Here is a 72,089-nt window from a genome sequence, read left to right on the forward strand (position 1 = left end):
TGATGGCATCATTATCATTGTTGCGGCTAGAGCCCTCTTCCACTCAAAGCGTCCAAGGGCGTTCAACGGGCCTCTGCAGCTAGGATCCTCAGCCTGTTATCATCTTGCGGTAATATTAATCGTACATGGCCTGCCTTGTCCATAGGTTGCAATGTTTTCGCATGGGGTTTCTGCTAGATAGTCCTTCATGGTCTTGAAGAACACCTTCCAGGTTACGATCATATTTTCTAGATAGCTCATCATCAACAAGCACCCGTGGTACATTGATACCAAAGGTAGCCTGTAGACAAACGCAGCAAATGAATATCAAAATAGCCTGGTCATTGTACCGTTGTAGCATCACATCCGACCTGTGCACTTGTTCCTACAGTTATTGCAGGTCACCATATGCTCCGATCGGACAACGATACAACGTTAGGTCTGTTACTGAGTATAGAACGTGAGGTACGTGGCCCAGGCTGTTTCTCTACATCGCCGACAATACTAATTTTCTTCCAGCCAGCTCTGGTGGTCGCTTATTGACTCTCACCTTATCTTTCGTCTACCCCTCCGTCTGTCAGAACCGCATTTAGGGAACTAGGCAGCTCTTCGCTGCCACTGTTTTATAATGGAACACATTGATTCACACGTTTCGAAAGAATCTACGGGTTCGGTGACTCTCAGCAGGCCACGGGTATTAACTACTATCTGCTCCCAAATGTACCTCCAAGGTCTAGACAAAGAGGAGTTGGGAACATAATGGCGAGCAAGGTTTAACAGTGTAGGGGAGCAAGCAACCGGACAATTACGCTGGTGTCGATAGGGATGCCAACGGTGAACGCTGGTTCAAGCTTTGGATAAGGGCACCGCCTGCTAACCTGGACATGTCTTTTGAAAGGTTTCTGCTCATGTCATCACGGGAAACTAATGCCTTTTGGTGTTTGGGTTCGCAACAACGCACAACGAAATGATCAAGAGGGATTCTCATTAGCTATGCTGGCTCTGTCGTATCATAAATGCCTTGTCTGGAGTCAGAAACACTAGACAACCAATCAAACTCGGGTAACGGCAGTCGGGGACACTAGACTCCACAGTCCACTCATACCACGACCGATACAACGGCGACGTGGATCGACACGGTGGCCTCTGGTTATTACTATGATGACGAGGATAGATTGGTACGCGGAGGAAGTTTGACGTGGACGATGATCCTCGCAGACACATCATGAGATGAGGCTTCAAGAGGGGTTGAAACGAGGCCCTGCTATCAAGCGAACACATCAGTGAGCTTAGCTTCTAGTAGTGGCGACCTTGGTGCTGGGGGTTCAACAGGTACAGTGAATGTGCAAGGTTACGCTACCCGCTTTTTTTCTATTATTACTACAAGCAAACCGATAAGGACAAGTACAACTCTCTGTTATAGATCAGCCAGGGAAAGACTCGATATGGAAAAGATTGACCCGTATAAAAGCGTACCTCCTAATAGGTACGGTCATACGAAATGACAGTTCCAGTTCCTGTGGATTAAGTTTCTAGTTTTTACAGCTTTGCCGGTGAACGCTCTACGTGCCATGGGTTTCACTGAGAGGTTCATATGTGACTCATACACAACTTGTACAAAATTCTCACCCAGAGTGGCTGGGGCCACATTTTCGGATGCTGAAGAGAGCAGGTAGAGCAAGTACAGCAGCAACAACAATGAGAGAGGAAAAATAGACCATGGACGCCACGGAGCCCATCGTGTCACCGCACGCTCCACAAGCCCTGATTTGCTTATCGCACTCCAGCTGTGCCAGCTGATACGGTATATGCCACTTATCAGCAAAAGCCCGGGGACAATTGGCCTGCGGACACTCTGTGAGAGCTACATGTTCGAGATCATGCCCCGAGCAAGGTGCGCTGAAACCATCTCAAGCAAACAGCAGCTGACTCAGAATCTAGATTGGATATGCGGGTCTGATGTCAAAGGGCATGAACAGCACCCAGGTCTATGTCAAAAGGACATGGGCCAGAGATGAAGTCCACTGTGGAACTTTGGGGTTAGAGTGACACTAGGTCGCATATTAAACCAACATAAATCGGAATCATCCATGTGACAAGGACAAACAGAGTGCTCATTCCTCCAACCATGGGTAGGATTTGAGAAAAGGATGATTCTCACCAAAAAGTTTTAGATAAAGGCAGTTGGGTCAGGGAAAGCAGACCTGTCCTGAACAGTTTCCTTTGGGTTCTATATCATATTTTAAAGCAGCTAGCTCATAACACACTAGATCCTAATCATTTGGTTAAGGCTCACCCTTCTGTTAAAGCGTTTATCTGATCTGAGTGAAAGCCACTCGAGAGGTGCTGCCCTGCGTCTTTTTTCTCACCCAGCCGTGCCTGATACAGGACTCCGCTACCCGCAGCTGTAATGAACTATACCACAGCCCCATTCTCACTCTAACCCACACCCCGACCAGCGGCTCCACAAACCGGGAACCACTACTACCCTTACCCTCCTCACGAACTGAAAAGAGTCTAACCCTCTCACTATACAAGTCACAGCACGCTCACTTACCAACCACCACCCTTTGCTTTTTGTGAAGGAACCCCGGGCCATTGCAACCCTGTCCTAAAGGATTATCCTTTGACATGGATTATGCGGATGAACAGCTTCGAATCTACCACAAGGTGACCGGGATACTGACACAAGGATGACACTTAGTTACGATTAGAGTCGTACGAGGACGACACTGACGCACGGGGATGAGGGTCGCACCTGCCTCCAACCCCTCCTTCGTGGAAGAAGATGAAGATTGTTTTATTGGTCGACCCAGCCAGCCATTGATCCCGCTCTCAGATACTACCTCGAGGATGAGGCGTGCATACCGACGTGGTAATGGCCTAGGACCTTCTACGACGTAGGTGACGGTGTTGTTTTGGTATAACCCTGTTGGATGCTCAAGTATAGAACGGAAGATCCACAGAGTTGTTTTTGAAGAAGAATAACCCATTGTTTGCAAACCCTTGTGCTTATACATTATAACCTCGATAGCTAATAATAAAAGACACTCTTCCATATCATTTTAACACATTGGGAATTGTTTATTGAAGCACTGCAACGCTCCGATTGCTTACTAATAAGACACTCTCCATATCATTTTTAACACATTGAATTGTTTATTGAACACTGTAACCTCCGATTGCTACTAATAAGACACTCTCCATATCATTTGTACAACGTGTGCATTGGTTGTGTTATTGAATCACTTTGCATGTTGATTGTTATAGATACTTGCTACTTGTAATAAACCCTCACCACCTAGGCGTGATAGACTTTCACCGCTGTATATCTAGTCTCTGGTGTGGGCACAGAAGTAAGAAGCTGGAAAGCATATCGTCTCTGGTGTAACTCTCCCTGTACAGACTTCTTGCCACCGGTTGTCACGATGCTACATTTCTCTGCTCTGCCGTGGTTACCATTGCCATTTTCTTTCTCCGTTCAATTTCCCCATAGCATTTTCCCCTGCTCGCGTGGCGCCTTGTCAGTGAGCCTATCCCCAGGTAAGGGCTTGATTGTTCGCGTGTCTCCAACACACCGCCATTATATCTGTGGCGACATTTAACTCCTTTCGCGAGCGCCTATACATGAACCACGTCCATGTTGGAGCCCATCTTGTTGCTGCAGCCAGCACCCTTCGAGTTCCCATGGTCCGACTCGATATCCTGTGTTTTTTAGTGGCGCCTCGGATAACACTGCCCATTCCCAGGGACATTACCGGTGCCAGTAATACAGTGTTTCCTCTATTGAATCGCAAACACCGTACTGAGAACCATGGCGATTTGTTCCCTTGGCACCAACATCTTCCCTAGCATGTACTTGTTGTTGATATGTGACCACTTGCTGTAGAACGGACCTGGAACCCCGATCTACTAGGGGTGTTCTCGAGTAGATGTTTGACATCGACCAGTTGCGTTGACGTGGTGGTTTTTTGTTCAAAACCACGATAAACAGGTACTTCCTCCACATTACTCTGGGCATCACCCACTTTCAGGAGTCTGATCGTGAGCACTTAGAGAGCGGCGTACACAACGAGTAACCTTGATCCAAATCGCGTATCTCAATTCCTCCAGGGCCATAACCTGGAGAAAAGGATAGAGGATAGTACATTAGAGATATCAGTTATAAACCATTGTTATTGATAGAGCTATTGCGGAAGAGAAAGCACAAGAAAGACTACTAGCCACTATGTTTGTGTTCCAGCTTTCACAGCGTCTCGTGAGGCCGTGGCAGCCGTTGAATGACGGCTCCATGGGAGTACCGTCCTTTGCTCATAACGGTTCATGAAGTATTTCACCTCCTTCCAGCGCAACATATCTCTACTCCCCCCCCTAAGCATGGATCACGGCCAGCTCAAAAACCTATACAGTCAGATGTAATCGTTCTCACCTGCTAGGAGACTCATGATCGACACCTTAATTCTCATTGGACAACCAAAGGCGATCGGTAAACACGCTACAATGTGCTTCCTTCGTGTGCCCTGCGAGTGTGGTCGAGGGACGTATAACACTTGCCATAGGCAACCAGTGTCCCGAGCAGTTGCATACACGAGTGGCATCTCGAGCTGTCCACTGGAAGGGGTACGGCGATATGGCGCTCTGCTGCGTTCGCTTCAGCCAAAAAAAAAAAAAATCAATTCGCAGCGGACCCCTTTTAGTACTATTGGCCCGTTACAAGAGAGCCTAAGGGAAAGGAGGATCTCTTCACACCATCATATCTCTAGTCGGTTCCGGTGGGATGTTGAAACTCTCAGACTCCGCTGCACATGCGGCACCTGGGGTTCAGGCCGTGGGAACTGATCTCGTGCTTCGTACAAGACAACCGAGACAACGTTTGACGATCCAGGACGAGGCTCGTATAAGATCTTACATTTGACCCTGTTTTAGACCTGAGTCCGCCTCCAAACACAATCGTTTCGCGGCGGGGACACAAGAACTTAGATTGACGGAATACATTTTAGAGGACCTTCTGGTATCGTCTTTGACTCGGCTTTGACGACGTGACCAACTCACCACATACTTTCCGCTTGTCAACTCCACGAGCACAGCACAACACACTTCCGCACAGGAGTTAGAGCCTCCTCCAATGTTGGGTCGAGACAGTTACAGTAAGCTCTGACCACAGACTCACGACTCATATATTCCCGGGTGACACTGGTTTATTCGACAGGAACTTGTTTATGACCGGGGCTCGAAGGTGAGTGTGTTGTCCCGTCTTGGTATCCGTGGAGAAGTGGCTGCTGCTAACCGTGACTTCGCTCTCGAATTCCTTTCGGCGTGACCATGTTTCATCAGCTCCTTCAATGGTTGTCTACGGATATATGTTGTGGACAGTACCTCCCGAGGCAGCAGCGGTCGGTCCCGGTTCCCTTTCGTGATACCTACACTTGAGCTCTGGCGACACAACGTTGTAACGCGGGCTCCCCGTCCATCCCCGCGGATACTCTGCCACTTTGTTCAGCCACGGAGTGTTTGTTGACATGACTTTTGTGATGTGGCCCTTGCTTTCGCCCTCTGAAATGCAATGTTTCGGCAGCACAGCCAGTAGCAACCCTTAGAATTGACAAAGCCCACTTCGTCCACCAGAATGGAATCGCGCTCTGTCCTACTGTGGCCTGGGAAAAGCAACATATGGGAAGAGATGGGAGTGGGTACGCTACACTGTTGTCATTCAAGATAATAACGACCGTGATTGGTACGGTTCATATTTCTCAAGAAATAGAGCGGAGAGGAAGTGAGGAAGTAGAGGAATGTGGACGACAGAAGACAAGACAAGACGATAAGGAAAGCAGCGGAGAGAAGTGGACAGATAGAAGAACAAAAAGCAAACAGCAAGACGAATAAGGAAAGCGCGGAGCCCGATAGTCCAGCGACCCGGGATGAACCACTCACACATAGAGTTAATGAGGATCCCCAATGGGTGTCCTACTTGTGTTGGAACGATGCGCTTTCAGAGACCACATTCAGGGGTACGTGTGGCAGAACACACTGCAGCAGACACTGTGCTCAGGTTCCAGTTGCTCCTTGATACAAACCATGGTAACTCGAACCCCGGTAATCAGACTGGGTCCTTGGAGCTTCCCGTGTCCCGTTGCGGCTCTGCTTCGTGTTTCACAAACCTGAGTTGGAGTTCAGAAGGTCCCGTACTCATACCCGATAAAGGGGAATCCTGTCGAAATTGGTTATGGTGCGAAAGATACCAACCGGCTAAGGGGCGTTATGCTGCTCGAGGGGACGGTTAACCATATATGTGAAAGCCAGCCTGTCCTGTCGTGGTCGCGTTTGTTTCTTCACGGCGTTGTCCGAAGATTCCGTATCAATATGATATCATCGACAAGAGTTCAGGGCGTGAACACGTTCGGCAGGTACGCCCCCGTCCTGCCATTGATTCCAAAAGATATTCTAGCTGGCTGAGGTGATAGAGCTGAGAAACCAAGCCCGAGCTGCCTTGCTCGCTAGAGATGTCTTCGGTTGTAAAGAGGCCGTGTTGAAGACGGCAGTGTCCATTATCTAACCCTGTTCAACTCGCGCGAGACATGTCAAGCGTTTCATGAAGAGAGTAACCGTGCAGGTACAACGACAAACACGCAAAGAGAGCTTGCCTTTATATCCATGGTGGTAATGTTGGCGCTATGGTTTTTTTTCCCATATTTAAAGCATCGTTTACTGTGTGGACGCTATTTTAACAACAGACGTTTGGTGATTTCTGTGCTTGTGACAAACTCTTACCACACAACCGTGTCTACACTCTCGACTCATATCCATCTGCACTCAACCAGCCCGAGTTTGTAAACAGGGTGCTGTCCAACAGCCATCTCGACAGGGCTGCCGATTGTGGTCACTGTAATACCTTGGAGCAAGTACATTGGCGGAGCAGCTACTCTGACAGAGACCTGCTATGTCGCAACATCCAGACTCCCCGGAGAACGCGGGATCGACTCGAACAAAGGTGAGGTTACAAATGAGCCTGAGACGGAAAGGTATCCTCGCTACACGAAATCATCCTAAGCTACTCATGGGGAAAAGGAGGATACCTTGCTCGCTGGATATTACGAAACACACGAGGACAGAGTGGATGGGGAAGGTGATGCGTTTAAAAGCGGCAATAGCAATGGGCAATCCAGGGCCACCTTTGCTCTGTGTATCGGTTGTCAATGCTGTGGTGTTCACAAGGCAATGTGTTACTTCTATGTCCACTGTACAATAAAAGTGTTTTCACACGCCTTATCACTATGTCTACTTGGTTGTTTAATTCCTATGAGGGAATTAGTAAAGGGAAAATGAATGGAAGCCATTTGATTACATGTCATCATGTACTTTATTCAGATATTGCTTGGACTAAAGTTGGTCATGATGTTTCTCTAAAACACAGAACACTAAAGTTGGTCATAAGCAGAGGTCTAGCAGAGCCAACGTGCAGTTGTATATTTCAACAAGCTGTTCCTGTGTCACATACCGAATAGCCGATACCATGAATGTCCTTTACAAGAAAAGACTCAGCTACATAGATGCTGCCAAGATGAAGATGTTGGACCATATTGCAGATGTTCTCTTTGCACAAAGGATGCTAAACAATGGAGAGTTGGACAGTATCCAGTCTATAGGAGGTACTCATGACAAGGCCCGGGCCCTGATTGACACTGCCAGAAGTAAGGGAGGTATTACTAGTAATAGCTTGATGGCAACATGGGAAAATTACCCTGGATCATCCTCAGTAGGTAATGGTAATGTTATGTCACCTAAGGAAATAGTCTCAATTTTTTGGGACAATATAACCCGTGATGATATTGAGAAGATGAAGTTTGTTATGAGCGAGATAGAGATCACGCATCGACACCGCATCAGTGCTCTGGACCTGCAATATGTGACAGATAGAACCGGGTTAGCAGATGTTATGGCATTGCATTACGGAGCTGCAGCACGGGCAGGGTTGAACACCCTGCTCAAGAAAATCGGTCGCAATGACCTGGTGAAGCGAGTCAAAGACAGTGACTGTACTCACACCTCAAGTCAGCTCCAACCTGTGGCCTTCGCTACACGCGGCAAGGTTATCAATAAACATCAAGGTGCTGGGACAGAGAAGGTGTTGAATATACTTTGCGACCTTGACAGAGGACAGTTGAAAAGATTCATATGGACATTGAAACTACCAAGCAGCACGGCTGAGCTTATCAGAAACACCAACTGACCTGCAAAAAGTGCTGAAGGAACATGTTCAACATGACCGGTTACCTGGATACCATTTACAAAACACTGAGGGAAATGAACCAAAACAGCCTGGCAGACCAGTTGAAAACGTACATAGCCAGCCTCAGTCCCTAGGATATGTAGTCAATGATAAACTGTGTTTACTACACTGAACAGTATCAGGTCTATAAATGTCCCTAGGATATGTAGTCAATGATAAACTGTTTTTACTACACTGAACAGTATCAGGTCTATAAATGTCCCTAGGATATGTAGTCAATGATAAACTGTTTTTACTACACTGAACAGTGTTAGGTCTATAAATGTCCCTAGGATATGTAGTCAATGATAAACTGTTTTTACTACACTGAACAGTATCAGGTCTATAAATGTCCCTAGGATATGTAGTCAATGATAAACTGTGTTTACTACACTGAACAGTATTAGGTCTATAAATGTCCCTAGGATATGTAGTCAATGATAAACTGTTTTTACTACACTGAACAGTATTAGGTCTATAAATGTGCAACATGTCTCTATAGTTGATATGTACCACTGCTTTGTTTTGTGATAAACTGGTCAATAAACCCGAGTGACAACAATGTATACTGTGCATGTCTCTACACACACACACACACACACACACAAACGGGCTAAGTAGAGTACAACTTTCATTATAGTGAAGTACAGCCTTTTGTAATTACACTTTGTACCAGTAACAACATCCAAATCTTTTACCTGCCAACAAATAAATTATGTTATTCCTGGTTGTTTCAGTTACTCAGTGGCAGTAGTAGGATGATGGTGTTATTCCTGGATGTTTCAGTTCCTCAGTGGCAGTAGTAGGATTATGGTGTTATTCCTGGTTGTTTCAGTTACTCAGTGGCAGTAGTAGGATTATGGTGTTATTCCTGGATGTTTCAGTTACTCAGTGGCAGTAGTAGGATTATGGTGTTATTCCTGGTTGTTTCAGTTACTCAGTGGCAGTAGTAGGATTATGATGTTATTCCTGGATGTTTCAGTTACTCAGTGGCAGTAGTAGGATTATGGTGTTATTCCTGGATGTTTCAGTTCCTCAGTGGCAGTAGTAGGATTATGGTGTTATTCCTGGTTGTTTCAGTTACTCAGTGGCAGTAGTAGGATTATGGTGTTATTCCTGGATGTTTCAGTTACTCAGTGGCAGTAGTAGGATTATGGTGTTATTCCTGGTTGTTTCAGTTACTCAGTGGCAGTAGTAGGATTATGGTGTTATTCCTGGATGTTTCAGTTACTCAGTGGCAGTAGTAGGATTATGGTGTTATTCCTGGTTGTTTCAGTTACTCAGTGGCAGTAGTAGGATTATGGTGTTATTCCTGGATGTTTCAGTTACTCAGTGGCAGTAGTAGGATTATGGTGTTATTCCTGGTTGTTTCAGTTACTCAGTGGCAGTAGTAGGATTATGGTGTTATTCCTGGATGTTTCAGTTACTCAGTGGCAGTAGTAGGATTATGGTGTTATTCCTGGTTGTTTCAGTTACTCAGTGGCAGTAGTAGGATTATGGTGTTATTCCTGGATGTTTCAGTTACTCAGTGGCAGTAGTAGGATTATGGTGTTATTCCTGGTTGTTTCAGTTACTCAGTGGCAGTAGTAGGATTATGGTGTTATTCCTGGATGTTCCAGTTACTCAGTGGCAGTAGTAGGATTATGGTGTTATTCCTGGATGTTCCAGTTACTCAGTGACAGTAGTAGGATTATGGTGTTATTCCTGGTTGTTTCAGTTACTCAGTGGCAGTAGTAGGATTATGGTGTTATTCCTGGATGTTCCAGTTACTCAGTGGCAGTAGTAGGATTATGGTGTTATTCCTGGATGTTTCAGTGACTCAGTGGCAGTAGTAGGATTATGGTGTTATTCCTGGATGTTCCAGTTACTCAGTGGCAGTAGTAGGATTATGGTGTTATTCCTGGTTGTTTCAGTTACTCAGTGGCAGTAGTAGGATTATGGTGTTATTCCTGGATGTTCCAGTTACTCAGTGGCAGTAGCAGGATTATGGTGTTATTCCTGGTTGTTTCAGTTACTCAGTGGCAGTAGTAGGATTATGGTGTTATTCCTGGTTGTTTCAGTTCCTCAGTGGCAGTAGTAGGATTATGGCGTAATTGCTGCACTTACCTGATATCTTGATACTGTTTTAATAGACCTGTGACCATTTATTTGTAGAGTCATCATTATCACTTACCATCATTTAAATGTGTAACCGGTAGACACTTTCTAATGTTCCCATGCAGGTCGCCTTTATTGTGTCTGTTCACACCGAAAATGTGCTGGATGAACAAACATGCCTTATAGATAAGGTTACCTTGTTTACACCAGATCGTGTTTGGGTGGCACGGCAACAGGTCCAAAGTCAATCAGCTACTAACAGCGCCCACCTTAGACTCCCAAACAGAAAGCTGTTATTCGGTAGTTGACATAGCTAATAGAATGACCTATCTGGTGTGGATGTTTGCTCACCATGGAGATAGCAGTAGTTGGGTGAATAATTCACACTTGCTCACCATGGAGATAGCAGTAGCTGGGTGAATCATTCACACTTGGACAGTCTGAGCTTCATTGACATAACAGCTGAAACCCCCCCCGGCGTTGGATGTTCCGAGCCCCTTATACATAACAGTGGTTGGACGATCTACCTGGGTGTTGGAGCCCCATATACATAACAGTGGTTGGACAATCTACCTTGGTGTTGGAGCCCCATATACATAACAGTGGTTGGACGATCTACCTTGTGTTGGAGCCCCAGATTACATAACAGTGGTTGGGACGATCTACCTGGTGTTGGAGCCCCATATACATAACAGTGGTTGGACGATCTACCTGGGTGTTGGAGCCCCATATACATAACAGTGGTTGGACGATCTACCTTGGTGTTGGAGCCCCATATACATAACAGTGGTTGGACGATTCTACCTTGCTCTGGGTGTTGGAGCCCCATGGAGATAACATTAGTTGGGTGAGTCATCTGTACTTGGAAAGTGTGAGTTTCATCTGCATAACAGCGGTTGGAAGACCCAGCTGCGGCCGGAGGTGTCAGCTCTGACTGGATTGTATGAGGCAATGTTAGATGAACAGCGGGTGGAAGACCCAGGAGTTATTGGGCGATTCGAGGTTATGTGCATAACATCGGAATGGGACAATTCAGCAGTGGTTGGACGTATCGGAAGCCCGTAGAAACAGCAGTGGTTGGATACACAACCCACAGTGAGACATTGAAACTAGGTCACCTCAGGTTGACACCTAAGCAGTGAAACAGGAAAGATACATATAGTCTACCTGATGACACCTTTGTGGTGATTATTTCAAACGGCCTTGAAGCTTTTAGGAGGAGCCTCAGCTACCTATATAAGATTAGTTACACAGACAGTAGACAATTCAGTGTATATTTGCAGCTGAACCATGGACATGGTCCAGTGCTAGTGTGAAGTACTTTACAAAACAACAAGAATTAGAAAGAAAAGATAGAATGTCACATGACGTTTATTCAACATACAATAACAGAGGCGAATGGTACTACCAGCATCCCAATATGGGCCTAAGAGTTGAGGAATATACACAGTGAGGGAATCTACACCCTCTCCCTTGTGCAACATACAGCAGAGAAGGTGGCATGAAAGAGCCTCTAATGACAGGCTGTATGACACAGAGGACCACAACACATATCAACACGACCTTCTGGTTCCACACAATGTACCTGTGTACCCTAGACACCCCCAACCCTTTGACTTAAGACGTAGGTCTGACAAAAACAGGTTACAACAAGGTAGTCATGACATAGGACTGTCACCGAAGACCAAGGGTTACGATGGACCGCCAACTCGGTACAACAAACGGCCACAAAACGTTGTCATGTCCTACTACAGCAAAGGTGAAATGCCGTATACCTCTGGAATGGATCCCTGTGAAGGACAACCTGCCAAAACAAAACGCAAGACTGGTGAGAGACACGGACATCATGACAATGTCAGCAGCCGGCCCCAGCCCACCAGGGGCAGCCGTCGGTCCCACCCCCCAAGGGACAGCGTCGGGGCCCAGTCTCCCAGGGACCACAGCCGAGCTCACACCACCAGCGGCAGCAGAGACATGACCCATAGTTCTGTCAACCGTAGGCGAAGCAAAGAACCCAATACAGGCCTTAATGCTCAAAGGTTGTGTCCCGAAGTCTCCTGTAGCAGCGGCCGCAATGGTGGTCTTGGTAGCAGCGTCACATCAGCAAAGATTGGCAGATATGAAAACAGGTTTGCTTCACAAAGCCACAGCATGCCTAGATCACATAGACCGTCCACTGGCCCACATCAGAAACCTGTGACTGTGGACAATATTAAGAAGAGATCGGTCGACATGTCCTACAATCAGCCTGGTTCTCAGTCGAGCGTTAAAAGTGGTTGCAGAAAGAGGGCCTGGATGTTCAACAGGAGACCAAACAACAGTGAAGAAGTAGACAATAGCACATCAGCGGTTCTACACCATGTCACAGATTACCAATGAGGAGGCTAACCTACCTAGAGAACCCGGTGCAGATGATAGCGGAGATGAAAGCAACACAAGTTCCTCCAGTGACTCTGTTCACACTAGCGATGATGACAAGGAGGACTGTCACAATTCTGTACCCAAACATGTCGCGGAAAGGGTATCCTCTCCAGTCAAACATAGTGTACCTATCAAACAAAAAAGTACCAGAGTGGCTGGAGTCCAACAAGACCCTGATACTGAACCATGTGTATCTTCTGAGCCAGAGTATCAGTATACAGAGGATGCTGCCTGTTCTGGGACGGTATGCACTGTGCCTAATTCCCCCACCACAGATGACACAGAGCCTGTGTCGGCCCCAGCCGGGGCTACCTCTGCTGAGACGCAGACCCAGGAGCCAGACTCTGATGAGACTCAGTGCCAATGATGTAGTGTCTGCTGAGACTGTGTCTGCAGAGACTCAGACCCAGAATCTGCTGAGACACAGACCGAGGAGCCAGACTCTGATGAGACTCAGACCAAGGAGCCAGACTGATGAGACTCAGACCAAGGAGCCAGACTCTGATGAGACTCAGACCAAGGAGCCAGACTCTGATGAGACTCAGACCAAGGAGCCAGACTGATGAGACTCAGACCAAGGAGCCAGACTCTGATGAGACTCAGACCAAGGAGCCAGACTGATGAGACTCAGACCAAGGAGCCAGACTCTGATGAGACTCAGACCAAGGAGCCAGACTCTGATGAGACTCAGACCAAGGAGCCAGACTGATGAGACAGACCAAGGAGCCAGACTCTGATAAGACTCAGACCAAGGAGCCAGACTCTGATGAGACTCAGACCAAGGAGTCAGACTGATGAGACTCAGACCAAAGAGCCAGACTCTGATGAGACACAGACCGAGGAGCCAGACTCTGATGAGACTCAGACCAAGGAGACAGACTGATGAGACTCAGACCATGGAGCCAGACTCTGATGAGACTCAGACCAAGGAGCCAGGACTCTGATGAGACTCAAACCAAGGAGCCAGACTCTGATGAGACTCAGACCAAGGAGCCAGACTGATGAGACTCAGACCAAGGAGCCAGACTCTGATGAGACTCAGACCAAGGAGCCAGACTCTGATGAGACTCAGACCAAGGAGCCAGACTGATGAGACTCAGACCAAGGAGCCAGACTCTGATGAGACTCAGACCAAGGAGCCAGACTCTGATGAGACTCAGACCAAGGAGCCAGACTCTGATGAGACTCAGACCAAGGAGCCAGACTCTGATGAGACCTCAGACCAAGGAGCCAGACTCTGATGAGACTCAGACCAAGGAGCCAGACTCTGATGAGACTCAGACCAAGGAGCCAGACTCTGATGAGACTCAGACCAAGGAGCCAGACTCTGATGAGACTCAGACCAAGGAGCCAGACTCTGATGAGACTCAGACCAAGGAGCCAGACTGATGAGACTCAGACCAAGGAGCCAGACTCTGATGAGACTCAGACCAAGGAGCCAGACTCTGATGAGACTCAGACCAAGGGGCCAGACTGATGAGACTCAGACCAAGGAGCCAGACTCTGATGAGACTCAGACCAAGGAGCCAGACTCTGATGAGACTCAGACTAAGGAGCCAGACTCTGATGAGACTCAGACCAAGGAGGTAGTGTCTGCTGTACCCAAGCCCCAGTCTACAACTGAACCATTGTTCCAACAACCTATTGGTGAAACATGTGAAATGTCTCACAATGTGCCTGAATGTAGAGTTGACCATGCAATTGTATTAGATGCGCCTGGGTATCAAGATAGGGCTGATGAAGTTGTCTCTGCGACAGAGCACGTAAACAGGGCCGGATGTGCTACCTCAAAGGAGCTTCAGACTGCCTTGGATAGCATCACAGCCATGTCTGGGTGTGATACATCAGAGGAGGTTACTGCTGCCCTGGATAGCATCACAGCCATGTCTGGGTGTGATACATCAGAGGAGGTTGCTGCTGCCCTGGATAGCATGACATGTGTCACGTAAGTGTAACTATCACACACATTGTGTTATTACTGAATAGTAATCTATTGCCTTTGGGTAGAGGGGGTGACTTGTTTCCGCCTTGTGTTACAGGGGTACCGAGAGAGTTCCGGATGATATGCTAACCGATGTGGAATATGCAAATGCCTTTCAAGAGAGTGAAGTGTCCCAAGCATCCGAGCCACATTTCAGTAGGCCACAGTGGAACGTTGACTCTTGTCCAGGTTCAATATTTTCTGCTACAACCGATCCCCTTCCCACTATGAAACCACCTTCAAGCGCCATCTGTAATGAGGTAACCCAGCTTACAGATGTGTAACTCAGCACCTTCAACGCCTGTATTGGTGACATGGCCCCTCTCGGGTACCCAGAGAACTCCATGGCTGCTCTTGAGAGGGTCTGTGGTGAATATGTCTTTCAACAACAACAGTCGGCACAGCCTCTAGAGCCCCAGCAGGTTGAGGTGCATCTGGAAACGTTTCATCAAGTGCCGCAGCAGGAGGCCCGGGTCCTACATCCCCAACAACCAGCATCTCAAGTGCCTGAAACTCCACAGCAGACCGTTGATATACAAGGGTTCAACGTGTGCAAACCCAAGCCAGTGACATCTTTACAGTCGCAAAGGACATTGTTCCCCACACCACCACAATCCGAAGCAGCTGTCACCTATGAAGAATCCGTGCCTGGTCCCAGCCGATATAACCTGTACAGCGACGGGGCTACCGTGTCGTCCATTGCGATGATAATTCCCTGTGATGAAACAGTTGATTATATGCGCCACGTGTAAAAAGAAGTTCAACAGAGCGTTCATCTGTAACAACTACTTGATTCAGCTGAACAGGCCCGTGCAATGTGCTTGGGGCTGTGTATTGTGCAGACTGTTACAGTGAACAAAGTGGTTGTCGCCTACACAATATATCGTCCACAAGGAGAGAGAGAGAGACAGAGAGAGAGAGAGAGAGAGAGAGAGAGGGGGGAGAGATAGAGGAGAGAGAGAGAGAGACAGAGAGAGAGAGAGAGGACAGAGAGAGAGAGAGAGAGAGAGAGAGAGGGAGAGATAGAGGAGAGAGAGAGAGAGACAGAGAGAGAGAGAGAGAGAGAGAGACAGAGAGAGAGAGAGAGAGAGAGGGGGGGAGATAGAGGAGAGAGAGAGAGAGAGGAGAGAGAGAGAGAGAGAGAGAGAGAGAGAGAGAGAGAGAGAGAGAGAGAGAGAGAGAGAGAGAGAGAGAGGGGGGGGAGATAGAGGAGAGAGAGAGAGATAAATAGAGAGAGAGATACCACTCTAAGCACCACACCCTTGCCAATTTTCCCTGCTCTGGAGAATGTAGGAGACTGGGATCTGGAACTCAACATAGATGATAAGTTCAAGACTGACAAGGAGGTCAACGTCCATGTGCAGCTGATTATGAATGAGGAGCAATCCTCTGGAGTTGACACCCTGCCAAGAGGTATGTATATTACCATGTGCAGCTGATTATGAATGAGGACCAATCCTCTGGAGTTGACACCTGCCAAGAGGTATGTATATTACATGTGCAGCTGATTATGACTGAGGAGCAATCCTCTGGGAGTTGACATCCTGCCAAGAGGTATGTATATTACCATGTGCAGCTGATTATGAATGAGGAGCAATCCTCTGGAGTGACACCCTGTGAAGAGGTATGTATATTACCATGTGCAGCTGATTATGAATGAGGACCAATCCTCTGGAGTTGACACCCTGCCAAGAGGTATGTATATTACCATGTGCAGCTGATTATGAATGAGGAGCAATCCTCTGGAGTTGACACCCTGTGAAGAGGTATGTATATTACCAATGTGCAGCTGATTATGAATGAGGAGCAATCCTCTGGAGTTGACACCCTGTGAAGAGGTATGTATATTACCATGTATAGATATATCTGTCTATGTCTATGTTATACTACAATGACGAGCCCTGATCATGTAGCTGGACTGACAGTGTTCTCTTCCCACGCAGCGTTCAACCATCTCAATCACAGTGAATGACACCATGTCCTTCAGGTACTGGGTAAGCAAAGCAATGCCAGAAGAGGTGGCCTACAGATATGTCTGTATCCCTCATGTACCTGGGTTCTGGATCACGTTGTGGTGGAACCCGTCCCCTTCCCAGAACGGAGAAGCTGATCGGACCTGATGACTCCTTACCGAGATTGTTCAATGTGTCACTTGGGTCCTACAGGTTTCATTGGTGCTGTTTTGTCTTGAAGAAACAGATCATTTTGACTATGTGGTGCACTTCGTTGCCCAGGAGAGGACAGTCTAAGGTAGTCACAGTTGTTGACAACACACTGAGAAACCTCACCTCGAGCATAGAGTTTAGAAGAATGGTATTCTATCTTTGTAGGTGGTTTACAGCTCAGTATGTGTCACCACAAGACAGGCGGCTTAACCTTGTGTTAGATTGTAAACCCAGTGAAGGTGATACTTTGGTCCATGTCATAGCTTTGTTGGCTTCCAGGATTGGGATGGAACAGTAACACCTCACCTGGCCCAGCAACGGACCAAAGATGATAGTAATTACTGTTTCAATGGCAGGAATGCCAACAGCATGTTCACATGCCCCTCAGATGGTAATTCAGGAGGTAATTACATCGATATTGTTGAGGAGTTTAGCTCCTACCACAACAGTGGCGATGATGTTATTGGTCTCACTCACATGTCCACAACCACAGAGTGTTACAGCTTCCTTTAAAGTAGAGAAATGATGTTTGTATATTGTTACCTCAGCCTACAAGAGTCTACATGTGGGACCATGTGGTGACATGATGCCTAAAGGTTATTTTAGGTCTTGTTTGACAATGGGCCCTGACTGATAAAAATTAATATGGTGATGTTCTCAATGTCACATGTTTACGATTTTATACCTTACTTTAATTGACCATATTACACCTGGGTAATGTGTATACCCTTTTGTATCAGCCAACCTTATATATCTATTGCCTTGAAATAAAATATGTCTTGCATATACATATATCTTGGTTGTGTTTATTTGAAAGATGACAGCGACACCACATTTTGAAAGACAATTGATGTGACAGTAATTGAGAATGAACTGCCTATGATCGGGTGCACATCTATGTGGATTACTCAGTAGACACTGGTTCTGTGTTGCATTCCCTGCCTTAGTTCTACGCGGCCAGGGTCCGTTATCACCACCAGAGGAATCAGAAGCTATTTCATTCAGCACAGGGATCTATCTGTGTACTGTCTATTTAGAACTTACAAAGGAAGGTGCTACTCGCCTCCCTATGTCAGTGAATCTGCTGGTCTTTCCATGTGATAGGGTAGTGGGGTATATGGTATCACTGTCCTCATCGTCGCTGTCGTCCTGTTAGTAGTGGTAATAACCCCCACCTCGGTTTAGGTTGCTCAGGGTCTGCCTGTTGCTACACAGACAACATAAGGCTCTGAACAGCATCCAGACCATGCTGGAGGCTCGGCTCATAAGCTGCGCACTTTGTAAGTATACGGGAAAGCACGTTGGTATCGTGAACCAGACATCAAACGCTTGATAGTACTGTAACGACCCTGGGTAGTGTAACGACCCTGGGTTTATAAGCGCGGAAATCGACTCTGCCGCTGGAGCATGCTTTTGCGGCACAGTCGATAGCGCGCCGGACCTCGGGCTAGGAGGTCGAGGGTTCGAGACCTGCTCCCTGCCTGTTTCATTACATTGGTGTCGGAAGTGATCGGACCTCGCATCCACGACAGTGCGTGTGCTTGGCCGGTGAGCGCGTTCCTGTAAGACGTAAAGTCGCAAGCTAGCGCGAGGACGCGCTCTTTGAAAGGAGGGAGTAGTGTAACGGAGCATGCTTTTGCGGCACAGTCGATAGCGCGCCGGACCTCGGGCTAGGAGGTCGAGGGTTCGAGACCCGCTCCCTGCTGTTTCATTACAGTACAGACACATTGGGCTATCCGATAGGACCGTGCAGGGAGATGACGAGAGCTACTACGAGCGGGTCCAGAGAGCATCTTTTCCGTTGCGAGAAGGAGCTTGCCGAAGCCGCTCTGGAAGACAGAGGGAGCTCCTACGTATTAGACATCTTCAGAAAACGTGAGTCATCGTGAAAGGGTTCAGTGTGACAATGTCGACTACGAGCGTTACGGGTTGATCCCTATCCATCGGGACGTCAACTCCTAGGCTTACGTAAGTAAGGGTTTGTAAGTAAGCATTTCAAGGTAATGCCTACACCTGTTGTGTTTGATGCAGTTGACAAATACAATTTGATTTCATTTCATTTTAACTATGCGTTTAATACACTTTATGTTGGTGTTTCTTTTATTTTGGCAGATACAGTACATGTACTGTATGTCTTTTTGATAGTTATTTTTGTAGAAACTATTGATCCTCTTTGGCTAAATTATGCTCTGTTGTATTTTAAACATTGAGAGCGGGCTCCTGTGGTTGGATTAAAAAAAACAAAAAAATGTAAAAAGTATTAATTTTGTATTTATTTTGCCCCTTGGGCCCCCTACGGGCTTGGTCCCAGCTCCTGAATCACACATTTTACCAGTCACATTTATTTATTATGCAGTTTATATATTTTTATTAATCAATTAATTAAACAAGTGGCCCCCCTACCTCCTCTCCTCCCCATCTGACAAATAACAAAGTGTCCGCAGCAGCAGGCCTCTACACTCATTGAGAGTGGGCTCCTGAATCCCCCTGTGGTTGGCGGTTGCAGTAAAACATAAATATATACTACATACTGTATATTGTTTTATTTCTCCGGGGCCCAGGGGCAATAGCCCAGGTAAGCCAGCCCTTCCTATGTCAGAAAATAGCCAAGGCCTATTGACCTTATTCCTATGTGTTTTGGATCAATCAATACAATTTCTGAATCCTTAAAATGTACATTTTGGTGTCTTGAAGTTTCCTATGACCTATAGGCCGAGGGAAATGCATTCATTTTGCAATGTATTAGCCTATTTCTTAGGTCTATAGAATATTTAGTACACAACTGAAATATCAACATCAGTCATGTCGATTGTATAGGATTCCAGCGCCTTGACAGATGCACACACACCACTGTGGTGACACGTCCCCTATATGACTATCTCTGTCCCAACGTTGTAATTGCCCCTCCCCCACTCCACTTTACCGCGCAGAGCCAGAGAGGGAAAGTCACTTTCATCTGGAGAAGCTCATCCGTTAACACGGGGCGGCCCATCTGCAGGTCCCCGCTCTTCCTAAAAGAAAGGTGAGCAATATCAATTTTCAAGAATTGAAATGATATGGAAAGTTATTTTCATGCTGTAGTACAATTCCACCACCATAAATCGTTGTATTGGTTTATGAACTATGTTAGCCTAGTTAGCTTGTTTGTTGCTAGTGCTAATGTTCGCTCACTATCTAGCTAATGCACTAGTGAGACAATTTTGTTGACATTTGGGCGGGTAGCTTGATTAGTTAACTGTTTAGGCCAGGGGTGCCGCTAGCGGCACTCCTCCCACATTCCATTGAAAAGGCAGAGCGGCAAATTCAAAAAAAAAAAATTGAAATATTTAACTTTCACACATTAACAAGTCCAATACAGCATTTGAAAGATAAACATCTTGTCAATCCATCCAACATGTCCGATTTTTTAAATGTTTTACAGAGAAAACACCACATATATTTATGTTAGGTCACCACCAAATAAAAAAAGACAGACAGACATTTTTCACAGCAAAGGTGTTTCTTTTCGATTTCCACTGGAAAGGAAGAACATGGTGGTAAGTAGGATTGATGAGAACAAAATAAACATATTAATGCCTTTTGAGATCTAAAAAAAGCAACAGCATTAAAACATTAAAATGGAGACAGACATTTAAATGGTTGGTGGCACAATATGCACTGTAGGCCTATCTCAGGCCCAGTAACTATAAGTCAACTCTTCGCCAGCTGCAATATCTCGAGTCGCGAAGAGGCACAAGTGTGGCTCATCGTTTGCTTGTATGGCCTTCATTTTGAGATTGAGTCTTTAGTGATCATCATTAACGAGTCTCCCAAGGGAGGAGTCTTCTTCAGATGCATCAATGCTGCATAGAAACATAACATGTCACAGTTTAATGAAGATATTGCAGCACAGGGTTTCTATTCAGAAAAGGGGCAGAAAAGTCCCTAACGCGTTGTTTAAAAAGGAGTGCAGATGCTCTGATAGCGAACCAGTTGGTTTGAAGACTAATATTGTTCCTTACTGTTTAGGTCAGGGACAAGGTCAAATTAGTATCTGGGCCTGAGATAGGCCTACAGTGCATATTGTGCCACCAACCATTTAAATGTCTGTCTCCATTTGAATGTTGTTGCTTTTTTTAGATCTCAAAAGGCATTAATATGTTTATTTTGTTCTCATCAATCCTACTTACCACCATGTTCTTCCTTTCCATTGGAAATCGAAAAGAAACACCTTTGCAGAATCATTGTACTGATCAGCTCGGACCTCGCCCTCCTGTTGTGTAAGCAGTTCACCTCGGTACTCCACAACAAAGTCTCCTTTGGATATGAATTCAGTGGCAAAAACTCCCCGTCCTTAGCAGACACAAAATACAAACATTAGGAGATATTGCATTGTGCTAGTTAATTATTACAGAGAATAATCACTGTCTGGAGGTCCACTCCGGTCACATGATCACCCCATTCAACTTGCCAAGCTTCTCCAAAAACAACTGTTCTCATAAAATGACCTCACACTGTCTAAAAGTGATCTCACACATATCACTGCCAATCAAAATGAGGTTCAGGTGTGCAGCAGGGGGTTTAGGGAGGGGATGCGCTGCTCTGTCTTTCAAGAGGCTAGATTCAGTTGTCACTCTTACTTTGTCTTCTAAACCAATGATTCGTTTTCAAGGTGGGCCTTTTCAGGTGGAAGGAGATTTCAGATGGAGCATCGTGTGACTGTAGTGGACCTTTAAGAATCCTATGACCATAATACAAAGACATGGCAAGCTATTCCTTTAAACCTTTGTTCCTGGGTGACTGTGCCCATATATCCCAATTCACTGTTTCCCACTAACCTCTAAAATGTACATCTGATTCATCTAATTCATAGCTGTCATATTTAGGGACTGTCAGAAATATATTCAATCTCACCTTACCTTTAAAGATATTTGATAAAACGCTGGTAAAGTACTGGTTTATCAATGTTTGATCTGATGTGATGCTCTGCATCCTCCATGGGCCGTAGTCCGCCTGGAAGATCTCTCACGTCAGGCCAACTCAAATCCTTAATCTGTGGAATAAAGCAGACATTATAAACTGGGTAGTTTGGGTCCTGGATGTTGATTGGCTGAAACTGTGGTATATTTAAGAAATAAGGGCACTCAGGGGGTTTGTGGTATATGGCAAATATACCAAGGTTAAGGGCTGTAACCAGGCAGGCACTCCTGCGTTGCCTCTTACGTAAGAACAGTCCTCAACCTTTCCTTGTGCTTTACTGCTTAACTATACCAAGGCTGTCAGACAATCAACATTCATGGCTTAACCTACAATTTATAAGAGACATAATGTATGTTTGTTAGATGACTACAAAACAAGCACGTTAGAAGCAGTAAAAAATTCCATCTGTGACTTTCCCTCTTCCACTCTGCTATGAGATGCAAGGTGGGGTGCACAACCCCTGGTTTCCAGCCAGCCAACTTTAGCTCGCTAAACTAACACCATCTAATGTTATCAAACTGCTACCGTCTCAAGTTCATCTATGGGGAGCACGTGTCCCATTTAGCTGTCTATGCATGTTACTTATAACCACACTGATAGAATTGACTGAAATAGCCATAAAATATCAGTCTCTTTATCAACAGTTATGTTAACTAATCAAGCTACCCGCCCAATGTCAACAACATTGGCTCACTAGTGCATTAGCTAGATAGTGAGGCGAATATTAGCACTAGCAACAAACAAGCTAACTAGGCTAACATAGTTCATAAACCATACAACGATTTATGGTGGTGGAATTGTACTACAGCATGAAAATAACTTTCCATATCATTTCAATTGTTGAAAATATGATATTGCTCACCTTTCTTTTAGGAACAGCGGGGACCTGCAGATGGGCCGCCCGGTGTTAACGGACGAGCTTCTCCAGATGAAAGTGATTTTCCCTCTCTGGCTCTGCGCGGTAAAGTGGAGTGGGGGAGGGGAATCACAACGTGGGGACAGAGATAGTCATATAGGGGACGTGTCACCACAGTGGTGTGTGTGCATCTGTCAAGGCGCTGGAATCCTATACAATCGACATGACTGATGTTGATATTTCAGTTGTGTAGTAAATATTCTATAGACCTAAGAAATAGGCTAATACATTGCAAAATGAATGCATTTCCCTCGGCCTATAGGTCATAGGAAACTTCAAGACACCAAAATGTACATTTTAAGGATTCAGAAATTGTATTGATTGATCCAGAAACAAATAGGAATAAGGTCAAAGGCCTTGGCTATTTTCTGACATAGGAAGGGCTGGCTTACCTGGGCTATTGGGCCTGGGCCCCGGAGAAATACAACAATATACAGTATGTAGTATATATTTATTTTTTACTGCAACCGCCAACCACAGGGGGATTCAGGAGCCCACTCTCAATGAGTGTAGAGGCCTGCTGCTGTGGACACTTTGTTATTTGTCAGATGGGGAGGAGAGGAGGTAGGGGGGGACACTTGTTTAATTAATTGATTAATAAAAATATATAAACTGCATAATAAATAAATGTGACTAGTAAAATGTGTGATTCAGGAGCTGGGACCAAGCCCGTAGGGGGCCCAAGGGGCAAAACAATACAAAATAAATACTTTTTACAATTATATATTTTTTTTAATCCAACCACAGGAGCCCGCTCTCAATGTTTAAAATACAACAGAGCATAATTTAGCCAAAGAGGATCAATAGTTTCTACAAAAAATAACTATCAAAAAGGACATACAGTACATGTACTGTATCTGCCAAAAATAAAAGAAACACCAACATAAAGTGTATTAAACGCATAGTTAAAATGAAATTAAATCAAATTGTATTTGTCAACTGCATCAAACACACAGGTGTAGGCATTACCTTGAAATGCTTACTTCCAAACCCTTACTTACGTAGGCCCAGGAGTCCACGTCCCGATGGATAGGGATCAACCCGTAACGCTCGTAGTCCACGTTGTCAGACTGACCCCTTTCACGACGACTAAGCTCACGTGTTCTAAACATATCTAATCCGTAGGAGCTCCCTCTGTCTTTCAAAGCAGCTTCCGCAAGCTCCTTCTCGCAACGGAACATACGTTCCCTGGACACGCTCGCGGTGGCTCTCGTCATCTCCCTTCTCGGTCCTATCAGGCAGGGAGGGCATAGGTTCTGTACTGTCAAGCGTTTGATGTCTGGTTAACGATACCAACGTGCTTTCTCGTATACTTACAAAGTCCGTAGCTTATGAACCGAGCCTCCAGCATGTTCTGGATGCTGTTTAGAGCCTTATGTTGTCTGTGTAGCAACAGGCAGAACCTGCTGGGTAACCTAAACCGAAGTGAGGGTTATTACCACTACTACCGGGACGATGACAGCGAAGACAGTGACGATGTCGACAGTGACGAGGACAGTGATACCAAGGTCCAGGCACGTGTGGTTAAGCTCTCCAATCTGAAACGCAAAGCCATCGACGTCACCACAGACGTGATTGTTGCTGAAAACCTTCTGAGACGACACGGTAACGATTCGAGTTTACTAATGTACCACGACAAGTGCACCGAAGAGATGTATAGAGCTCTCGGTAAGCTCCCAGGCACGTCACACGGAGCTCAGGTTAAGAGGCCTTATAAGTCGCAGCGCAAAGGTGCGCGTTACACTCGAGACGTTGTCTAACCACCACAAAAAACACCTTAACAATTGACTCTGTCTGTCTCAGAGGATGGTATTGAGATCAACTCTACTATAGCGCAGACAGATCGGCTGTTAGTCAATCGACTAGAACCCCAAGAGGTTGCCTGCATCATGAGTGTGGTAACCATGGACCCGAGCAGCTATACGCTGAAACCACTGGCGACCGTTGTGCGTTTGGTGAAAGCACCAACCTTCCTGGTCTCGCCAAACAACACATTCGCTGAGTACATGGTGGATAACATAATCAGAGCCTCGGCCACCAACAGTTCCATCTCTGCTGATGCCACCGTTGTGATATCTCAGGCTCACATGGGAGTTACCCTGTTCAGACAACAGAGAGAAACGAGTCGCCTACTCGCTGGCTTTGTATACAAGATGCTGGTACCGGACGAAGTAGTTCCCACAGGTACGAGGTTCTGCAGGCGCTACAGGATCACGGACCAACGCGAGGCTCAGCAGGGCACCTACGACACAATTAGCAACGGAGTGCAGACTAGAGAGTACAGCCAAGTGTTCCAACATCGGTCCAAGGTGGTCACGATGCAGTTCGGAAGCCTCCTGAGCGTTACAGTGCCGTCGATGGCAATGGATCTGATCAGAAGAGAGTTAGACAGGGTCAGCACCTCCTGGGAGCTAACTAGAACCATTGAGGTGCTCAGATATTGCTCTGCTCAACCAACCTTGACAGACAGAATCGCGCAAAGGACAAAGACCTCCGGTCGTGCTGAGAAATTGGACTCTATCTTGGTGATGGCGGAGCTCATGTGCGGCATGGTCAACATACAGCCCGACTCTTTCGTTTGCGCCCTGGAAAACGCTCGGAGGATACTGGGGAGTGATAAGGCCGAAGTCATGATCATGGGCGACACGCTGTTCCGCGTCATCTCCCAGAGAAGCTCCAACGGCATAATACGGTCTCAGATCGTCAGCGAGGACACCAAGATCACCCCCGAGTTCTCTGTGTACACCATGGCCAATGAGACCGGTAGAGCAGGGGTAGGCTACGAGTTCACCATGAAACAGGTCACCCAGCACGACATTGGTGACAAGGACCTACCCTTCACCAACGAATCGTGTTTCCAGGACAGCTCAATCGACATGAAGGTAAACTACATTAGAGTCGGAGGAGGACCCACTGATAAGATACCCATCGTGCAGGTGGACGGAGTACAGATGGAACACGGTGCCAACAGAGACACGTCCACCGAACACAAGGCCTTCTGTAACTCAGAAGGTTTCAAATGGGAGTACTTCACGGTCGGATGCATGGCGCCAGCTCTGAATCAGATCAACCCGTCACATGTGCTCTCTACTACAGAATCGGACGACGTCAACTACAAGCAGCTTGCTCAGCGATCACCCTGCGCCTCATACCTCCACCAGTATGACGGAGCGGTGGCCTGTGTCACTCTCCGTAGCCTACACCCCGTGGGTAACCCGAAAGAGCTGTTCAGTGAAGCTCGTCGTATCAGACTGCAAACCGATGTCAACTCTTTGATGAGAGCCGATCCCAACTCCATTTCTGTAGAAAACCTGGCCAGCCTCGGGCACAGTAGAGACTGGTACAGTAAGATAGGAAACCCTGCGTCCATACTTGAGTTCGACACACGCAACATGGTGGTACCTCGCCCATCTGACAATTGTGACAGGAACAGACAAGTCGTGCCAGAGCGCTGGGTTGTTAGGCCTCGGGTGGCTCTGTTCAACTCTTCGCCGATGAACAGCATCGAGGACGAAATTGCTCAGATCGGCAGCGAGTTGCTCACTCACTTCGGAGATACAGAGCACGCCAAACATGTGCGAGATAACTTGTTATTCCTTGAACGGGCGCTCCATTACGGACAGGGTTTAGCGTCAATGATTCAGTTGAGAATGAATATCCTGGCTAAGGGAGCCGTTACCCATTTCCAAACTGCAGACTGGACCAAGGGAAGACTTTTCTGGTCTTGGTTAACCGACCCGATCTGCGCAGTTTACATACGGCAGGTCCTCGCTGGAAAGGAGACAGATTTGACCATTACACCCGAGGAACGTACCGTATTGTTACAAATTGAGGGATTGATCAACAGCCTAATCTCACTGTTTAAGGGCATAGTTGGGAGCAGGCGCAACTCTGTGATAGCCTCCATGCCTGTGTTCTTCACTGTAACTGGCAACACGGAATATGGCTACCCAACTACCTTCACCTTGGATGATGTGGACTATTGTAATCTCATGTACTGGATCATCCTCCCAGTCCTAGGTGCTAGAGTGTACCACCACGGGTCTAGTGACAACGGTGTTGACACTGTCCTCAACGCTATCCTGTACAGAGAGCACGACCTCAATCTAACCAACGAGCTGAATCTGTCAAACGAGAGAGCTCTCACGGTGATACGTTTGAATGGACAGTGCGCTTTCTCCAAGGTAGCACTACAGGAGGGCTGGTGTGATGTCAGTGAACAGTTTGAGCCTACCGCATTGACACACAAGTGGTGTACCGATGCCGGATTTAGCGATACGTCCCTGGTCACGTACATGTGGGCCATCAGACTGCAAAAGCTTGCGGGTATTAGCAACATCCTAGCCAAGGTGTTGATGGGGATGCACTACAGCACCTTGTTGACTCACAATGTCATAGTGGATCACTACGACACCAAGTACTACTCGGGCATGTCCTACCTACTGTTCAGGGGTGTTCGTTTCACGGGATGTGGTGTCTCCCTCATGCAACAGAAGTCCGCTCTATACACACTGGGCACGGAGATTGTCTGCAAACCCACGTCTCACAATACGCACCAGGTGCACACCGTCAACCAATACTGCGAGTCTGTCGTTATACCAGAGACCCTAGACTCTCCCGGGGTGTACATCCCCAACTTGTACATGAAGGACGTACGAGGAGGAGACGTGCACATAAACACGGGCGGTCCCTTCGACATGGTGGTCGCCGATGCATTCAACGGCTTTTGCCCAGAGTCAGACTGCTCGAGTGGCTACCGCAGACCTTACATTTTCACCACGGGCCGATCGGAAAGACTCAACGGCTCCGTTACTAGGGACGCTATGATGCGAGCACAAGCGTACACTTGTATGCCAACTCTACTCCAGCCTTTCAGTTCAGCTCTCAGGGTTAGAAAGAAGCACGCCGGCAGACACCGCAACCAAGAGGAGAGTAATCATAAGCTATTCTGCAACACACTTCACATGGTGGAGTTTGAGAAGGGTGTACTGGATCCCATAGGGGATCCCTTCAAGGATACCGTGGAGAGAGTGAACGGAGATAAGCGTACCACAGACATAATGCAGCCAATGCTCGGGGTGGCCTTCTGCGGTACTTACAGTATAGGGCTGACATCTGACAAGAAGCTCATGTGCGCCGGTGATGTGAACCGGGAAACACTGGTTGATAGGCTAGCTCCTAGAATTAGCGGAACGGGTATATTTGCCTGCAACCCCATGCCGACCACCCTCTCTCTTAATCAACCCCATATTTAACAGGATATTCGAGAGCACCCGGTACTCTCGACACCTCCAGTGTTGACCGGACCCTGGCAGTACCATGGGAAATGGTTACCAGTAATAAACGTAGCCTACCCATTACAGCCACGGTCCGTTGTGACAAGGATGCGCAGTAGCGGTCTTTCACGCAACATAGCCCGGGGAGTGTGCGCATTGGCCGATTTCGTACTGTCATGCGGAGTAAATTTCTTCACCTCTCTGTACATGGACCCCATGGAACAAGAGAATAAGCTAACCCTGATTAGGAAGAAAGAAGAGGCCGCTGTTGACAGATCAATAAACACTGTTTCGAGGTCCATAGCAAGCTTAGATGTCAACATAGCCCTGCTCAAAGAATCTATGACTTCAGCGATAGGGGAACAGAAGGAGTACAACAAGTTCAAGAAAGAACTGATTTCCACGCAGATGGAGAGGGCAGACCTCCGTTATCTACTAGGAGCGCTCCGGGGAAGACTGGATGTACGGAGGTTAATTGGTGCAGTAAAGACTCTCTCTGACAATGTGGGACTGCAACTGAACGCCTCGGCCTACATCAACAGGCAGGTGTTAACCCTGGCTGTTCAAAGGGATCTGGACGATATGAGAGAACCAGTCACTAGAGTGAGCGTTCAGGACGCATACCGCGAATACAGTAGAACAAAAGACATAACAGCAGGAGATGTAGTATAAGCACATGTTGTGACATTGTGACAGTTAAGAAACAGTTCCCTGTGCTGCCATGTTCAGTATACTTTGGATGTTTTGTACATAACCTGTTAGATATATTAATGCCATTAAACGAACAAACATATCTGCCTATAGTACAATGTCTCTGGTCTACATGGATATATCCAAGTGAGTCATCTCTCGTGTATACACAACCAACACATTTGTATGTACAAACATATTTTATTTCAAGTGAATAGACATATTTTATTTCAAGTGAATAGACATATTTAATTTCAAGTGAATAGACATATTTCATTTCAAGTGAATAGATATATACAGGTCAGTGGTAAAAAGAATATACAGGTCAGTGGTAAAAAGAATATACAGGTCAGTGGTAAAAAGAATATACAGGTCAGTGGTAAAAAAAAATAGGTCCTCTATATATCACGAAATCTAGGAACCACACCAGATGTCATTTCATGAGTCAAGGGACCCTTGTCAACCAACACATAAAAGGTCATGTTTCACCACATGGCCACACATTTAGACTGCTTTAACAAAATGTAATATACCCACATATACAAAAAACCATTGCTGTACTTTAAAAGATACTGTACCTCGGTGGTGGTACACACGCGAGTGAGACCAATGTCATTACAACCGCTGTTGTGGTAGGAGCTAAACTCCTCAACGATATCTATATAAGTACCTCCGGAATTACCATCCATCTGAGGGGCATGTGATATGCAATATACCACATGTAGAAACAGCATTGCTGTACTTTAAAGGAAACTGTAAACCTCTGTGGTGGTACACACGCGAGTGAGACCAATGTCATTACAACCGCTGTTGTGGTAGGCGCTAAACTCCTCAACGATACCATTCATATCTTAATTTACCTTCGGAAGTACCATCTGAGGGGCACGTGAACATGGTATTGGCATGCTTGACTTTGAAACTGTAATTTCGATCATCTTTGGCCCTATCTTTGGCCCTATGCTGGGAGAACTGAGGTGTTACCTTTTCCATCCCTAGGCGTGAAGCCAGGAAAGCTATGACATGGACCAAAGTAGGACCTTCACTAGGTTTACAATCTAACACCATGTTAAGCTGCCTGTCTGGTGGGGACCCGTACTGAGCTGTAAACCACCTACACAGATAGAATACCATTCGTCTAAACTCTATGCTTGAGGTATGGTTCTTCAGTGTGCTGTCAACCAGTGTGAATACCTTAGGCTGCCCTCTGCTGGGCATTGAAGTGCACCACATAGTTAAAATAATCTGTTTCTTCAGAACAAAACAGCACCAATGAAACTTGTAGGACCCTAGTGACACATTGAACAATCTTGGCAAGGAGTCATCGGGCCCGATCATGTTCGCCGTTTTGGGAAGGGTCCGGGTTCCCACCACGACGTGATCCCAGAAACCAGGTATATGAGGGATGCAGACATATCTGCAGGCCACCTCTTCTGGCATTGCTTCGTTTACCCAGTACTTGAAGGACATGGTGTCCTTCTCTGTGACGAGATGGTTGAACACTGTGTGGAAAGACAACACTGTCAGTTCAGCTACATTACAGGGCTAGTCATAGTAGTAGTAGTAGTATAAAAAGTTGACATAGAGAGATCTAGAAATAGTAATATACCTACCGGGTCTCAGGGTGTCCATGTCAGGGGATTGCTCCTTATTCATTAACAGCTGCACATGGACATTGACTTCATTGTCAGTTTTGAACATATCACCTATGTTGAGTTCCAGATCCCAGGCCCCTAAATGCTCCAGAGCAGGGCAATTGGCAAGGGTGCTGGCTGTGGTGCTTACAGGGGCCCTTGTGGATGACATATTGTGTAGGCTACAACCACGTTGTTGACTGTAACACAGTGTGCATAATACACAGCCACAAGCACATTGTATGGGCCTGTTCAGCTGAATCAAGTAGGTGTTACATATGACCGCTCGGTTGAAGGTGGTTGTACATGCGGAGCATATAATCAACTTTTGCATCAAAGGGGATATCATCGCAATTGACAACACTGGATCTCCATCGCTGTCAAGGTGCTGTAGACTGGGATCAGGCGCTAGTTCTTCATAGGTGCCAGCTGCTTCAGATTGTGGTGGTGTGGGGAATAATGACCTTTGCGACTGTAAAGCTGTTACTGGCTTGAGCTTGTACACATTGAACCCATGTATATCAACAGTCGGCTGTGGAGTGTAAGGTACTTGAGATATTGGTTGTTCGGGATCTAGGACCACGGCATCCTCCTGCTGTGGTGTAGACACTTGAGGATCGGGGTCCTGATGTACCTCAACCAGATGGGGATCCAGCTGCAGTGCCGATTGTTGTTGAAATATATAATCACTACATGCCCTCTCAAGATCAAACATGGAGTTGTCTGGGTACCCTGTGGAGGGCATGTCACCAATGCAGTCATCATTGAGTGAGACATCTTTAGGTTGGGTTACCACATTACAAATGGCGCTTGATGAGAGTGGTATAATAGAGGGACTGGGGTCAGTTGTAGCAGAAAATATTAAACCGGGACAAGGGTCAACGTTCCACTGTGGCCTACTGAAATGTGGCTCAGAATCATAGAAGTGAGAAATGTCACACTCTGAAAAGGCGTTTACATATTCCACATCGGTCAGCATATCATCCGGAGCTCTCTCATTCTCGGTAGCCCTGTAAACAGAAGAAAGAAAGGCATAAGACATAAGACACATCTCTACCCAAAGGCAATACATTACATTTCCACAATAACACAATGTGTGTGTGTGATTCCAGGTACACATACGTACGTGACACATGTGATGATATCCAGGGCAGCATCAACCTCATCATCCGATCTATCACACCTATATCCCTTTGCAATGTTATCCAGGGCAGATTCGGTCCCCTTTGAGTTAGCACACCCGGACCTGGTTAGGTCCTCTGTGGCAGAGACCGCATCTTCAGCCCTATCTTGATACCCAGGCGCAGCTAATAGAATTCCATTGTCAACTCTACATTCAGGCACATTGCAAGACATTTCACATGGTTCACCCAAACATTGGGACCCTGGCTCAGCTGTAGACTGAGGGTTAGGTATAGTGTAGGCTGTCTCCCGTGTCTGAATTTCAGCAGCAGACTCTGTCTCCAGTGTCTGAATTTCAGCAGCTGACTCTGTCTCCTGTGTCTGAATCTCAGCAACGGTGTCTGTCTCCGGTGTCTGAATCTCAGCAACGGTGTCTGGCTCCGGTGTCTGAATTTCAGCAGCAGACTCTGTCTCCTGTGTCTGAATCTCAGCAACGGTGTCTTGTATTTCAGCAACGGTGTCTGTCTCCGGTGTTTGAATCTCAGCAACGGTGTCTGGCTCCGGTGTCTGAGTCTTACCAGTGTCTGTCTCTGGTGTCTGAATCTCAGCAGCAGTGTCTGGTTGCTTGGGTTGGGTCTCAGCAGCAGAGTCTGGTTGCTTGGGCTGGTTCTCAGCAGAGGTAGCCTCGGATGGGGCCGACTCAGGCTCTGTGTCATCTGTTTTGGGGGGATTAGATAGAGTGTATACAGCCCCAGAACACACATCATCCTCTGTATACTGATGCTCTGGGTCATTATATACATACGGGTCTGAAACAGGGTCCCGTTTGAGTCCAGACACTTTGGTACGTTTTAGTTTGATAGGTACACTATGTTTAATTCGAGAGGATACCTTTTGTATGACATGTTTGGTTGCAGAACTGTGACAGTCATCCTTGTCATCATTGTGCTTGTGAATTGAGACGCTGGAGGAACTTGAGCTGCTGGAGCTCCTGGAGCTACTTGAGCTGCTGCTGGAGCTCCTGGAGCTCCTGGAGCTGCTGCTGGAGCTCCTGGAGGTGCTGGAGCTGTCATCGCCGCTATCATCTGCAACTGTTTCTGTTGTTACTTTAGCCCTAGATCCACTGCCACAGTGGTCACTTTCAGCATCGCTGTCATCTACAGTGGGTTCTATAGGTACGTCAGCCTCCTCATTGGTATCCGTGACATGGTTTTGAACCTCAGATGTGATATTGTCTACATTGTCACTGTTGTGCTGTCTCTTGCTGAACATCCAGGTCCTCTTTCTGTAACTCCCCTTAAGGCTGGACTGAGAACCAGGTTGATTGTAGGACATGTCGACCGCTCTATTCTTAATATTGTCCAGATCCCCACGTTTTTGATGTGGGCCAGTGGGCGATCTATGCGATCTAGGCATGCTGTTGCGTTGTGAAGCACTCCCCTTGTCATATCTACCAATCCTTGCTAGTGTGACATTGCTACAGGAGACCTCGGGACACACCTTTTGAGCTTTAAACGACTTTATTGGGTTCTTTGCTTCGCCTACTGTTGACAGAATTATCGTTCATGTCTCTGCCGTCCCTGGGAGGTTTGGACCGGCTGCCGTCCCTGGGAGGGTTGGACCGGCTGCGGTCCCTGGGAGGGTTGGACCGGCTGCCGTCCCTGGGAGGTTTGGACCGGCTGCGGTCCCTGGGAGAGTTGGACCGGCTGCCGTCCCTGGGAGGGTTGGACTGGCTGTTGTCATTGTCATGACGTCCGTGTATCTTACCAGTCTTGCGTTGTTGTTTGTCGACAGGGTCTTGAGTTGTTTGTTGACAGAGAGTCCGTTACAGGGTTGCACTATCCAGTCCGGAGGTATATGACGTTTCCCCTTTGCTGGAGTAGGAGCAGGAGCGTGACAAAGGGATTGTGGCTGTCTGTTGTACTGTTTTGGAGGTCTATTGTAAACATTGGTCTTCCGTGACAGTCCTATGTCATGACTAACTTGTTGTAACCTCTGTTTGTCAGGCCTACATCTTACGTGAAAGGGTTGGGGGTGTCTAGGATAAACAGGTACATTGTGTGGAACCAAACGGTCTCTTTGGTATGTGTTGCGGTCCTCTGTATTACAAAGTCTGTCCTTAGCGGCTCTTTCGTACCATCTTCTCTGTTGCATGTTGCGCAAGGGAGAGGGTGTTGATTCTCTTATTTCTGTATATTCTTCAACTCCTAGGCCCATATTGTGTTGCTGGTAATACCATTCACCTCTGTTATTGTATGTTGAATAAAGGTCATGTGACATTGTAACTTGTCTATTGTTTGTAATTGTTATTGTTTTGTAAAGTACTTCACACTAGCACTGGACCATGTTCATGGTTCAGCTGCAAATATACACTGAATTTTACACTGTCTGTGTAACTAATCTTATATATGTAGCTGAGGCTCCTCCTAAAAGCTGCAAGGCCGTTTGAAGTAATCACCACAATGTGTCATCAGGTAGACTATATGTATCTTTCCTGTTCACTGCTTAGGTGTCAACCTGAGGTGGACCTAGTTTCAATGTCTCACTGTGGGTTGTGTATCCAACCACTGCTGTTTCTACGGGCTTCCGATACGTCCAACCACTGCTGTTTCTACGGGCTTCCGATACGTCCAACCACCGCTGTTTCTACGGGCTTCCGATACGTCCAACCACTGCTGTTTCTACGGGCTTCCGATACGTCCAACCAGCTGAATTGTCCATTCCGATGTTATGCACATAACCTCTGAATCGTCCAATAACTCCTGAGTCTTCCCAACCGCTGTTTCATCTAACATTGCTCATACAATCCAATCAGAGCTGACACCTCCGGCCGCAGCTGGGTCTTCCAACCGCTGTTATGCAGATGAAACTCACACTTTCCAAGTACAGATGACTCACCCAACTAATGTTATCTCCATGGGGCTCCAACACCAAGGTAGATCGTCCAACCACTGTTATGTATAATGGGGCTCGGAACATCCAACGCCGGGGGGGTTTTCAGCTGTTATGTCAATGAAGCTCAGACTGTCTGTGAATGATTCACCCAGCTACTGCTATCTCCATGGTGAGCAAACATCCACACCAGATAGGTCATTCTATTAGCTATGTCAACTACAGAAGTACAAGCTTTTCTGTTTGGGAGTCTAAGGTGGGAGCTGTTAGTAACTGATTGACTTTGGACCTGTTGCCGTGCCAACCAAACACGATCTGGTGTAAACAGGTAACCTTATCTATAAGGCATGTTTGTTCATCCAGCTCATTTTCGGTGTGAACAGATACAATAAAGGTGACCTGCATGGGAACATTAGAAAGTGTCTACCGGTTAGACATTTAAAATGATGCTGAGTGATAATGATGACTCTACAAATAAATGGTCACAGTCTATTAAAACAGTATCAAGATATCAGGTAAGTGCAGTAATTACGCCATAATCCATGCCACTGAGTAACTGAAACAACTAGGAATAACACCATAATCCTACTACTGCCACTGAGTAACTGAAACAACCAGGAATAACACCATAATCCTACTACTGCCACTGAGTAACTGAAACAACCAGGAATAACACCATAATCCTACTACTGCCACTGAGTAACTGAAACAACCAGGAATAACAGGTAAAAGATTTGGATGTTGTTACTGGTACAAAGTGTAATTACAAAAAGGCTGTACTTCACTATAATGAAAGTTGTACTCTACTTAGCCCGTTTGTGTGTGTGTTTGTGTGTGTGTGTGTGTGTGTGTGTGTGTGTGTGTGTGTGTGTGTGTGTGCCCAGTGGTGTGTGTGTGTGTGTGTGTGTGTGTGTGTGTGTGTGTGTGTGTGTGTGTGTGTGTGTGTAGAGACATGCACAGTATACATTGTTGTCACTCGGGTTTATTGACCAGTTTAATCACAAAACAAAGCAGTGGTACATATCACCAAGCTATAGCTCAATAGAGACATTTTGCAATGGCACATTTATAGAACTAACACTGTTCAGTGTAGTAAAAACAGTTTATCATTGACTACATATCCTAGGGACTGAGGCCGGCTATGTACGTTTTCAACTGGTCTGCCAGGCTGTTTTGGTTCATTTCCCTCAGTGTTTTGTAAATGGTATCCAGGTAACCGGTCATGTTGAACATGTTCCTTCAGCACTTTTTGCAGGTCAGTTGGTGTTTCTGATAAGCTCCGCCGTGCTGCTTGGTAGTTTCAATGTCCATATGAATCTTTTCAACTGTCCTCTGTCAAGGTCGCAAAGTATATTCAACACCTTCTCTGTCACAGCACCTTGATGTTTATTGATAACCTTGTCGCGTGTAGCGAAGGCCACAGGTTGTAGCTGACTTGAGGTGTGAGTACAGTCACTGTCTTTGACTCGCTTCACCAGGTCATTGCGACCGATTTTCTTGAGCAGGGTGTTCAACCCTGCCCGTGCTGCAGCTCCGTAATGCAATGCCATAACATCTGCTAACCCGGTTCTATCTGTCACATATTGCAGGTCCAGAGCACTGATGCGGTGTCGATGCGTGATCTCTATCTCGCTCATAACAAACTTCATCTTCTCAATATCATCACGGGTTATATTGTCCCAAAAAATTGAGACTATTTCCTTAGGTGACATAACATTACCATTAACTACTGAGTATGATCCAGGGTAATTTTCCCATGTTGCCATCAAGCTATTACTAGTAATACCTCCCTTACTTCTGGCAGTGTCAATCAGGGCCCGGGCCCTTGTCATGAGTACCTCCTATAGACTGGATACTTTCCAACTCTCCACTGTTTAGCATCCTTTCTGCAAAGAGAACATCTGCAATATGGTCCAACATCTTCATCTTGGCAGCATCTATGTAGCTGAGTCTTTTTTTGTAAAGGACATTCATGGTATCGGCTATTCGGTATGTGACACAGGAACAGCTTGTTGAAATATACACACTGCACGTTGGCTCTGCTAGGACCTCTGCTTATGACCAACTTTAGTGTTCTGTGTTTTAGAGAAACATCATGACCAACTTTAGTGTTCTGTGTTTTAGAGAAACATCATGACCAACTTTAGTCTTTACTGTTTTAGAGAAACATCATGACCAACTTTAGTGTTCTGTGTTTTAGAGAAACATCATGACCAACTTTAGTGTTCTGTGTTTTAGAGAAACATCATGACCAACTTTAGTCTTTACTGTTTTAGAGAAACATCATGACCAACTTTAGTGTTCTGTGTTTTAGAGAAACATCATGACCAACTTTAGTCTTTTCTGTTTTAGAGAAACATCATGACCAACTTTAGTGTTCTGTGTTTTAGAGAAACATCACGACCAACTTTAGTGTTCTGTGTTTCAGAGAAACATCATGACCAACTTTAGTGTTCTGTGTTTCAGAGAAACATCATGACCAACTTTAGTGTTCTGTGTTTCAGAGAAACATCATGACCAACTTTAGTGTTCTGTGTTTCAGAGAAACATCATGACCAACTTTAGTGTTCTGTGTTTCAGAGAAACATCATGACCAACTTTAGTCTTTACTGTTTTAGAGAAACATCATGATCAACTTTAGTCTTTACTGTTTTAGAGAAACATCATGACCAACTTTAGTCTTTACTGTTTCAGAGAAAACATCATGACCAACTTTAGTGTTTACTGTTTTTAGAGAAACATCATGACCAACTTTAGTCTTTACTGTTTTAGAGAAACATCATGACCAACTTTAGTCTTACTGTTTTAGAGAAACATCATGACCAACTTTAGTGTTTACTGTTTTAGAGAAACATCATGACCAACTTTAGTCTTTACTGTTTCAGAGAAACATCATGACCAACTTTAGTGTTCTGTGTTTCAGAGAAACATCATGACCAACTTTAGTGTTCTGTGTTTTAGAGAAACATCATGACCAACTTTAGTGTTCTGTGTTTTAGAGAAACATCATGACAACTTTAGTGTTCTGTGTTTCAGAGAAACATCACGACCAACTTTAGTGTTCTGTGTTTTAGAGAAACATCATGACCAACTTTAGTCTTTACTGTTTTAGAGAAACATCATGACCAACTTTAGTGTTCTGTGTTTTAGAGAAACATCATGACCAACTTTAGTGTTCTGTGTTTCAGAGAAACATCATGACCAACTTTAGTCTTCTGTGTTTTAGAGAAACATCATGACCAACTTTAGTGTTCCGGGTTTCAGAGAAACATCATGACCAACTTTAGTGTTCTGTGTTTCAGAGAAACATCATGACCAACTTTAGTGTTCTGTGTTTCAGAGAAACATCATGACCAACTTAGTGTTCTGTGTTTCAGAGAAACATCATGACCAACTTTAGTCTTTACTGTTTTAGAGAAACATCATGACCAACTTTAGTCTTTACTGTTTTAGAGAAACATCATGACCAACTTTAGTGTTCTGTGTTTTAGAGAAACATCATGACCAACTTTAGTTTTTACTGTTTTAGAGAAACATCATGACCAACTTTAGTGTTCTGTGTTTCAGAGAAACATCATGACCAACTTTAGTTTTTACTGTTTTAGAGAAACATCATGACCAACTTTAGTCTTTACTGTTTCAGAGAAACATCATGACCAACTTTAGTGTTCTGTGTTTTAGAGAAACATCATGACCAACTTTAGTGTTCTGTGTTTTAGAGAAACATCATGACCAACTTTAGTGTTCTGCATTACAACACTATGTTACTATAGTGACCCTGCATCACAACACTATGTTGCTATAGTGACCCTGCATTACAACACTCTGTTGCTATAGTGACCCTGCATCACAACACTCTGTTGTACAATTTGTTTAATTCAATTCCACATATTTAATTTTTTTGTATTTCATTTCATATTTGTTTCATGTTTCAACCAGTCGCAGGTTAACGTCAACCTGACAGAGGAAACGTAACATCAATAACCAAACTGTTTTCACAATTAACATGCTTTTCTTGTTTCAACTATGTTTTATTATGAAAAGTACAATATATCCTTGTATACTTGTACAACTATGGAGCGTATGTCCATATATAATTATACAATTTGTTATTCAACATAAAAGACAACAAATGATCACATTGGTATTTTAACAGTGTTATTGTCACAATTATAGGAAGACACGCATGTGTGTGTGTCCCGTGTGTCCACTGTGTGTGTGTGTGTGTGTGTGTGTGTGTGTGTGTCCAGTGTGTGTGTGTCCAGTGTGAGTGTGTGTGTGTGTGTGTCCAGTGTGTGTGTGTGTGTCCAGTGTGAGTGTGTGTCCAGTGTGTGTGTGTGTGTGTCCTGTGTGAGTGTGTGTGTGTGTTTCCAGTGTGTGTGTGTGTGTCCAGTGTGTGTGTGTGTCCAGTGTGTGTGTGTGTGTTTCCGGTGTGTGTGTGTGTGTGTGTCCAGTGTGTGTGTGTGTGTGTGTGTGTCCAGTGTGAGTGTGTGTGTGTGTTTCCAGTGTGTGTGTGTGTCCAGTGTGTGTGTGTGTCCAGTGTGTGTGTGTGTGTGTCCAGTGTGTGTGTGTGTGTGTGTGTGTTTCCAGTGTGTGTGTGTGTGTCCAGTGTGTGTGTGTGTGTGTGTCCAGTGTGTGTGTGTGTCCAGTGTGTGTGTGTGTTTCCAGTGTGTGTGTCTGTCCAGTGTGAGTGTGTGTGTGTGTGTCATGTGTGAGTGTGTCCAGTGTGTGTGTATCTGTCCAGTGTGTGTGTGTGTGTGTATGTGTCCAGTGTGTGTGTGTGTGTCCAGTGTGAGTGTGTGTGTCCAGTATGAGTGTGTGTGTGTCTGTCCAGTGTGTGTGTATCTGTCCAGTGTCCAGTGTGAGTGTGTGTGTGTGTCCAGTGTGTGTGAGTGTGTGTCCAGTGTGTGTGTGTGTGTGTGTGTGTCCAGTGTGTGTGTATCTGTCCAGTGTGTGTGTGTGTGTGTGTGTGTGTGTGTGTGTGTGTGTGTGTGTGTGTGTGTGTGTGTGTGTGTGTGTGTGTGTATCTGTCCAGTGTGTGTGTGTGTGTGTGTGTGTGTGTGTGTGTGTGTGTGTGTGTGTGTATCTGTCCTGTGTGTGTGTGTGTGTGTGTGTGTGTGTGTGTGTGTGTGTGTGTGTGTGTGTGTGTGTGTGTGTGTGTGTCCAGTGTGAGTGTGTGTGTGTGTCCAGTGTGAGTGTGTGTGTGTGTGTGTGTGTGTGTCCAGTGTGTGTGTATCTGTCCAGTGTGTGTGTGTGTGTCCAGTATGAGTGTGTGTGTGTCCAGTGTGTGTGTGTGTGTGTGTGTCCAGTCTGTGTCTGTGTGTGTGTGTCCAGTCTGTGTCTGTGTGTGTGTCCAGTGTGAGTGTGTGTGTCCAGTGTGTTTGTTTGTGTGTGTGTGTCCAGTTTGTGTGTGTGTGTGTGTGTGTCCAGTGTGTGTGTATCTGTCCAGTGTGTGTCCAGTGTGAGTGTGTGTGTTTGTCCAGTGTGAGTGTGTGTGTGTCCAGTGTGTGTGTGTGTGTGTGTGTCCAGTGTGTCTGTGTGTGTGTGTCCAGGATGTCTGTGTGTGTGTCCAGTGAGTGTGTGTGTGTCCAGTGTGAGTGTGTGTGTGTCCAGTGTGTGTCCAGTGTGAGTGTTTGTGTCCAGTGTGTCTGTGTGTGTGTCCAGTGTGTCTGTGTGTGTGTCCAGTGTGTGTGTGTGTGTCCAGTGTGTGTGTGTGTGTCCAGTGTGTGTGTGTGTGTGTCCAGTGTGTGTGTGTATGTGTCCAGTGTGTGTGTGTGTGTGTGTGTCCTGTGTGTGTGTCCAGTGTGTGTGTGTGTGTGTGTCCAGTGTGTGTGTATCTGTCCAGTGTGTGTGTGTGTGTGTGTGTGTGTGTCCAGTGTGTCTGTGTGTGTGTCCAGTGTGAGTGTGTGTGTGTGTGTGTGTGTCCAGTGTGTGTGTGTGTGTGTCCAGTGTGTGTGTATCTGTCCAGTGTGTGTCCAGTGTGAGTGTGTGTGTTTGTCCAGTGTGAGTGTGTGTGTTTCCAGTGTGTCTGTGTGTGTGTCCAGTGAGTGTGTGTTTCCAGTGTGTGTGTCCAGTGTGAGTGTGTGTGTCCAGTGTGAGTGTGTTCAGTGTGTGTCCAGTGTGAGTGTGTGTGTCCAGTGTGTCTGTGTGTGTGTCCAGTGAGTGTGAGTGTGTGTCCAGTGTGAGTGTGTGTTTCCAGTGTGTGTTTGTGTCCAGTGTGTGTGCGTGTGTCCAGTGTGTGTGCGTGTGTTTCCAGTGTGTGTGTGTTTGTGTGTGTGTGTCCAGTGTGTGTGTGTGTGCCCAGTGTGTGTGTGTGTGTGTCCTGTGTGTGTGTCCAGTGTGTGTCCAGTGTGAGTGTGTGTGTCCAGTGTGTGTGTGTGTGTGTGTCCAGTGTGTGTGTGTGTGTGTCCAGTGTGTGTGTGTCCTGTGTGTGTGTCCAGTGTGTGTCCAGTGTGAGTGTGTGTGTCCAGTGTGTGTGTCCAATGTGAGTGTGTGTGTCCAGTGTGTCTGTGTGTGTGTCCAGTGTGTCTGTGTGTGTGTCCAGTGTGTGTGTGTGTCCAGTGTGTCTGTCCAGTGAGTGTGTGTGTGTCCAGTGTGAGTGTGTGTGTGTGTCCAGTGTGTCTGTGTGTGTGTCCAGTGAGTGTGTGTGTCCAGTGTGAGTGTGTGTCCAGTGTGAGTGTGTGTTTCCAGTGTGTGTGTGTCCAGTGTGTGTGTGTGTGTCCAGTGTGTGTGTGTGTGTGCCCAGTGTGTGTGTGTGTCCAGTGTGTGTGTGTGTGCCCAGTGTGTGTGTGTGTGTGTGTGTTCAGTGTGTGTGTGTCCTGTGTGTGTGTCCAGTGTGTGTCCAGTGTGAGTGTGTGTGTCCAGTGTGTGTGTCCAGTGTTTGTGTCCAGTGTGTCTGTGTGTGTGTCCAGTGTGTGTGTGTGTCCAGTGTGTGTGTGTGTGTGTCCAGTGTGTGTGTGTGTGTGTCCAGTGTGTGTGTGTGTCCAGTGTGTGTGTGTGTGTGTCCAGTGTGTGTGTGTGTTTCCAGTGTGTGTGTGTGTCCAGTGAGTGTGTGTGTGTGTCCAGTGTGTGTGTGTCCTGTGTATGTGTCCAGTGTGTGTCCAGTGTGAGTGTGTGTGTCCAGTGTGTGTGTCCAATGTGAGTGTGTGTGTCCAGTGTGTCTGTGTGTGTGTCCAGTGTGTCTGTGTGTGTGTCCAGTGTGTCTGTGTGTGTGCCCAGTGTGTGTGTGTGTCCAGTGTGTCTGTCCAGTGAGTGTGTGTGTGTCCAGTGTGAGTGTGTGTGTGTGTCCAGTGTGTCTGTGTGTGTGTCCAGTGAGTGTGTGTGTCCAGTGTGAGTGTGTGTCCAGTGTGAGTGTGTGTTTCCAGTGTGTGTGTGTGTCCAGTGTGTGTGTGTGTGTCCAGTGTGTGTGTGTGTGTGCCCAGTGTGTGTGTGTGTGCCCAGTGTGTGTGTGTGTGCCCAGTGTGTGTGTGTGTGTGTTCAGTGTGTGTGTGTCCTGTGTGTGTGTCCAGTGTGTGTCCAGTGTGAGTGTGTGTGTCCAGTGTGTGTGAGTGTGTGTGTCCAGTGTGTGTCCTGTGTGGTTGTCCAGTGTTTGTGTCCAGTGTGTCTGTGTGTGTGTCCAGTGTGTCTGTGTGTGTGTCCAGTGAGTGTGTGTGTGTGTCCAGTGTGTGTGTGTGTCCAGTGTGTGTGTGTGTGTCCAGTGTGTGTGTGTGTTTCCAGTGTGTGTGTGTGTCCAGTGAGTGTGTGTGTGTCCAGTGTGAGTGTGTGTGTGTCCAGTGTGTGTGTGTGTGTGTGTCCAGTGTGTGTGTGTGTGTGTCCAGTGTGTGTGTGTGTGTGTCCAGTGTGTGTGTGTCCTGTGTGTGTGTCCAGTGTGTGTCCAGTGTGAGTGTGTGTGTCCAATGTGAGTGTGTGTGTCCAGTGTGTCTGTGTGTGTTTCCAGTGTGTCTGTGTGTGTGTCCAGTGAGTGTGTGTTTCCAGTGTGTCTGTCCAGTGAGTGTGTGTGTGTCCAGTGTGAGTGTGTGTGTGTGTCCAGTGTGTCTGTGTGTGTGTCCAGTGAGTGTGTGTGTCCAGTGTGAGTGTGTGTCCAGTGTGAGTGTGTGTTTCCAGTGTGTGTGTGTCCAGTGTGTGTGTGTGTGTCCAGTGTGTGAGTGTGTGCCCAGTGTGTGTGTGTTTCCAGTGTGTGTGTGTGTTCAGAGTGTGTGTGTGTGTGTGTTTGTTCAGTGTGTGTGTGTCCTGTGTGTGTGTCCAGTGTGTGTCCAGTGTGAGTGTGTGTGTCCAGTGTGTGTGTCCAGTGTTTGTGTCCAGTGTGTCTGTGTGTGTGTCCAGTGTGTCTGTGTGTGTGTCCAGTGTGTGTGTGTGTGTGTCCAGTGTGTGTGTGTGTGTGTCCAGTGTGTGTGTGTGTCCAGTGTGTGTGTGTGTGTGTCCAGTGTGTGTGTGTGTTTCCAGTCTGTGTGTGTGTGTCCAGTCTGTGTGTGTGTGTGTCCAGTGTGTGTGTGTCCTGTGTATGTGTCCAGTGTGTGTCCAGTGTGAGTGTGTGTGTCCAGTGTGTGTGTCCAATGTGAGTGTGTGTGTCCAGTGTGTCTGTGTGTGTGTCCAGTGTGTCTGTGTGTGTGTCCAGTGTGTCTGTGTGTGTGCCCAGTGTGTGTGTGTGTCCAGTGTGTCTGTCCAGTGAGTGTGTGTGTGTCCAGTGTGTGTGTGTGTGTGTGTCCAGTGTGTGTGTGTGTGTGTCCAGTGAGTGTGTGTGTCCAGTGTGAGTGTGTGTCCAGTGTGAGTGTGTGTTTCCAGTGTGTGTGTGTGTCCAGTGTGTGTGTGTGTCCAGTGTGTGTGTGTGTGTGCCCAGTGTGTGTGTGTGTGCCCAGTGTGTGTGTGTGTGCCCAGTGTGTGTGTGTGTGTGTTCAGTGTGTGTGTGTCCTGTGTGTGTGTCCAGTGTGTGTCCAGTGTGAGTGTGTGTGTCCAGTGTGTGTGAGTGTGTGTGTCCAGTGTGTGTCCTGTGTGGTTGTCCAGTGTTTGTGTCCAGTGTGTCTGTGTGTGTGTCCAGTGTGTCTGTGTGTGTGTCCAGTGAGTGTGTGTGTGTGTCCAGTGTGTGTGTGTGTCCAGTGTGTGTGTGTGTGTCCAGTGTGTGTGTGTGTTTCCAGTGTGTGTGTGTGTCCAGTGAGTGTGTGTGTGTCCAGTGTGAGTGTGTGTGTGTCCAGTGTGAGTGTGTGTGTGTCCAGTGTGTCTGTGTGTGTGTCCAGTGAGTGTGTGTGTGTGTCCAGTGTGAGTGTGTTTCCAGTGTGTGTGTGTGTCCAGTGTGTGTGTGTGTGTCCAGTGTGTGTGTGTGTGTCCAGTGTGTGTGTGTCCTGTGTGTGTGTCCAGTGTGTGTCCAGTGTGAGTGTGTGTGTCCAGTGTGTCTGTCCAGTGTGAGTGTGTCCTGTGTGTGTGTCCAGTGTGTTTCCAGTGTGTGTGTGTGTCCAGTGTGTGTGTGTGTGTGTGTCCAGTGTGTGTGTGTGTGTATGTGTGTGTTTCCAGTGTGTGTGTGTGTGTGTCCAGTGTGAGTGTGTGTGTGTGTCCAGTGTGAGTGTGTGTGTGTGTCCAGTGTGAGTGTGTGTGTCTGTCCAGTGTGTGTGTGTTTGTCAGGTTATTATTTCAGGGACACTGAGTTGCCATCATACCAAAGCCCAAACCCTGGATAGAGGGGCTCAGTGAATGTGGAGGTGAATGTGATCAGGTGGGTCAGTGTGTCAGAGGAGGCTCTATAGAAGGACAGAGTGCCGGCTGGCCAGTCCAGATACACTCCTACTCTGTGGGAGCTGGAGGAGGGGACGTCTATGGTAGTCCGATTATTATTGTGCCTGGCAATGTAACTGTTGTCAGAGCAGGTCAGACTCCAGGACTTGTCATTGTATCCAAGACAACAGTCATCAACCCTTCCTCTCCTGCTGATTCCTTTATATGTCACTCCTATACCAGCCCCCCTTATCCCACTCCACTCTACCTCCCAGTAACAGCACCCAGTCAGACCCTCTCTACACAGCACCTGTCTCCAGTCCTCAAATCTCTCTGGGTGATCAGGATACGGCTGCTTCTTCTCTCCTCCCTGTCACCTTTCTGTTCTCCTCAGACAGAGAGAGGAGTCTGTTTACTGTGTTTAGGTCCAGTGTGAGATCACAGACATCTGATGGATGAAACCAGACACAATATTAGAAATCATCATCATTCACATTAGAATGTTAACTCACTTTTCACTAATTCATTTAATGTAGATGTTTCTAGGTATCAAAAGGAGAAGTGAAGGTAACTTGAGACTTGTTGAATGATCATATGTTATACTGTATGGTAATATAAAACACACTTATTCCCATTAATTACACACACACACACACACACACACACACACACACACACACACACACACACACACACACACACACACACACACACACACACACACACACACCCACCCACCACCACACAGACACACACACACACACACACACACACACACACACACACACACACATTGTCAAAGCAACTCTTTGTAAACGCTAGGTGTCCCTGATTTCTGTTTCTGTAGAACTACAGCTGATATTTAATATGACCAAGTCAGTAATGATGGTGGTCTTTGACTTTGACTTAACTTGAATTAAGACTTATTCTTAGTCATATTCTTCACAGCAGTCAACACTCACATTTTCTAAGCCCAGGTTTCATTGTGTTCTCTCCACCATGTTCCACACTGTAGCGGTAAGCAGAAGAACAGACAGTCATTGAGGGATACACCTGAACTCACACACACACACACACACACACACACACATACACACACACACACACATACACACACACACACACACACACACACACACACACACACACACACACACACACACACACACACACACACACACACACACTGGACACACACTGGACACACAGTGTTTGTGTCCAGTGTGTCCTGTGTGTGTGTGCCCAGTGTGTATGTGTGTGTCTGTGTGTTTCACACTGGACACATACACACACACGACAGACACACAGGACACACACACACTGGACAGACACAACACACACACACACACACACACAGTCAGCATATAACTTTGTCCAAGTGGTGGTAAGAATGTTTGTCTTAACCAGCCTGATAAGTCAAACATGTCTGATATGAACATTGACATAAACCCTCTACATACTTGAGTTTCTCCAGTCTGCAGTGTGGATCCTCCAGTCCAGCAGAGAGCAGTCTGACTCCTGAGTCTCCTGGGTGATTGTAGCTCAGGTCCAGCTCTCTCAGGTGTGAGGGGTTTGACCTCAGAGCTGAGACCAGAGAAGCACAGCCTTCCTCTGTGACTAGACAGCCTGACAGCCTGCAAAGAGTCAAATCATTTTAAAATCACACATCTATTCTTTGGTGGTGAAAATCGTGACAGAATATTTTTTCAACATATTCAGATACATCTATGTCCTGAAACCTGCCATATCTATTCATAAATTGATGTTTCATTTTTAGAAATTACAATTATCAAAGTATTGCTTGTAGAGAGAAAAATGTATAGTACAAATATTTGAGTAGACTGACCAGACCAGTTTAAAAAGCAGTATCAGTCAAAAGACAGACAGTGAGGTATCAGATTTAGATTGTATTGAGTAAACAGTCCACATCATATCTATAATGACAGTGAGGTATCAGATTTAGATTGTATTGAGTATACAGTCCACACCATATCTATAATGACAGTGAGGTATCAGATTTAGATTGTATTGAGTATACAGTCCACACCATATCTATAATGACAGTGAGGTATCAGATTTAGATTGTATTGAGTATACAGTCCACACCATATCTATAATGACAGTGAGGTATCAGATTTAGATTGTATTGAGTATACAGTCCACACCATATCTATAATGACAGTGAGGTATCAGATTTAGATTGTATTGAGTATACAGTCCACACCATATCTATTTTGACAGTGAAGCTAACATTTTAAATGTGGCTCTATACTCCAACATTTTGGATTTCAGATCAAATGTTTCATATGAGGTGACAGTATATAATGTCACCTTTTATTTGGGGGTATTTTAATACATATCTGTTTCACCATTTAGAAATGAAAGCACTTTATGTATCTAGTCCCCCCATACTTTGATAATTTGAAGAAGTCGTAAATATTCTGATCAATTTACTTATAGTGTATTAAAGTAGTCGAAAGTGTAGTATTTGGTTCCAAACTCATTGGTTGCATTTGCAGTTTGTTTTGGTTGTGTTTTGGTTGTGTTTTGCCCAATAGTAACTGAACTGTGGATGATGACTGGAGTAATTTACTGTCTAAGGGAGTAGATAACACGTTTCTAAACAATACTAAATTAATCCTCATCATGCCTTTATTAATACAAATCATAAATAAATAATGAATAATAACACTAAGAGTTGGTTTAAACAGATCTGAATCAGGAAACTAAGAGTTGGTTAGAAGAGATCTGAATCAGGAAACTAAGAGTTGGTTTAAACAGTTCTGAATCAGGAAACTAAGAGATGGTTTAAACAGATCTGAATCAGGAAACTAAGAGTTGGTTTAAACAGATCTGAATCAGGAAACTAAGAGTTGGATTAAACAGATCTGAATCTGTTTAAAGATAGAACTGCCAAATGGGGTGGAGTTGCAATCTACTGTAGAGACAGCCTGCAGAGTTCTGTCCTACTATCCAGGTCTGTACCCAAACAATTCGAGCTTCTACTTTTAAAAATCCACCTTTCCAGAAACAAGTCTCTCACCGTCTCCGCTTGCTATAGACCACCTTCTGCCCCCAGCTGTGCCCTGGACACCATATGTGAACTGATTGCCCCCCATCTATCTTCACAGCTCGTGCTGCTAGGTGACCTAAACTGGGACATGCTTAACACCCCGGCCATCCTACAATCTAAGCTTGATGCCTTCAATCTCTCACAAATTGTCAATGAACCCACCAGGTACAACCCCAAATCCGTAAACACGGGCACCCTCAACGATATCATCCTAACCAACTTGCCCTCCAAATACACCTCTGCTGTTTTCAACCAAGATCTCAGCGATCACTGCCTCATTGCCTGCATCCGTAACGGGTCAAACGACCACCCCTCATCACTATCAAACGCTCCCTAAAACACTTCAGCGAGCAGGCCTTCCTAATCGACCTGGCCCGGGTATCCTGGAAGGATATTGACCTCATCCCGTCAGTAGAGGATGCCTGGTCATTCTTTAAAAGTGCCTTCCTCACCATCTTAAATAAGCATGCCCCTTTCAAAAAATGTAGAACCAGGAACAGATATAGCCCTTGGTTCTCTCCAGACCTGACTGCCCTTGACCAGCACAAAAACATCCTGTGGCGTTCTGCATTAGCATCGAATAGCCCCCGTGATATGCAACTTTTCAAGGAAGTCAGGAACAAATATACACAGGCAGTTAGGAAAGCTAAGGCTAGCTTTTTCAAGCAGAAATTTTCATCCTGTAGCACAAACTCAAAAAAGTTCTGGGACACTAAAGTCCATGGAGAATAAGAGCACCTCCTCCCAGCTGCCCACTGCACTGAGGCTAGGAAACACTGTCACCACGATAAATCCACTATAATTGAGAATTTCAATAATCATTTTTCTACGGCTGGCCATGCTTTCCACCTGGCTAACCCTACCCCGGTCAACAGCCCTGCACTCCCCACAGCAACTCGCCCAAGCCTCCCCCATTTCTCCTTCATCCAAATCCAGTCAGCTGATGTTCTGAAAGAGCTGCAAAATCTGGACCCCTACAAATCAGTCGGGCTAGACAATCTGGACCCTCTCTTTCTAAAATTATCTGCTGAAATTGTTGCAACCACAATTACTAGCCTGTTCAACCTCTCTTTCGTATCGTCTGAGATTCCCAAAGATTGGAAAGCTGCCGCAGTCATCCCCGTCTTCAAAGGGGGAGACACTTGAGACCCAAATAGCTACAGACCTATTACTATCCTGCCCTGCCTTTCTAAGGTCTTCGACAAGTTAATAAACAGATTACCGACCACTTCGAATCTCACCGTACCTTTGCTGCTATGCAATCTGGTTTCAAAGCTGGTCATGGGTGCACCTCAGCCACGCTCAAGGTCCTAAACGATATCATAACCGCCATCGATAAGAGACATTACTGTGCAGCCGTATTCATCGACCTGGCCAAGGCTTTCGACTCTGTCAATCACCACATTCTTATTGGCAGACTCAACAGCCTTGGTTTTTCAAATGATTGCCTCGCCTGGTTCACCAACTACTTCTCTGATAGAGTTCAGTGTGTCAAATCGGAGGGCCCGTTGGCCGGACCTCTGGCAGTCTCTATGGGGGTGCCACAGGGTTCAATTCTCAGGCCGACTCTCTTCTCTGTATACATCAATGATGTCGCTCTCGCTGCTGGTGATTCTCTGATCCACCTCTACGCAGACAACACCATTCTGTATACTTCTGGCCAACTGATCACTGCCCGCACCCGCCCGACCGTCCAGCATCACCCCTCTGGACGGCTCTGACTTAGAATATGTGGACAACTACAAATACCTAGGTTTTTGGTTAGACTGTTAACTCTCCTTCCAGACTCATATTAAGCATCTCCCAGTCCCCAGTCCGCCTGGCCTTGCTGCTGTTCCGGTTTCAGCTGTTCTGCCTGCGGTTATGGAACCGCCACCTGTCCCAGACCTGTTGTTTTTCAACTCTTAATGATCGGCTATGAAAAGCCAACTGAAAATTATTCATGATTATTATTTGACCATGCTTGTCACTTATGAACATTTTTGAACATCTTGGCCATGTTCTGTTATAATCTCCACCCGGCACAGCCAGAAGAGGACTGGCCACCCCTCATAGCCTGGTTCCTCTCTAGGTTTCTTCCTAGGTTTTGGCCTTTCTAGGGAGTTTTTCCTAGCCACCGTGCTTCTACACCTGCATTCTAGCTGTTTGGGGTTTTAGGCTGGGTCTCTGTACAGCACTTCGAGATATTAGCTGATGTACGAAGGGCTATATAAAATAAACTTGATTGATTGATTGATCTCCAATCCAAAATTAAATCTAGAATCGGCTTCCTATTTCGCAACAAAGCATCCTTCACTCATGCAACCAAACATACCCTCGTAAAACTGACCATCCTACCGATCCTCGACTTCGGCGATGTCATCTATAAAATAGCCTCTACTTAAGAAATTGGATGCAGTTTATCACAGTGCATCTTCAAAGTGGTAGGCATGTTGTGTAAATCAAATGATACAAACTCCCAAAACATCTATTTTAATTACAGGTTTTTAGGCAACAAAATAGGAAAAATGCCAAAGGGGGTGAAAACTTTTGCAAGCCACTGTACATACATAAATATGTATGTGAAAGGTGACATTCTGTACTGTCATCTAATACGAAACATTATATCTCAAATCCAACATGCTGGGGCATAACACCAAATGTAAAACTGTGAGCTTCACTGTCCAAACACATATGGTGTGGACTACGTGTGCCTGGTAAACACATGTGGATCTGGTGAACAGTTATCACTTGTTGACCAACTACAGGAATACTGACCTCAGAGTCTCCAGTTTACAGTGGGGATTCCCCAGTCCAGCAGAGAGCAGCTTCACTCCTGAATCATTCAGGTCATTGTTACTCAGATCCAGCTCTCTCAGGTGTGAGGGGTTTGACTCCAGAGCTGAGACCAGAGAAGCACAGCCTTCCTCTGTGACTCCACAGCCTGACAGCCTGACAGAGAGATCATCATGACTTCACAAACACACTGTTAATTTAACGAGTAGTGTAGAAGGACAATGGCAGATGCATTTGGTTAATTATCCGAAACAACATATAGATTCATCTTCCATCTCCTAGAATTGTACGGTCATTTTGTTATACTAATGTGAAAATCAATGCATTTATTCAATATGTTTTTCAACGTAATATTATATACATATTATAATACATATTTTTCTCTAAACTGAATATTGCTTCCTGATGATTAGTTCTTATATGTCATTTTATGTACTCACAGAACAGCTCTGGAGGCTTTGACCACTGGTAGCAGCCTCAGAAGACCTTCCTCTGATCTGGAGTATTTCTTCAGGTCAAACACATCCAGCTCCTTTTCTGAAGTCAGCAACACAAAGACCAGAGCTGACCACTGTGCAGGTGACAGGTCGTCTTCTGAGAGACTTCCTGATCTCAGGTAGCTTTGAATCTCCTCCACTAGAGAATGGTCATTCAGTTCATTCAGACAGTGGAACAGATTGATGCTCCTCTCTGGAGAGAGATTTTCCCCGATCTTCTCCTTGATGTACTTGACTGTTTCTTCATGGCTCTGTGAGCTGCTTCTTGTCTTTGTCAGTAGACCTCGTAAGTGCTTCTGATTGGACTCCAGTGAGAGGCCAAGAAGGAAGCGGAGGAGAAGGTCCAGGTTTCCCGTCTCACTTTGTAAGGCTTTATCCACAGCACTCTTGTAGAAAGTAACTTCACGCTCGTCGTTTGTTTGCAGTTTGTCCATTAGATTCTCATTGTTGTTGATGAATGAGAGGAACACATATACAGCAGCCAGAAACTCCTGAATGCTCAGATGAACAAAGCAGTACACCTTGTCCTGGTACAGCCCACATTCCTCTTTAAAGAGCTGTGTGCACAATCCTGAGTACACTGAGGCTTCACTGACATCAATGCCAGCCACTTTCATGTCTTCTTCATAGAAAATCAGATTGCCATTCACAAGCTGTTGAAAAGCCAGTTTACCCAGTGACAGAATGCTCTCTTTATTCCAGTGTGGACCTGTCTCTTCTTTCCCAAGATACTTTTCATTCTTCTGTTTGGTATGAAACACCACAAGGTGTGTGTACATCTCAGTCAGAGTCTTGGGCATCTCTTCTCTCTTATGTTTCAACATGTGTTCAAGGACTGTTGCAGAAATCCAACAGAAGACTGGAATGTGGCACATGATGTGGAGGCTCCTTGATGTCTTTATGTGTGAGATGATTCTGCTGGCCAGGTCCTTATCCCTGAATCTCTTCCTGAAGTACTCCTCCTTCTGTGGGTCATTGAACCCTCGTACCTCTGTTACCTGGTCAACACACACTGAAGGGATCGTATTGGCTGCTGCAGGTCGGGTAGTTATCCAAAGGAGAGCAGAGGGAAGAAGATTTCCCTTGATGAGATTTGTCAGCAGAACATCCACGGAGGTTGACTCTGTGACGTCCCAACAGATCTTGTTATTCTTGAAGTCTAGGGGCAGTCGGCACTCATCCAGACCATCAAAGATGAACAGAACTTTGTACTTGTTGGAGATGGAGATTCCTGATTGTTTGGTTTCCATTGAGAAGTGATTGAGAAGCTCAATGAAAGTGTGTTTGTCCCCTTTCATCAAATTCAGCTCCCGAAAAGGGAAGGAAAATACAAATTGGACATCCTGATTTGCTTTTCCTTCAGCCCAATCCAGAATGAACTTCTGCACAGAGACTGTTTTTCCAATGCCAGCGACTCCCTTTGTCAGCACAGTTCTAATAAGTTTGTCTTGTCCAGTTAAGGGTTTGAAGATGTCGTTACATTTGACTGCAGTCTCTGGTCTTGCTTGTTTCCTGGTTGTTGTCTCAATCTGTCTCAGCTCATGTTCATTATTGACCTCTCCTGTTCCACCCTCTGTGATGTAGAGCTCTGTGTAGATCTTATTGAGAAGTGTTGGGTTTCCTTGTTTAGCGATCCCCTCAAATACACATTGAAACTTCTTCTTTAAATTAGATTTGAGTTCACGTTGGCAAATCACAGCAAGCTCATCTGAATCTAGAAATAACACAGACGGTATTAATATTACGTCTGTTTTAATGCCTACAGTATTGTAGGACTGTTATGAAGTTTATAATTATAATCATTTCTTCTCTTAACTGACTGTCTAAATGTGTAAATGTTTTCATAATGCATTACAGACTGGTGTGACTGATTATATTATTATTGGTATTATTGATGGTATTATTAATGTTGTCTCTCTCTCTAAATTAATCACCACAACACATCCCTGCTGCTACTTGATGAGGTCACTAGGTGTTGTGTTAAGGCTAGAGGTCGACCGATTCATCGGAATGGCTGATTAATTTGGGCCGATTTCAAGTTTTCATAACAATCGGAAATCGGTATTTTTGGACACTGATTTTTTCTTTTTTTCTTCTTCTTTATTTAACTAGGCAAGTCAGTTAAGAACACATTCTTGCCTCCCGGGTGGCGCAGTGGTCTAGGGCACTGCATCGCAGTGCTAACTGCGCCACCAGAGTCTCTGGGTTCGCGCCCAGGCTCTGTCGCAGCCGGCCGCGACCGGGAGGTCCGTGGGGCGACGCACAATTGGCATAGCGTCGTCCGGGGTAGGGAGGGTTTGGCCGGTAGGGATATCCTTGTCTCATCGCGCTCCAGCGACTCCTGTGGCGGGCCGGGCGCAGTGCGCGCCAACCAAGGGGGCCAGGTACACGGTGTTTCCTCCGACACATTGGTGCGGCTGGCTTCCGGGTTGGAGGCGCGCTGTGTTAAGAAGCAGTACGGCTGGTTGGGTTGTGCTTCGGAGGACGCATGGCTTTCGACCTTCGTCTCTCCCGAGCCCGTACGGGAGTTGTAGCGATGAGACAAGGTAGTAATTACTAGCGATTGGATACCACGAAAATTGGGGAGAAAATGGGATAAAAATTTATAAAAATAATAATAAAAAAAAAAAAAAAGAACACATTCTTATTTTCAATGACTGCCTCGTTCAGGGGAGTAACGACAGATTTTCACCTTGTCAGCTCGGGGGATCCAATATTGCAACCGTCAGGTTAACTAGTCCAACGCAATAACGACCTGCCTGCCTCTCGTTGCACTCCACAAGGAGACTGCCTGTTACGTGAATGCAGTAAGCCAAGGTAAGTTGCTAGCTAGCATTAAACTTATCTTATAAAAAACAATCAATCAATCATAACCACTAGTTAACTACGCATGGTTGATGATATTACTAGATATTATCTAGCGTGTCCTGCTAGATAATATATATAATCTGACTGAGCATACAAGCATCTAAGTATCTAAGTATCTGACTGAGCGGTGGTAGGCAGAAGAAGGCGCGTAAACATTCATTCAAACAGCACTTTCGTGCGTTTTGCCAGCAGCTCTTCGTTGTGCGTCAAGCATCGCGCTGTTTATGACTTCAAGCCTATCAACTCCCGAGATGAGGCTGGTGTAACCGATGTGAAATGGCTGGCTAGTTAGCGCGCGCTAATAGCGTTTCAAACGTCACTCGCTCTGAGACTTGGAGTGGTTGTTCCCCTTGCTCTGCATGGGTAACGCTGCTTCGAGGGTGGCTGTTGTCGTTGTGTTCCTGGTTCGAGCCCAGGGAGGAGCGAGGAGAGGCACGGAAGCTATACTGTTACACTGGCAATACTAAAGTGCCTATAAGAACATCCAATAGTCAAAGGTTAATGAAATACAAATGGTATAGAGGGAAATAGTCCTATAATTCCTATAATAACTACAACCTAAAACTTCTTACCTGGGAATATTGAAGACTCATGTTAAAAGGAAACACCAGCTTTCATATGTTCTCATGTTCTGAGCAAGGAACTGAAACGTTAGCTTTCTTACATGGCACATATTGCACTTTTACTTTCTTCTCCAACACTTTGTTTTTGCATTATTTAAACCAAATTGAACATGTTTCATTATTTACTTGAGGCAAGATTGATTTTATTGATGTATTATATTAAGTTAAAATAAGTGTTCATTCAGTATTGTTGTAATTGTCATTATTACAAGTAAATGTAAAAAAACATTGTATCGGCTTTTTTGGTCGTCCAATAATCGGTATCGGTATCTGCGTTGAAAAATCATAATCGGTCGACCTCTAGTTAAGGCTGCTACAATATCATTGAGTTACACAGCTACTTTAGCTGTACTTTAGCTACAGCTTTTAAATGTTATAAAACAGCATTCAACATGAGGCAGACAGATCTTACATTTCTCCAGTGTGTCAGCAAGCTCCTTCTGGTTCATTTTCCTCAGGACGTGCAGTGTGATCTTCAGAGCCCCCTCTCTGGCACTGCTCTCCTGCTTCTCATCTTCAGCATCCACCACTTCCTTATCCTGCTTCTGACTCTCAAAGCCTTCTGGGAGTTCTGGACTAAGAATCCTCTTGAACATCTTCAGCTCGTTCTTCACAAATGTCATAATTTTCTCTTCAAGCAACTGAAATAAATAAACTAAATAAGTTAAGCAAGAGACAAAATGCTTTCTCATTAACACATTAATGAATGATTGACAGATCAACTTTACTTGAGGTAAACAAAAACAAATGTACATAACAGGACCACATACACTGAATATGGAGGCCAGGTCTGTTTGATGACTCTGGGAAGACTGACCACTGAGAATCTCTGACTCTGATCTCTCCTGTTGGTTTCTGTGGACAAAACATGAGATTACATCTCCTCCAGGTCGTACACACACACACACACACACACACACACACACACACACACACACACACACACACACACACACACACACACACACACACACACACACACACACACACACACGGAGGGAGGGAATGTTGTGTTTGATTATTATTGTTTTAGGACTATGAAAATGGACAAAATGATTAGCCTATGGATTATGTTAACAACAAATAGAAATGGGAAAATGGGAGAGGAGAAATGACTAGAGACAGTGTTGTTTAACTCACTGACCATGACCCATGAGTTCTTCTTACCTTTGTTCAGTAGAAAAGTCTCTAAACCATATAGGTAGATCCATAGACCGGTCACTCTTCATGGACACACAGCTGGGTTCAGGGGAGGCTGGTCTCTCCTGCTTGATTGGACTTCAACACAACAGAGACAAACATTACATCTCTCATCTACTCTGAGCTCAGATGGGGAAACAGAAGAAGAGTTTCATTCCAAACGCTATATATCCATTTTCAGAAATGTTCGTAAATTACCTTTTATTCTTTAAAGAAATTATGTTTATGTTAAGTTATGTTTTTTTGCTAAATGAGGAGATGGCACGTGGGTACCTGCTTCTATAAACCAATGAGGAGATGGCACATGGGTACCTGCTTCTATAAACCAATGAGGAGATGGCACATGGGTACCTGCTTCTATAAACCAATGAGGAGATGGCACATGGGTACCTGCTTCTATAAACCAATGAGGAGATGACACGTGGGTACCTGCTTCTATAAACCAATGAGAAGATGGCACGTGGGTACCTGCTTCTATAAACCAATGAGGAGATGGCACTGGGTACCTGCTTCTATAAACCAATGAGGAGATGGCACGTGGGTACCTGCTTCAATAAACCAATGAGGAGATGGCACGTGGGTACCTGCTTCAATAAACCAATGAGGAGATGCAGCGCGATCTACGTCACAAATAGAACTGACTTCTAGATGCTCGTCGGCGCGAGCAGTGTGTCATTTTTAATAACGAAATTCATTTAGCGACGCGAGCGTTGTAGTCAGCCCCGCTAAAAGGCTGGTGTCGTTACTCTGCCTTCTCCGGGGGCATGTTGAGGTAAATTTACTAACCGGGAGGGTTGAATTATGTAATTTATTGGAGGGCTGGAAGACCACTCTTGTCTTTTCTATTCCGAGGTTGTTTACTCGCAATATCAGATATTAAGATGTTTTTTATAATGAATGTATACTAAGGTTGAGGCTCTGACTAGTGATTATTTACCCGGTGTTCAATACCTGCTATTGAGGCGTCCCAAAAATAATATTCAAAAGATTGGTCCTTGGACACAGAGGGGTTAAACACTAAAGTTACCGTCCATCTAGTGAAGAGAGGAGAACCGGACAGAGGTAGCCAGCATCCGTCAACGAGAGAATCATGTATTGTTAGCTAAGTTAACTAGGATGCTGCTGGTAGAGTAGCTAGCTAGCTTACCGAGCTGTACCGACTAGCTTGGCTAGCTAGCTGGTCGTTCTGTACCTCGTCTCGATGAAAATGACGAATCCGGTGAACCACGAAATGAAACAAGGACAGAGAGTGAAAAGGATCTGGCTACACTCATACTGTCCCTGACCGTAAAGAAAAAAGCTAATTGAACAATAAACTTCGGTGTCTCAACACTGTAGTGAACTCCGTCGTTATTCCCCAAGAGCACCTCAGCCAACTCTGCGCGTAACCGGACAATATGCTTGGCGCCACACCGAACGGGGACGCGGACAGAACTGTACGGGGACGCGGACAGTTACAGAACGCGGACATGAGCAGTGCAACACAATCAACTAAACCCAGTCTTTACAGTGGGTTACATTAGTAATATTCATTTTTTATTATTATGTTAAACAAACATTCTACGTTTTTTATAACAATGTTTTGAGATCTGGGTCCATATCGCCAAAGTGTCTCAGAGTAGAAAATTGTTCGTATAAGTGCTGAGAATAAAGACATTTTACACTTATGGGTATAAATTAAAGCTATGCATGAAATCTCTAGTCCCACCTAGTCGGCAGATATTTTGGACACCTGGTGAGCTGTCCTAAGTAGTTAAGAGTTAACAGCAGGTGTCTTGATAATACCATAGAATAATGCAGTGAGTCAGTGGTTCCTGCGCCACATGTAATTGCTTTGTAGTAGTTAAAAATAATGTTTTATATTTCTATGTGATCAACCCATAAATAATATAGACCTACATGCAACAGTATGTCTTGTGCTTTTGGCAATAATTTATGTATAATAATTATGTATAACAAGCGATACCATGTATAACTGCATAGCACTTTGTCTTCATTTTGGCAGATTAACTCATGCTTATTTCTGAAGATTAACTCAGGTTTTCATCCAGCAGATAAGGAGTTGGACCTGTGGCCGAAAGGTGGCAGGTTCAAATCCTGGGCCGGGCGCTGGAAAAAACGGGAGGAATTGATCTGACCACTGGAAAGCTGCTGGGTTCACATCCTCAAAACATCCACCTTTCGTTGATCAGAACTCTAGAGGTTCTTCTTCACTGAACCAAAACATATATATAACTTTTAGTGGTTCCATATATTAAGGAAGTGATAGAAGCCTTTTTGGTTCTATATGGAACCTTCTTTTCTAAGAGTGTTTAATAAACACGTTTTTCTTCTGATTATTTAAATACCTACATCATGTTATTTCAAGTTATCCCTTTGGAGCACAACATCACATTGTTAAAAAATAATCCTAAATTGGGCATGGCTATAAATTGGGCAATTGAAGGCATCTAGGGCGTGATATGTGTTAGATGTAAATGAACATTGTATGCAACGTTGTAGGCAACATTATTGGGAAGGGACTTGATGCCTACTATGCCAAAGATATTTAGAGTTGTTAAACGGGTGTGAAGAGTGTGTTGATATAACGGTTATATTGTCAAAATTCTGCTTGTAACAACGATCACAATTGGTTAAAAAAATATGCATTCAATTAAATTAGGCAATAATTAAGAGTAGGCAAAGTGGTCGTGTCGTGAAAATTCTATCAAATGTCTTACATTGCAACGAGTAGAGTCAGGGTGCCGTGGAACCCCTGCAGTACCTCCACAGACCCCGGATTGAGAACCCCTGCAGTACCTCCACAGACCCCGGATTGAGAACCCCTGCAGTACCTCCACAGACCCCGGATTGAGAACCCCTGCTGTACCTCCACAGACCCCGGATTGAGAACCCCTGCAGTACCTCCACAGACCCCGGATTGAGAACCCCTGCAGTACCTCCACAGACCCCAGATTGAGAACCCCTGCAGTACCTCCACAGACCCCGGATTGAGAACCCCTGCTGTACCTCCACAGACCCCGGATTGAGAACCCCTGCAGTACCTCCACAGACCCCGGATTGAGAACCCCAGCAGTACCTCCACAGACCCCGGATTGAGAACCCCTGTAGTACCTCCACAGACCCCGGATTGAGAACCCCTGCAGTACCTCCACAGACCCCGGATTGAGAACCCCTGCAGTACCTCCACAGACCCCGGATTGAGAACCCCTGCAGTACCTCCACAGACCCCGGATTGAGAACCCCTGCAGTACCTCCACAGACCCCGGATTGAGAACCCCTGCAGTACCTCCACAGACCCCGGATTGAGAACCCCTGCAGTACCTCCACAGACCCCGGATTGAGAACCCATGCAGTACCTCCACAGACCCCGGATTGAGAACCCCTGATTTAGCAGATGCTCTTATCCAGAGAGATTTACAGTAAGTGCATTCATCTTAAGATAGCTATTTATTTTGGAAATAAACTTAATCAAATCTTCATAAAATTGTCATCTTACCTCTTAGCTTTGGTGTCATGTCCCCCAGAGAGATGCATTTTAGAGGCAGGACCCCCTTCCTCTCTCTCCCCAGAGAGACTCATTTTAGAGGCAGGGCCCCCCTCTCTCTCCACAGAGAGACTCATTTTAGAGCACTGTCCCCTAAACAGAGATCCAGCATGTTGGTTGTGGTTAACACAGTGACAACAAATAATTGATTTCCAATGGTTTTCATTTATTCATTATTTCTTTGAGAAATAAAACATTTACTAACAGACATATCGAAACAGTCAGGTGATTTAATGCATCATGTAGTTGTGACATTTCATCTCCATGGTAACTGTCAATAATAATAATAAATCACTGTTTGTTAAGGTGGTTATAGACAGTACAGCAACAATAATAATAATAATAATAACAATAATAATAAGTCACTGTTAAGGTAGTTATAGACAGTACAGCAACAATAATAATAATAATAATAAGTCACTGTTAAGGTAGTTCTAGACAGTACAGCAACAACAATAACAATAATAATAATAAGTCACTGTTTGTTAAGGTAGTTATAGACAGTACAGCAACAATAATAATAATAATAATAATAATAATAAGTCACTGTTTGTTAAGGTAGTTATAGACATTACAGCAACACAAGGCCATGTCTCACAATTATTTGTATTCATTAACAGGATATTTATTGTTCATTGTCTTTCAATCTGTTCTTTTCTAAACGTATCTGAGAATATAGACAGAAGGGCTGAAATGGACATGATTGATCTGAGGGGGAAATCATTGATCCATTCAGAAAGGTTTTTTGCATCAAGTAAGAGATTTTATATTATGTAAAGTAGACTAGGTTATAATGTATAATAGCAGTTTGTTAGTGATATGCAGATCAAGGTCTATACCTCAGCTATAGCCTACATATCATAGATGACCAGTCTAAACCTGTTCAGGTTAGTACACATAATGTTATAGGCCTAACAGTAGCAGGACAGAGAATGTACTGTATATAACCTACATATCATAGATGACCAGCCTAAACCTGTTCAGATCAGTTCACATAATGTTATAGGCCTACCAGTAGCAGGACAGAGAATGTACTGTATATAACCTACATATCATAGATGACCAGTCTAAACCTGTTCAGGTCAGTTCACATAATGTTATAGTCCTACCAGTAGCAGGGACAGAGAATGTACTGTGTATAACCTACATATCATAGATGACCAGCCTAAACCTGTTCAGGTCAGTACACATAATGTTATAGGCCTACCAGTAGCAGGACAGAGCATGTACACTATATATACAAAAGTATGTGGACACCCCTTCAAATGAGAGAATTCAGCTATTTCAGCCACACCCGCTGCTGACAGATGTATAGAATCGAGCAGACCGCCATGCAATCTCCATAGACAAATGTCATAGGATGCCACCTTACCAACAAGTCAGTTTGTCAAATTCCTGCCCTGCTAGAGCTGCCCCGGTCAACTGTAAGTGCTGTTATTGTGAAGTGGAAACGTCTAGGAGCAACAACGGCTCAACCGTGAAGTGGTAGGCCACACAAGCTCACAAAAAGGGCCCACCGAGTGTGGAAGCACATAAAAATGGTCTGTCCTCGGTTGCAACACTCACTACCAAGTTCCAATCTGCAACGTCAGCAAAATAACTGTTCGTCGGGAGCTTCATGAAATGGGTTTCCACGGCCGAGCAGCCGTACACAAGATCACCATGCGCAATGCCAAGCATCTGCTTGAGTGGTGTAAAGCTCGCCGCCATTGGACTCTGGAACAGTGGAAACGTGTTCGTTGGAGTTATGAATCACGCTTCTCCATCTGGCAGTCCAACGGACGAATCTGGGTTTGGCGGATTACATTTACATTTAAGTCATTTAGCGGACGCTCTTATCCAGATGCCAGGAAAACGCTACCTGCCCGAATGCATAGTGCCAACTGTAAAGTTTGGTGGAGGAGGAATAATGGTCTGAGGCTGTTTTTCATGGTTCGGGCCCCCTAGTTCTAGTGAAGAGAAATCTTAACGCTACAGTATAAAATTACATTCTAGACGATTCTGTGCTTCCAACTTTGTGGCAACAGTTTGGGGAAGGCCATTTCCTGTTTCAGCATGACAATGTCCCCGTGCACAAAGCGAGGTCCATACAGAAATGGCTTCTCGAGATCGGTGTGGATGAACTTGACTGGCCTGCACAGAGCCCTGACCTCAACCAATCGAACACCTTTGGGATGAATTGGAACGCTGACTGCGAGCCAGGCCTAATCACCCAACATCAGTGCCCGACCTCCCTAATGCTCTTGTGGCTGAATGGAAGCAAGTCCCCGCAGCAATGTTTCAACATCTTGTGCAAAGCCTTCCCAGAAGAGTGGAGGCTGTTATAGCAGCAAAGGGGGAACAACTCCATATGAATGCCTATGATTTTGGAATGAGATGTTCGACTAGCAGGTGTCCACATACTTTTGGTCATGTCGTGTATAAAGCCTAATCTAAATCAAATCAAATCAAATGTTATTGGTCACAATGTCAGAGCGGCATAGACTAAGATACAGTAGAATAGTATAGAATACGGTATATACATATGAGATGAGTAATACATAGACTAAGATACAGTAGAATAGTATAGAATACAGTATATACATATGAGATGAGTAATACATAGACTAAGATACAGTAGAACAGTATAGAATACAGTATATACATATGAGATGAGTAATGCCAGATATTTATAGCCGAGGCCAGATACTTTTCACAACATTTCCAACAGAGACCATCAGGTTCCTACAAATCAACACATTTATCTGTCTTCTAACACTTTTATCTGTCTTCTAAATACTTTAAAGTACTACTTACTATTTATATATTACTATTTATGTTTTTAACAACTTTTACTTTTACTTCACTACATTCATGAAGAAAATGATTTTTTTACTCCATACATTTTCCCTGACTCCCAAAAGTACTCGTTACATTTTGAATGCTTAGCAGGACAGAAAATGGTCTAATTCACACACTTATCAAGAGAACATCCCTGGTCATCCCTCCTGCCTCTGATCTGGCAGACTCACTAAACAGAGAATATTGCTGGTCATCCCTACTGCCTCTGATCTGGAGGACTCACTAAACACAAATACTTTGTTTTTAAATGATGTCTGAGTGTTGGAGTGTGACCCTGGCTATCCATACATTAAAATAACAAGAAAGTTGTGCCGTCTGGTTTGATTAATAAAAGGAATTGAAATTATTACTACTTTACTTTTACTTTGATAATTAAGTATATTTGAGCAATTAAATGTACTTTTGATACTTAATAATATTTAAAACCAAATACTTTTAGACTTTTACTGAAGTAGAATTTTACTGGGTGACTTTCATTTTTAATTTAATAATTTCTATTAAGGTATCTTTACTTTTAGTAATGACAATTGAGTACTTCTTCCACCACTGTTCTAACGTTCCATATGAGCCACAGTTTCAGACATTTTGTAACTGCGTCGGCTACAAAGTTACTTTCAATTTCATATCAGGAAATAAAGTAGCGGTCATTGGGTTAACTCGTTTTGCATTGCCCGGCTCCCCGGGTGAGCAGAGTTTGCGCATTTTATACCATTCCATTGGTCTAAAAAATAATTGTCCACACAGCTGTAGCACCGGGACATGCAAAACGAACTTCCCAGTCGCAGCGCACTGAGACACAGAGTTGAAAACGCAGACACGTTTCTTCAAGACATCTCTCTTACATTAATTTTGATAAACATATAATTTACTCGAAACCAAGTTTAGTTGTGTTTTTTTCCTCCAACATGTGAGTTAGTGTAGGCCTTTAATAATTGTAAGCAGTCCTACAAACCCAAAAGGTTTTAATTTGAGAATGTTAATTTGTATGCCTCAAATATTAAACTGTCTTAAAATATTTGATGATTAGTTGAATCAGGTGTGTAAGTGCTGGTAAGAACAAAAGGATTGAGAAACCCTGAGATAAACATAAAACCATATAGTTGAAAAGCTCCTCCACCATCTTTACCAGACGTTTTACTGATAACATGTCGGCCTACTGATTAGTTTACACTTTGAAAACTGCTGTCTGTCAGCAACTCAGCTCAAGTAGCAGTTCTACTAACTAGTAATATCTCATTACAGATATTCATTCTCTTACTCTGTCCTTTAGAATAAATTATTTTTCAGAAATACTTACTTTATTTTTCAATAATCTCCATATAGTGTTTTCTGCTCTGTCGTCTCAAAATGGATCCTTTACAAAAGAACAACTTTACTTTCTGTTTCAGCTCAGCTGTCTCCCCACCCTGATAATAAAGTGTTTTATTGGTATCTTCCACTAGATGGCAGTAAACACCTGCTGTAACTAGACTTTACAACTATGTGTTCTGTTTCATACAGGCAGTGTCCCAGAGGAGGGTGCTGACCTAGGATCAGGTCCCCCCCTCCATGTAAACTGATTCATTATGATCTAGGATCAGGTCCCCCCTCCATGTAAACTAATTCAATATGATCTAGGATCAGGTCCCCCTCTCCATGTAATCTGATTCATTATGATCTAGGATCAGGTCCCCCCTCTCCATGTAATCTGATTCATTATGATCTAGGATCAGGTCCCCCCTCTCCATGTAACCTGATTCATTATGTAATCTGATTCATTATGATTTAGGATCAGGTCCCCCTCTCCATGTTATCTGATTCATTATGATCTAGGATCAGGTCCCCCTCTCCATGAAATCTGATTCATTATGATCTAGGATCAGGTATCCCCTCTTCATGTAATCTGATTCATTATGATCTAAGATCAAGTCCCCCCTCTCCATGTAATCTGATTCATTATGATCTAAAAGGCTAAACTGATCCTAGATCAGCTCTCCTACTCTTTATGAATACTGTCACAGGTGACTTTTCAAGATGAGGATCATGATTTGTAAAACAAGCTTTATTCATTAACAATCAATTAATAACTTTCGGCAATGTCTTCAGTAACCGAGTATTCCAGGCACTCTCTTTTTATGAACCAGTTGCTATTAAATAAAGAACATACTGCTTTATAGATCCCAACCTGACAAACAATTGTTTGGGCCTTACTTTGAGCACTTGCACTGGGCCTCCATTGAGTCTCCATGTGTCAAGCAGTACAGAGAAACACCCTCTAGATGAGAGCAGAGGCTCTTGGATCTACCCTGTCTAACCACCAGTTTAGTGCCCTTGTTCCATCAATATGTCCATACTACTTTCACAACCAATTAGAGGTCTTGACCAGCAATGTCCCATTGGGCTCAACCAAGCCGAGAGTGAGGTTCTAGAAAGAGGACTGACTTTCATACCAACTCCTAAACAGGTGGACTGCAGGGAGCTCCGGAGGGATCTACACGTCTATCATAGAGGGTTGAAGTTATCAGATCATTTTGAATATGAAACAGATTTTCCTCATATACTATTTCCAAACCCCTCACATTGGGAACCTCAGTTGGAGTCAGTGTCAGAAACTATACAGACTCTTATACGTAGGGATGTGGCTTCCTTTTCACAATTCAGAACCAGACCTGTTTATCAGTTTAACCTTATAAATGTTTAAACAAATCAAGCTCTAGAAATATAGTGATGAAACCAGCAGATAAGGGGCTCAGATTGTTGTAATGGATAAAGTGAATATCTTCTTGAAGCCAATAGACAATAGGATCATGTTAAACACTATGTTCCATTGTCCCACTCAACACAACCAGAAAACACAAAGATGAATCCAGGAGATAAACTGTATGAGGATAAGTACATTACAGATAAACAGATGGTCTGTCTTTTAGGGCCAGATTCTCCAAGGCCTCGGCAGTTTTACTTACTGCCTAAAATACATATCTCCTGAGACGTGGGCGGTTCCCTGCAGCTGACCAATAGGAAGTGATTGTGTCTCAGAGACGTGGGCGGTTCCCTGCGGCTGACCAATAGGAAGTGATTGTGTCTCAGAGGCGTGGGCAGTTCCCTGCGGCTGACCAATAGGAAGTGATTGTGTCTCAGAGACGTGGGCGATTCCCTGCAGCTGACCAACAGGAAGTGATTGTGTCTCAGAGAAAGCTTGTTGCTGGAAAGCTTGATGAGCTCCAGCAGGCAGAAGGACAATGTGGTTCATTCAGAAGGGCTTTTATTGAGGGCAGAAACTATGAAGTGGATGATGACTATTATGACGATATTGATGGAGTAACAGAGTAATGAGGCTGAGGGTGATGACTACAACAACGATGGTGATATTGATGGAGGAATAGATTAATGAGGCTGAGGGTGATGACTACAACAACGATGGTGATATTGATGGAGGAATAGATTATTGAGGCTGAGGGTGATGAGTGATGACTACAACAACGATGGTGATATTGATGGAGGAATAGATTATTGAGGCTGAGGGTGATGACTATAACAACGATGGTGATATTGATGGAGGAATAGATTAATGAGGCTGAGGGTGATGACTACAACAACGATGGTGATATTGATGGAGGAATAGATGAATGAGGCTGAGGGTGATGACTACAACAACGATGGTGATATTGATGGAGGAATAGATGAATGAGGCTGAGGGTGATGACTACAACAACGATGGTGATATTGATGGAGGAATAGATTAATGAGGCTGAGGGTGATGACTACAACAACGATGGTGATATTGATGGAGGAATAGATGAATGAGGCTGAGGGTGATGACTACAACAACGATGGTGATATTGATGGAGGAATAGATTAATGAGGCTGAGGGTGATGACTACAACAACGATGGTGATATTGATGGAGGAATAGATTAATGAGGCTGAGGGTGATGACTACAACATCGATGGTGATATTGATGGAGGAATAGATTAATGAGGCTGAGGGTGATGACTACAACAACGATGGTGATATTGATGGAGGACTAGATTAATGAGGCTGAGGGTGATGACTACAACAACGATGGTGATATTGATGGAGGAATAGATTAATGAGGCTGAGGGTGATGACTACAACAACGATGGTGATATTGATGGAGGAATAGATTAATGAGGCTGAGGGTGTTGACTACAACAACGATGGTGATATTGATAGAGGAACAGATGAAGAAGGCTGAGGGTGATGACTACAACAACGATGGTGATATTGATGGAGGAACAGATGAATGAGGCTGAGGGTGATGACTACTACAACGATGGTGATATTGATGAGGAATAGATGAAGAAGGCTGAGGGTGTGTTTTTAACATGTCTATTCTGTTTTAACAAATGTGCATGTGTCTGCTCAAACGGTCAGAAACAGACTCCATGAGGGTGGTATGAGGGCCCGACGTCCACAGGTGGGGGTTGTGCTTACAGCCCAACACCGTGCAGGACGTTTGGCTTTTGCCAGAGAACACCAAGATTGGCAAATTCGCCACTGGCGCCCTGTGCTCTTCACAGATGAAAGCAGGTTCACACTGAGCACATGAGCACATGTGACAGACGTGACAGAGTCTGGAGACGCCGTGGAGAACGTTCTGCTGCCTGCAACATCCTCCAGCATGACTGGTTTGGAGGTGGGTCAGTCATGGTGTGGGGTGGCATTTCTTTGTGGGGCCGCACAGCCCTCCATGTGCTCGCCAGAGGTAGCCTGACTGCCATTAGGTACCGAGATGAGATCCTCAGAGCCCTTGTGAGACCATATGCTGACACATGCACATTTGTGGCCTGCTGGAGGTCATTTTGCAGGGCTCAGGCAGTGCTCCACCTTGCACAAAGGCGGAGGTAGCGGTCCTGCTGCTGGGTTGTTGCCCTCCTACGGCCTCCTCCACGTCTCCTGATGTACTGGCCTGTCTCCTGGTAGCGCCTCCATGCTCTGGACACTACGCTGACAGACACAGCAAACCTTCTTGCCACAGCTCGCATTGATGTGCCATCCTGGATGAGCTGCACTACCTGAGCCACTTGTGTGGGTTGTAGACTCCGTCTCATGCTACCACTAGAGTGAGAGCACCGCCAGCATTCAAAAGTGACCAAAACATCAGCCAGGAAGCATAGGAACTGAGAAGTGGTCTGTGGTCACCACCTGCAGAATCACTCCTTTATTGGGGGTGTCTTGCTAATTGCCTACAATTTCCACCTTTTGTCTATTCCATTTGCACAACAGCATGTGAAATGTATTGTCAATCAGTGTTGCTTCCTAAGTGGACAGTTTGATTTCACAGAAGTGTGATTTACTTGGAGTTATATTGTGTTGTTTAAGTGTTCCCTTTATTTTTTTGAGCAGTGTACATCATTATTCTAAACAAACCACAAAGGGGTTAGAACTACAATTCCGGCGCCATTTCCGGTCGCCGCCACTGGACGTGATGCAACGTGAAACAGGGAGTTGTAGTTCTTCTTAAAGAGCAGGTGTATTCAAACCATTACAGTTCCTCAACACTGGACGTGATGCAACGTGAAACAGGGAGTTGTAGTTCTTCTTAAAGAGCAGGTGTATTCAAACCATTACAGTTCCTCAACACTGGACGTGATGCAACGTGAAACAGGGAGTTGTAGTTCTTCTTAAAGAGCAGGTGTATTCAAACCATTACAGTTCCTCAACACTGGACGTGATGCAACGTGAAACAGGGAGTTGTAGTTCTTCTTAAAGAGCAGGTGTATTCAAACCATTACAGTTCCTCAACACTGGACGTGATGCAACGTGAAACAGGGAGTTGTAGTTCTTCTTAAAGAGCAGGTGTTTTCAAACCATTACAGTTCCTCAACACTGGACGTGATGCAACGTGAAACAGGGAGTTGTAGTTCTTCTTAAAGAGCAGGTGTATTCAAACCATTACAGTTCCTCAACACTGGAACATTTTGGAATCACAATCATGAAACAGCCCTTAAACATATGACACAATGTTCTCACTACAACTGAGGACTCTGACAGTGGTGGACTTTATTTAATAAATAGGTCTATAGGCTTTTAGCTGGGGTGTAATAAACCCCTCAGTAAACTGGGGAAACAGCTTGATTGTTCTACGAGAGACTTGTAATGATAAGAATAAGCACATATTTGATTGATCAGAAAGTTTATGTCCACATGCCAAGACAACAGGCTTTGGGCGAGAGCTTAAACTTCTTGTCAATAGGGGGTGCTGTTAGTACTTTGTAATAATTACGTTCCCAAATTAAACTGCCTCGTACTCAATTCTTGCTCGTACAATATGCATATTATTATTACTATTGGATTGAAAACACTCTCTAGTTTCTAAAACCGTTTGAATTATATCTGTGAGTGAAACAGAACTGGACTATTTTCCTCTGTGGATGTGAGAATGCAGAATTCTGCAAGCTGCTCTGAGATCTGTTTATAAATCTGCCTGTCTTCTATTGGTTGAGATGCACTGCATACGCCTTCCCCTGGATGTTAGCGAATAGTGAGACTTGAAATGGAGTCTCTACGCAGATCTGAAAGGTTATAAATAGCTTGGCAAGGAAGTGTCTGGTCTTTTCCCTCTTCGCTCTGACGCACGGAGGACCTTGGCATATCGTACTAGAACCTTCGGTTATAGCTCTTAGAAATATCCGGCTGTGTTTTTATTCGATATAGGCATTAAAGACATCATAATGTTGTTATTTTAAACCGAATTATATCAGTTTATGTCAGTATATTGTGATTTTCGGGTATTTATTTTTGTGGCGTTCTAGGGAATTGGGTATCTCTGGCTCACATGCTAATGTTTACTGCTAATTGCAACGTTGAAGACGACATTCTACAACCGAGCAACGATTCTTTTGGACAAAGGACACCTTTCCCAAGATTCTGATGGGAGTTCATCAAAAAGTAAGAACTATTCATGCTGTTAATTCGTTGTTCTGTTGAAAAATGTAAAATGCATAAGCCGCCATTAATTTCAGTGCAGCCTCGCTTTAACGCACGCGGTATGTTGTAGTAACGTTAATTTTAAAAATGTAACACAGCGATTGCATTAAGAACTAATTTATCTTTCATTTGCTGTCCAACCTGTATTTTTTAGTGAAGTTTATGATTATTTATCGATTAGAATAGGTGCCTCTCCCAAGATTTCTCCCGACATTTTCTTGGCAGCTTGGCTACTTTTCTCATTGTATAACCACGATTTGTGCCGCTAAATATGCACGTTTTCGAACAAACTCTATATGCATTGTGTAATATGATGTTATAGGACTGTCATCTGAAGAATTCTGAGCAGGTCAGTGAAAAAATTAATATATTTTGGTGGTTTATACGTTATCGCTATTTTTGGCTTGAATCAATGCTGTTGTGTGGTTTGCTATTGTGGTAAGCTATTATAACGCTATATTGTGTTTTCGCTGTAAAACACTTAGAAAATCTGAAATATTGGCTGGATTCACAAGATCTGTGTCTTTCATTTGCTGTACGCTGTGTATTTTTCATAAATGTTTTATGACGAGTATTTAGGTAATACACGATGGTCTCTGTAGTTATTCTAGTTGCTTTGGTGAGAGTTGTGATGGTGGCTGCAATGGTAAGCTATGATTTATACCTGAAATATGCACATTTTTCTAACAAAACATATGCTATACAATAAATATGTTATCAGACTGTCATCTGATGAAGTTGTTTCTTGGTTAGTGGCTATTTATATCTTTATTTGGTCGAATTTCTGATAGCTACTGATGCAGTAAAAAAATGGTGGGGTAAAAAAAGTTGTGTCTTTTGCTAACGTGGTTAGCTAATAGATTTACATATTGTGTCTTCCCTGTAAAACATTTTAAAAATCAGAAATGATGGCTGGATTCACAAGATGTGTATCTTTCATCTGGTGTCTTGGACTTGTGATTTAATGATATTTAGATGCTAGTATTTACTTGTGACGCTATGCTAGGCTATGCTAGTCAGATTTTTTACTGATGGGGGTGCTCCCGGATCCGGGTTTGGGAGGAATTAGAGGTTAAAACACATCAGTTTCCACTCTGAACACCTGAACCACATCAGTTTCCACTATCTGAACACCTGAACCACATCAGTTTCCACTATCTGAACACCTAAAACACATCAGTTTCCACTATCTGAACACCTGAACCACATCAGTTTCCACTATCTGAACACCTGAAACACATCAGTTTCCACTATCTGAACACCTGAACCACATCAGTTTCCACTATCTGAACACCTGAACCACATCAGTTTCCACTCTCTGAACACCTGAACCACATCAGTTTCCACTATCTGAACACCTGAACCACATCAGTTTCCACTATCTGAACACCTGAACCACATCAGTTTCCACTATCTGAACACCTGAACCACATCAGTTTCCACTATCTGAACACCTGAAACACATCAGTTTCCACTATCTGAACACCTGAAACACATCAGTTTCCACTATCTGAACACCTGAACCACATCAGTTTCCACTATCTGAACACCTGAACCACATCAGTTTCCACTATCTGAACACCTGAAACACATCAGTTTCCACTATCTGAACACCTGAAACACATCAGTTTCCACTATCTGAACACCTGAACCACATCATGGGCTGGGTTGAAGATAACGTTACTCATCATATAGGCCGGGCTACACATATTCATACACAGCACACATAGGCCTACAAGCTGTTGACATTTAAAGGAAATGTTCCCGCTTTTGCGGAGACTGCATTCACGGTAAACGCTGCATATGTCGGCTTAGTCTGAAATTACCTTTAAATTTCTATCTCCTGTCTCAGCTGGGATTCTTTCAGAATTTTCTGATTAATCAATTCTTGTTGCTCCATCGTTCTTTCGTTTGAATCACAGCTACGTTTTCGTATATAACGTGGGATTGTTTTAAATAATGTAATGTAACAAGTAGGTTAAACAACTGACATTGGTACAGAAACCAGAAGAGTTGTGAACTACAAACATGGCGCCATTTTGTAGTTTTCTTTCCTAACTCTGACCCTAGCTCAGTTGATCTGCTTTATCAATGGTGCAACATTCAGCCCCTCCAAAATGCCTTAATCCATCTGACTCACCCCTCACGCAGATCCACTGACGTCAGAATCACTATTTCAATTTGTCTACAGATTCAATAGTATTTTCATTTCAAAATGTAGCATTTTCATCCATGTTGATGATTGTTTCTCATTAAGAGACATTCACTAAGAGGATATAAGTTGTTCAGACCAATGTGCTGCTCTAACATTTTAACACTGAGCCATGTGACTATACAGTAGCCTACATCTATAATCTACTGTAAAATCAGATGCTGCTTTAGGCTAAACACTATAGTTTTCTGTGTGTTTCAATAGGACAAATGGAAAGAGTTCCTACTGTATTCTAAATGGTGGTGTAGTGTATCTACAATGTGACCTCCCTAAATAATGCACAAGTTACATGTTAACTTCATTCCTGAGGAGAGAATGCAGGAGACTATTAAAGCAGGTAGAGGACCATTTTGTGGTGCTGAAACATAAAGCGGCAACTGCAGCACAATCAATAGGAGGTGAACAGCACCTGGTGCTGAAAATATAGATAACTTGTTATGCAACAGATGGAGAAAACCTACACCAGTCGAGTAATTCATTTCAACAATAATCTTCATTTTAATGTGATTTTTAAAATAACAAGAGGGCTTAATTGGAGTCTATTTCTTCAGTGAAGGCCCATATAAATAACTTAACTGGCTGAGCTAGGCTATGTGGGGGCGAAGGCCCATATAAATAACTTAACTGTCTGAGCTAGGCTATGTGGGGGCGAAGGCCCATATAAATAACTTAACTGGCTGAGCTAGGCTATGTGGGGGCGAAGGCCCATATAAATAACTTAACTGGCTGAGCTAGGCTATGTGGGGGCGAAGGCCCATATAAATAACTTAACTGGCTGAGCTAGGCTATGTGGGGGCGAAGGCCCATATAAATAACTTAACTGTCTGAGCTAGGCTATGTGGGGGCGAAGGCCCATATAAATAACTTAACTGTCTGAGCTAGGCTATGTGGGGGCGAAGGCCCATATAAATAACTTAACTGTCTGAGCTAGGCTATGTGGGGGTGAAGGCCCATATAAATAACTTAACTGGCTGAGCTAGGCTATGTGGGGGCGAAGGCCCATATAAATAACTTAACTGGCTGAGCTAGGCTATGTGGCTGAACAGCATCTTCCACAAGAAAGCAAAATGGCCGAATTGAAGAGGGATTTTTTTTTCTAGGGCTATTTACAATTGTCCAGAAATGTAGCATCCTACATAAAACAATAATATGAGCTAGGCTATGTGGGGGTGAAGGCATGTACAGTACATAGCATCCTACATAAAACAATAATATGAGCTAGGCTATGTGGGGGTGAAGGCATGTACAGTACATAGCATCCTACATAAAACAATAATATGAGCTAGGCTATGTGGGGGTGAAGGCATGTACAGTACATAGCGTCCTACATTAAACAATAATGGACAGAATAAAAGGAGATGTCTGTATCTGAATGTCTGTATCGGGATAACCTGATCCTGATATCCTGATCCTGATAACCTGATCC

General features: G+C 44.7%; 1 protein-coding gene, 1 long non-coding RNA gene and 1 pseudogene across 2 annotated transcripts; all 3 read right to left on the reverse strand.

Annotated features, from left to right (window-relative positions):
- Positions 1 to 29,188: 29,188 nt before the first annotated feature.
- Positions 29,189 to 32,838, reverse strand: LOC120022334 (flocculation protein FLO11-like). Its single transcript, XM_038966231.1, has 5 exons — positions 32,505 to 32,838; positions 31,508 to 32,219; positions 30,361 to 31,391; positions 29,611 to 30,249; positions 29,189 to 29,205 (listed from the first exon to the last, which is right to left on the reverse strand). Exons 1-5 carry the CDS (start codon positions 32,836 to 32,838, stop codon positions 29,189 to 29,191), a joined length of 2,733 nt encoding a protein of 910 aa, XP_038822159.1.
- Positions 32,839 to 44,011: 11,173 nt separating this feature from the next.
- On the reverse strand, positions 44,012 to 54,565 carry LOC120022345 (annotated as a pseudogene).
- A 184-nt stretch (positions 54,566 to 54,749) lies between these two features.
- Positions 54,750 to 58,670, reverse strand: LOC120026817. The gene is made up of 3 exons (XR_005473239.1): positions 58,633 to 58,670; positions 55,101 to 55,211; positions 54,750 to 54,788 (listed from the first exon to the last, which is right to left on the reverse strand). It is a non-coding gene; the product is annotated as an uncharacterized LOC120026817 (long non-coding RNA).
- Between the last annotated feature and the right edge of the window lie 13,419 nt (positions 58,671 to 72,089).

This window comes from Salvelinus namaycush, chromosome 2 (genome assembly GCF_016432855.1).
Source record: "Salvelinus namaycush isolate Seneca chromosome 2, SaNama_1.0, whole genome shotgun sequence".
Classification (NCBI taxonomy): Eukaryota; Metazoa; Chordata; class Actinopteri; order Salmoniformes; family Salmonidae; genus Salvelinus; species Salvelinus namaycush.

What these genes read in the sequence shown, in the direction of transcription:
- LOC120022334 (XM_038966231.1), bottom strand. Translation starts at nt 32,838, where the DNA reads ATGTCCTACAATCAACCTGGTTCTCAGTCCAGCCTTAAGGGGAGTTAC. An exon ending in GAGCTCCAGCAGCAGCTCAA is followed by an intron (nt 32,220 to 32,504) that starts GTAGCTCCAGGA and finishes CCCCCAAAACAG; the next exon opens with ATGACACAGAGCCTGAGTCG. An exon ending in CATGGACACCCTGAGACCCG is followed by an intron (nt 30,250 to 30,360) that starts GTAGGTATATTA and finishes CTTTCCACACAG; the next exon opens with TGTTCAACCATCTCGTCACA.